Source organism: Anastrepha obliqua, chromosome 4, assembly GCF_027943255.1.
Source record: "Anastrepha obliqua isolate idAnaObli1 chromosome 4, idAnaObli1_1.0, whole genome shotgun sequence".
Taxonomy (NCBI): domain Eukaryota; kingdom Metazoa; phylum Arthropoda; class Insecta; order Diptera; family Tephritidae; genus Anastrepha; species Anastrepha obliqua.
This window is the reverse complement of record NC_072895.1, coordinates 120,660,269-120,732,357: the sequence shown is the minus strand read 5'-3', so window position 1 is coordinate 120,732,357 and position 72,089 is coordinate 120,660,269. Positions and strand designations below refer to the sequence as shown.

At 37.4% G+C, this 72,089-nt stretch overlaps 3 protein-coding genes across 3 annotated transcripts; 2 read left to right on the top strand and 1 right to left on the bottom strand.

The window, feature by feature from the left end:
* Positions 1-42,038: 42,038 nt before the first annotated feature.
* On the bottom strand, positions 42,039-51,519 carry LOC129245507 (uncharacterized). The gene is made up of 8 exons (XM_054883703.1): positions 51,364-51,519; positions 51,214-51,289; positions 49,436-49,555; positions 49,286-49,365; positions 49,159-49,205; positions 43,863-43,970; positions 42,430-43,092; positions 42,039-42,365 (listed from the first exon to the last, which is right to left on the bottom strand). Exons 1-8 carry the CDS (start codon positions 51,384-51,386, stop codon positions 42,163-42,165), a joined length of 1,320 nt encoding a protein of 439 aa, XP_054739678.1. The 5' UTR covers positions 51,387-51,519; the 3' UTR covers positions 42,039-42,162.
* Positions 51,520-51,854: 335 nt separating this feature from the next.
* LOC129245815 (electron transfer flavoprotein subunit alpha, mitochondrial) lies at positions 51,855-53,361 on the top strand. The gene is made up of 3 exons (XM_054884215.1): positions 51,855-52,043; positions 52,112-52,252; positions 52,334-53,361. The coding sequence occupies exons 1-3, from the start codon at positions 52,002-52,004 to the stop codon at positions 53,141-53,143; spliced, it is 993 nt and encodes a 330-aa protein (XP_054740190.1). The 5' UTR covers positions 51,855-52,001; the 3' UTR covers positions 53,144-53,361.
* A 9,946-nt stretch (positions 53,362-63,307) lies between these two features.
* On the top strand, positions 63,308-64,299 carry LOC129245068 (senecionine N-oxygenase-like). Its single transcript, XM_054883034.1, has 2 exons — positions 63,308-63,854; positions 63,922-64,299. Exons 1-2 carry the CDS (start codon positions 63,330-63,332, stop codon positions 64,099-64,101), a joined length of 705 nt encoding a protein of 234 aa, XP_054739009.1. The 5' UTR covers positions 63,308-63,329; the 3' UTR covers positions 64,102-64,299.
* Positions 64,300-72,089: the final 7,790 nt, after the last annotated feature.

Genomic DNA, 72,089 nt, shown 5'->3' with positions numbered 1-72,089 from the left:
ACGCCAGCGGTGTGCGGCAGTTGGTTGGTTGGATACGAGTATGTCAAATATTCTACTCGTACACAGTTGCCCACTGTGCTGGGTTGCGGAGCGTGACTAGCACATTTGTTGTTGTCAATATGTGTTGACAACGGTTAATAATTTTTTGTGCAAAAATAAAGCCTAATTGTACCAGTTTAAATCATTTCATTTATTTTTATTTTATTTTTTTTGTATATGTATTTCATTTCCGTAGAATATTTTGATTAAATGATACATAAATTATATCATAATATTTATGGCAAACAGAGGCAGAAAGGAGAGAAAAGCCACTTAACAATGCATACAAGCATGAGTATTTATATGTATATGTGCTGTATGGCTATTGAAAATATTAAGTGGTTTTCTCAGAACCTCAGAAATTATGGCAATTAATTTGACAAGATATATCAACTTTTCATGCCATATGGTTTACCATTTCATACAGCAAATCATATACAATTGAATGTTCAGTAGAATACACTCACACTGCCAAAACGCGTTTATTTTTGAGGTCCATCTTAACTCAGTGGCTTTGTGAAACATTTTTTTTTATATTTGTACATAAACCACAGCTATGGGTGCACGCTATTCAGTGCGGTATGTGGGTCGGAAACTTAATTGAGTCGTATTTCTTCATAACTGGAGTCATGGCCGTTGATTTCGGTCCTTCAGAGTGCGCGAAAGTCATCTCAGGTATGCCACGAAACCATTTATTTTTCCCAAAACATATCCTCTAAGCAGTGTAACTTGATACATGTGGACTAAGTCGAAGAGTGCCTATTTCAAGTCACTGATCCTCGCGGAAAAGTTAAAAACTACTTCAGGATTTTAAACCCGAACTCCAGTACACCATTCGTGGCGTACGGCGTTAAAAGCTTGAAAAGCTTATCAAAAGTTAATGTTCCAGACTGATAAACTCATCGCTCTGATGCTTTCATGCCTAAAATCAGATTATATCAGCAATGTAATGAAATTGTCTAAGGAAAGAAAAAAATACAATACTTTTTAGCTTCTTGCGCCCCCTTTTTACTTTGGCCTTGGGGGTATTGAAGTATGTATTGCATTTTTTTTTTTACCGGTACGACCCGAATTTACTGTGGCCATGGTCTTTTGTGACCTCTACTCATCACAGTGCCTCATCCAAACCCAGTTTCCTTAAGAAATACAAAATAGATTTCGGTTGGGCTGAGTACATGTGCCTCTCTTCCGGCCGCATCCGATCTAGAAGTCTCAAGCTTCCTCGCCCTATAACGTCACATTCGAGAAGAAGATAGAGTCTATAGGTACTGGTAGCAAAAAACAACATGAGGACTATGTCCCAGTCCTGTGTAGATAACTACGTAAGTAGTCACCTTACGTCTCTCAGCCTTAGCTCTTCACTTCTAAGCTGCTCCTTGATGGTATGTTGTTCCAGAATGACTCGGGTCCTATTGATGACGACGCCGAAGTCTCTCTAGCCACGCGCTACTTCGTTCACAGTTATACCTCGGTATCACGGGCCCATATGAGCCGGATGCGATTGTACATTCCTAGCAAAGTTTATTTTTTCGATACATTCATGAATAAATGGGAATTTAACCTAAAGGGATGACAACACCTGGACTGCCGTCTGACTGTGGCTCAGAAAGGCAATTCGCTGTTACTGAAGATTTCTGTCTAAGTTGATCTCTGCATATATGTAGACTGCTAGCACGGACTTTCGCTAGGAAGATGTTGGAAAAACTGCCCTTCGGCCTAGACCGCCTATGTCTTCTGGTGTTTTCGAACTATCTGTATACCAGTCTAAAATTATTATATAATTCAATAAAACCACAAATATTTTAAAGCAATATTTGTAGCACAAAATTAACTACAAATATGGGTTGACCAAACAAATATCTTTCACGCGTTTCTCATGCCAAGAAGAAGGTTAAAGTCTCATGAATTTATATTATTTATAATATGTATAAGTATATACATATATAATGATTTTCATTACCTTGCCATATTTTTTTTATCCCTGACATCCGGTGTAAATTTACGTCACTATACCTCAATTTTTCATCAGCATTTTCGACTTCCACAAAATTATGCCAACTCTCTTTCTACATAAATAAACTTGTTACATGTATGTGTGTATCATGGGCAATACATATGCATACAAAATACTACTTGTATAATACACTTATTCTTATATTCTTGTATTCATATATTTTGACTTTTTTTAGTTCATTTAATTTTTTAATAACCGCTTATTGTCTTGCTAATATGACACCCAAACAGCAGTAATTGCGAATGATATCTCAGCTACATAAGCAATTACAATATTTTTCACCTTTCCACTTAACTTTCCAGCAAAACAAATGTCCGGAATTTGGTTGCGCAAATAAATAATTGCGAATGTGGCTAAATTTAGCTGGCCCTGTTCAATTTCGTTCTATGCGCTTATGCGTTTCTTGTGCTTGTCATACATGTGTGTATGTATGTACATTAGGGCGAGTAAATTTGATTCGACATGGTTCCAATCACGTTTTGGCTCTATTTGAAATTCTAAGAAAAAAAAGTACACTAGTGCATAGCCCTAAAGTCAATTTCAATACAAATTGACTCACAAAGCCTTGCATGTGGATGCATAACAGGAGCCATTCGTACATCTCCCATCAATTGAGGCATCAATGGAGGTTTTTCTCGAACTCACCACTTCACATTCGTATCCGGTCTCAAGCAAATGGGGCTATCTTAAGTACAACCAAATCTGCCGTTGACACAGACATACAGGAAATTCGCAGAAGTTTGATATTCTTGCTGAATTAACCTCTAAGATCTCAATGCCATGGGGTGATGCTACCGAAGTCAAGTTTTTGTTAAACGCTTCAAGACTGAACTCTGCATAAAAAGACTTGGAATGGATTACATAAAACCTACAAGATAAACGCAAATGGACCCCTTGCCGAGGAAGGTGAATGGCGGGTGTCTGCATACCGAGGTAAAGATACTCGGAAGCAGTAGGCAGGCATACAAGTATATTTTAAACGAAAGTCTAAGCAATAGAAAGATGCGCTCACTTTAACGTTCAAAGCAACTATAATATAACAACAGAAGCATAGCTTACCTTACTAATAGCCAGTCAGCCCTCATCGCTTTCCAGGTTACATCAAAACTTGATAAGCTGAATATCTTAAGACAGAATAATTAAGCACCCATCTAATGGGTTCCAGGACACATATGAATTACTGGAAACCAGATGGCTGATGAATTAGCCAAATAAGGCCGCCCCCTCCATCTAAAGGCCCAGACCCATTTTGTGGATTAGAAAGGGAACTTCTTCTCTTTTAATCAGGAAGCGGGATATCGATCCCTACAGCCATCTACCGAGAAAATAATGGACTTCTTTTTCTCAAACTAACACAATAATAATAACAATCGGCTCACCCTAAAGTACATATGTTAGCTATAAGCATGTAAATAGGTTTTTCTTATCGTTTTACGTTATATTATATTTTTTGTGTCCACTTGGCATTAGCACTTTATTTACTCCATGAACGGGATGAGACGAAATTTAATCAATAAAAAACAAACAAAAAATTATAAAAAAATTGCTTTTGCTGGCGTAGTTAAATAATTTTATGCATAAGTAAGTACAAAAATGCGAGGTATTGTAAATATTGACATATCTCAGTAGTGGGTTGGTTTAAATTTCAGGGAATAAAATATTACAACGAAGTCACTGTCCCAGAACAGTAAAACGCAAAACGTGCAGGATTTGCTGAAATGATTTCATATTGTAATTTTGACTCGCGCAACGTCATTCTTAAAAATTTCGCACATTTGCTGTTTATCTTTCCATTATTTGTTGACAGCCCTAAAAGTGAGATGAAGCTGAGAATGATATCAAAGCCCAGAAAAATATTCCGAAATGATTAAATCTATTTGCCGAGTTGCAACCAGTCTGCCAACAACAAAAGTAAGCTCCTTTTCTATGACTTCACATTTATAGTTTTCGTATTTTAACGTATTTTGTGCACTCAGCGTCAGCCAAAATCTCCAGAGAGTGACTCCTAATTGAAGTCGATATATAGTATTTACAAATAAATAAAAGGGATTATTGAATTTGTTGTTTTATAGTATTGTTAAACCGGCCTTGAGCTTACAAAAGAAACAAAATGAAAGCCAAAAATTTCTTCTTTAAAAATTGTTTATTAAAAATTTATATATTTATATAAATAGAACCTAGTAAGACCAAAGTTTTTTAAATAATTTTTTATAAAGATTTGTTAAAAAAAATAGTATTTAATTTAAGACTTTATCATTTCATTTTACTTTTTTTACTATTTTGTTTGATTTAAATTAAGACTTTATCATTTCATTTTACTTCTTTTTTTACTATTTTGTTTGATTTAAATGGAGGATGGTTCCATGTATAGAAGTCCACGCAAGTGGGGAAAGTTACTGATCGCCATTCACTTGGGAGTGACCAGGACGATTCTTCTGCATATGGTTCAAGCAGCTCACAACGTCCGGGATTAGCCCACGTATCCTCTGGGTAGCTTCCGAACACCCGTTCGGGAGTGAGCTAACGTGAGAAGGCGAAGCATCCCAGCATAGCTGGTTGTGCGCTGGGTTTGGGACCCGCCACTTAAAAATCCCCCCCAATGAAAACAGCAACAAAGCCTCGGATGAGAACTTCCAACACTGATGACGACCCCTGCAAACGAAATAAGGAATACGATTTGAGGGCATGCACCTGGAATATCCGGTCCCTTAATGGGGAAGGTGCCTCTGCCCGGCTGGTTGATGTCCTCGTGAGACTAAAGGCTGACATCACTGCCATCCAAGAGATGCGATAGACGGGGCAAGGTAAGAAAACCATAGGACCTAGCGACGTCTACTACAGCTGCCATGTAAAGGAGCGCAAATTCGGTGTCGGATTTGTTGTGGGAGAGAGACTTCGTCGCCAAGTACTGTCGTTCACTCCGGTGGACGAGCGTCTCGCAATAATCCACATCAAAGCGCGATTTTTTAAGATCTCGCTAATTTGCGCCCAAGCCCCGACGGAAGAGAAGGACGATGCGACCAAAGATTCCTTCTATGAGCGCTTGGAACGTTCCTATGAGCGCTGCCCCCGCCACGACCTAAAAATCGTGCTTGGCGACTTCAACGCCAGGGTGGGCAAGGAGGGAATTTTTGGTCCCACAGTCGGAAAATTCAGCCTACACAACGAAACATCCGGTAACAACAGAGGCTGATCGACTTCGCCGGGGCCCGAAACATGGTAGTCTGCAGCACCAGATTCTAGCATAAAAAGATACACCAAGCTACCTGGCTGTCTCCTGATCGAAAAACGCAAAACCAGATCGATCATGTTGTGATAGATGGAAGACACGCTTCTAGTGTATTAGATGTACGTACGATCCGAGCAGCCAACATCGACTCGGATCATTACCTTGTTGCAGCCAAACTGCGCACACGCTTCTGTGCAGCAAAAAACGTACATCTACCTACGCAAAGAATGTTCGACATCGAAAAGCTGCAATCACAACAGACAGCCAGAAGATTCGCCACTCGATTCGCCCCAACACACCGACATGCGCGAGCAATGGAGCAACATTTCTCGTTCCCTACGTACTGCCGCCGAAGAAGAAATCGGATTCCGGCGAGCCCGAAAAAACAATTGGTACGACGAGGAATGTCATGCTGCCGCCGAAAAAAAAGATGCCGCCTATAGAGCCACGCTGCGATCGGGCGCAACGCGAGCCATGTGGGATCGCTACAGAGAGCTGAAAAAGGAAGAGAGACGTATTATCCGACAGAAGAAACGAGAGGCCGAAATACGTGAGTGCGAGGAGCTTGAGATGCTGGCCAATAGGAACCACGCCCGAAAATTCTACCAGAAAGTTCGGCGGCTTACAGAAGGTTTTAAGACCGGGGCGTTTTCCTGTAAGAACAAAGACGGCGATCTGGTGACTGACGTACAGAGCAATCTTAAATTACGGAGGGAACACTTCCCGAACCTGTTAAACAGTGACAGCTGCGCATGTCATAGAGAATGTGAAGATCCCGATTAGTCTTCTAAATATCGCCTATAAGGTTCTAGCGAGCGTATTGTGTGAAAGGCTGAAGCCCACCGTCAACCAACTGATTGGACCTTATCAGTGTGGCTTCAGACCTGGAAAGTCTACCATCGACCAAATATTCACAATACGCCAAATCTTGGAAAAGACCCATGAAAGGAGAATCGACACACACCATCTTTTCGTCGACTTCAAAGCTGCATTCGACAGTGCGGAAAGGAGTTACCTTATGCCGCTATGTCTGAATTTGGTATCCCCGCAAAACTAATACGGCCATGTAAGATGACGTTGCTCAACACCAGTAGCGCCGTCAGAATTGGGAAGGACCTCTCCGAGCCGTTTGATACCAAACGAGGTTTCAGACAGGGTGACTCGCTGTCGTGTGACTTCTTTAACCTGATGTTGGAGAGCATCGTACGAGCCGCAGAACTTAATCGCTCAGGCACAATATTTTATAAGAGCGTACAATTGCTGACGTATGCCGATGATATTGATATCATCGGCCTTAACAACCGCGCTGTTAGTTCTGCCTTCTCCAAACTGGATAAAGAGGCAAAGCGAATGGGTTTGGTGGTGAACGAGGACAAAACGAAGTACCTCCTGTCTTCAAACAAACAGTCGGCGCACTCGCGTATCGGCACCCACGTCACTGTAGACAGTTATAATTTCGAGTTTGTAAAAGACGTCGTTTATTTAGAAACCAGCATTAGCACCGATAACAATGTCAGCCTTGAAATCCAACGTAGAATCTCTCTTGCCAACAAGTGCTACTTTGGACTAAGTAGGCAACTGAGCAGTAAAGTCCTCTCTCGACGAACAAAACTAACACTCTACAAGACTCTCATCATGACCGTCCTAACGTATGGCGCAGAAGCTTGGACGATGACAACATCCGATGAAGCGACGCTTGGAGTGTTCGAGAGAAAGATGCTGCGCACGATTTTTGGACCTTTGCACGTTGGCAACGGCGAATATCGCAGGCGATGGGCTGTATGAGCTTTACGACGACATAGACATAGCGCAGCGAATAAAGATCCAGCGGCTTCGTTGGCTGGGTCATGTCGTCCGAATGGATACAATCGCTCCGGCTTTAAAAGTATTCGATGCGGTACCAGCTGGTGGTAGCAGAGGAAGAGGAAGGCCTCCTCTGCGTTGGAAAGATCAGGTGGAGAAGGACTTGGCTTCACTTGGTGTGTCCAACTGGCGTCGGTTAACACGAGAAAGAAACGACTGGCGCGCTTTGTTAAGCTCGGCCAAAATCGCGTAAGCGGTTATCGCGCCAATTAAGAAGAAGAAGAAGTTTGATTTAAACTTTTATTCCGAATTTGCATAAAAAGTTTTTTTTTTAATTTAAAATTTATCATTTCATTTATTTTGTTTTTTTACTATTCTATTTTTTAAACATTTCTTTTTCAAAATTTATTTTTTTATTTGATTTGAATATTTATTAAAGATTTATTATATAAAATTTATTTTATTTTATTATATGAACTTTTAATTCATTTTTTTTTTGTAATGTTTTATTTGTGAAACATAACTCCTTTAAACAATAATTATCAAAAATTTCTGAGTTATTTTTACAATAATTTAAAATTTATTATTAGATTTAATTTTTTTTGCTAATTTATTTGACTAATATTTATATAAAAAATTTGTTAAAACTTATATTTTAATTAAAAATTATGAAAAAAATTAAAAAAGAATGTATTATTTAATTTTAATTTGTTACTAATTTATTTTATTTAAAATTTGTTTTTAATTTCTTCAAAACATTGTTTAATATCTAATTTTTTTGCTTAAATTTTAATTTATATTATTGTTATATATTATTTGTTATAAATTTCTTCTATCAAATATTTTCATTAGTGATTTGTTACATCATTTTTTTAAGTTTTTTTAATCTCTAATACCATTTTATTTTATTTTTTTACTAATTTATTTCAATAACATTTTTATTAAAAAGTTTTTTTTAAGATTTTTGATTTAAATTTATTTTTCATTGATTTTTATTTGATTTTAATTTTTTCATTAAAATCTTAATTTTATTCTTTATTTATTTTATAATTTGATATTTTTTTTTACTATTTCAATTTTTTTTAATTTGTATTAAAAATTTGTTCAAACAAAGTATTTTTATTCTTAATTTAAAAATTTACTATTAAATTTCAATTTTGGCTTACCAACTTGTTTGTTTAAAATTAGTATTAAAAATTTTGTTAATTTAAAAATTTATTATTTTTTTATTTATTATTTTACATCAATTGTTTTTAATTGTTAATTAAAAAATTTATTTAATTTTAACTTTTTTTACCATTTTATTTGATGAAAATTTTTATAAAATTTTTTTTTTTAATTTTTAATTTTAAAATTTGTTATTTCATTTTATTTTTTTAATAATTTATTTGAATAATATTTATATCAATTTTTTTTTAATTTTCATTTAATTTTTATTTATTTGATTGAAGTTTTTATTAAAAATTTGTTAACGCAATTTTTGTAATTTATTATTATATTTTATTTTTTGTTTTGTTTTGTTATTAATTAAATGTTTTTTTATATAACACAATTTTTTCATAAGCATTTTAATTATAATTCTTTTTTAGTTGAATTTGAATAAATTGTGCATACTTCATAAATTTCTGTTGGTGATATAAGTAAATGGATGTTACCTCTTAATTCATAAAACAGTTTAAGTTCTCATTTTACAAGTTCAAAGTTTTCGCTTTTATTCAATAGCCTTCATTATTGTTTTCTTTTTTTTCCAAATGCAACCATCTTCAGTTTATACAATTGGCTCATCCATTGCAATAAATCCATGCACGTGAGCTCCTTGCATCGAACTGATATTTGTGTGTCAAAAAACAGGAATGCATATAAAAGAAATTAGAGCACATAAAATTAAAATAAAAAATGCAATCGAAATAAAATTCATAACTTACAAGGCAATTACGCGCCCAAGTCAAGCGGCAATCCACTGCTTACGCATCAAGTACGAGTAATAACAATCAGCGTCACTCACGTCGAAAACGAAGGTGAAGGTGCTGCTGATGATGTGCATGGTACTAATGATAAAGGAACTGAAGAATCCTCATGCATGTACAATAGGGTGGTCCAAAAAAAATTTGTATGCTGCCGCCCCCCAAAATAGTAAAGAATGAAAAATAAAAAGACCCGTATTTTTTTTTTTTTTAATCAGACCATATTTAATGGTGCCGCCGGGGCTTTGAAATATCCCATGTATTTTGCATGGGAAAAAAATACTTTTTCGTAGATTTCATGTAAAAACCTGGAAAATGAATATATTTTAACCGGATAACTCAGTTTCTCTTCATAATTGGTCAGGGAATAACAACCAATTATGAAATAATTAATTTTTTTTGTATTAACTATTTTCATAAAAGTAATATAAAATATTGTTTTTCGATTCTTTCTTAGATTTTCGTTTTATGGGGGCTTTTTGGGGTTCTATAAAAAATAGTTAATACAAAAAAAATTAATTATTTCATAATTGGTTGGTATTCCCTGACCAATTATGAAGAGAAACTGAGGTGTCCGGTTAAAATATATTCATTTTCCAGGTTTTTACATGAAATCTACGAAAAAGTATTTTTTTCCCATGCAAAATACATGGGATATTTCAAAGCCCCGGCGGCACCATTAAATATGGTCTGATTAAAAAAAAAAAAAATACGGGTCTTTTTATTTTTCATTCTTTACCATTATGGGGGGCGGCAGCATAAAAATTTTAATATACATATTTTCCCATGCATTTTTGGACCACCCTAATGTACAAACATACATACACTTATAAATGGGTGCATGGCAATATGTAAATTGATGATGCTCGCGTTTGCGCACAATTAAAGCGTTTGGCAGGAATTGGGTGGATGCGATTGGTAGTCCAGTTGGCTAAGAAGCATCCACATGCCCCATAGCATAACATACAAAAAAAGGCACATACACACAAGCAAAAAATTGAAATATTTCAAGGGTGGAGGTATGTGAAGTATTCGAACGCCTTCGCTTTAAAACACCGCTGCGCATGCGCAGGTGGAGTTTTTCTGAATAGGCCTGGAAAAGTTATTAACACACACATACACGTATTGCTATGCGGTCGCTGGTTACTATTTATACTATAAACTACTTTTTATCAACTATAAACTACTGCTCTATCGATCTATTGCAACTTTGTAACTTGCCTCCCTTCATGCCGCTACGCTGCTGCAGTGGTGCCACTAAAAACGCCTCAGGCACTGAAGAAACGCAATACCAACAAACCCACTGGGAAATGAATGTGTAAACGGCGTGAAGGTGCTCTTCGCAGTACGTGCAATTGTGGCAAATCACGTTGCAACACGCTACATGCAATGATTGTGTAGAACCAACAACACCAGAGGCAACAACAAAGAGAACAACAGTGGCATTCTTACGGAGCGCACGTTGCAGCATTGCAGTTTATTCTTTATATCACCATCCTCTTCGGCTGCAGAAATCTCAAGGCGAATGTTGCTGTTGCCGTTTTGTTGCTGGCTGATTGCTCGCTTATTAATTTGCGCCGGCAAAGCATCGCTCGGCGACTGATCATGTCTATGCGCGCGCTCAGACGCGCCACTGACACGGTGGCAGGCAGGTTGTTACTTACGCCACTTGTCTCCTCCTCTGGGTCGACGCTATTTGCTGTTTGCTATTTGTAGTTGTTGTCGGCAATTCATGGAGGTTAAATCATATTAGAGCGTTCAGTGGCGGACAGTGATTGCACAGATTTGCTCACTCTGCATCTGCTACTGCTCCGATGTGTGCACATGCGCAGCTAAAATGTGTGGCAAGTTTATATTAGAGTGTTGTTGCATTGCAGCTGCGTGCAATATTATTATTTGTACTCTGCCCTGTTGCTCAAACAATTTTCATTACTGTTGCTCTTATTTTTTGAATTCTTCTACTTCTTCTTCTTCTTCTTTTTTGTGCATTGTACGTAGCGCGGCATGGTGTCAAACGTTTTGTAATCTGTCACGTCGCATCGTTTTCTCGGCTGTTTGCCACGCTGCTTCGAGGGCACAAGTGGCTGGCGGGCTAACTGGCTGACTGGTTGGCTCTTTTCTGCTAAATAAGAAGATGTTTCTGTTTTTTTCTACTATAATTGTTGTTTTTGCCTTTAACTGCACATCGTCTTTGTATTTGCGCTGCTCTTCACCTGTTACTGCAGCTACCCGTCGCTTTCAATTTTTTATTGTTTTTTCATTTAATATTTTTTGCTGTTAATAACCATCTTGGGCGCTCACGTGCGGTGCGTTTTCTTGGGAATTCTGCCAATCCACCTCACCTTTTATTCATGTTGTTTGCTGTATTTTTCTTCATCATGTGCTGTTGGTGTGTGTATGTCTGTTTCTCACTGGGATTAGTCATAATTTAGAGCATCCTTCTTCTGAGTTTTTAATTTTTTCCGCACAAATCCGATTAGTTTTATTTCCTTGACCTTCAACATTTATTCAGCGATCTTTGCCATTTAAGATTCTTTGTTGTTCTTCCTATTCGCTTGAAGAAAATAATTCTTACTTACTCGTAAGTATGTAAAGAAATGTGATCTTCACATTATAAATATTTGCGGGTGTGACTTTCACTTGTGCAGTTCCTCCAATATTTTTAGGTCATTTTTCGATGATCTTCCATCTTGTATTATTATTATTATTTTTTTTTGTTTTTATTTTTTGCAAATAACAAATAGTTTTAACCTACCTAATATTTAAACGTATTCATTAAAATTAAATAACATAAATAATTATTCATTTTCTTTCTTATAAAGAATGCTCCAAATTTTTTTTCTTGAAGAAAAGTCACAAGAGCGCCAACAAAAAAAAAATTATAAAAATTAACATGATTTTTGAGCCACTTTAACCTGGCATTTTATTTATTCATTATTTATATTTATTTCAAAATTCAATGGGCTATAAAACTGCTTGGTCGGAATTCTTCTAAAAATTCGAATTAAAAAGTTTGAAATTTTGATGTAAGTTTGCTAAACCTTTTAAAATTTTGTGTAATGCTTGAAATTTTAAGTTACATAATTTTTGTGAACGTGATTCATTCACCCACTCAAAATAATATCGCAGATTTTATGAATAAGAAAACTCACCTTCACTCGAGTCCTGAAAACTGGTGAAATAATAGAAAAATAAAATGGTGAAAACATTTTTTTTTAATATATTACGAAAAGGGTCCTAATACTATAAAGTGGGGTGTAATAACAGACCGATAAAATATTTCTTAATTTAAAGTGTCCGTTTTGGTTTATTCAACGGTTTATTCAACAGCGTTAAAGATAAATTTATTAGCTCTGAAACTATGGGAATAGATAAAAAATCGGTAATGGCATTAATTTTCCTTTTTGAATTTTTTTTTTTAGTTTAATATTTACCTGCCTCGCCAACGCATTCAAAATTATCATTGAATTATCATGGCAAAAATTCACTTTCCCGTAAATTTGGTATAAAATTGGTCCTAGGTAGGTTCGTCCATGTGTGGAGGAATTCTTCTTAATTGGCGCGATAACCGCTTACGCGCGTTTGGCGGTCGTTTCTTTTTCGTGCTAACCGGCGCCAGTTGGACACACCAAGCGAAGCCAAGTCCTTCTCCACCCGATCTTTCCAACGCAGAGGAGGCCTTCCTCTTCCTCTACTACCACCAGCTGGTACCGCATCGAATACTTTCAGAGCCGGAGCATTTCTATCCTTTTGGACGACAGACTCAGCCCACGTAGCCGCTGGATCTTTATTCGCTGCGCTAGGTCTATGTCGTCGTAAAGCTCATATAGCCCATCGCCTGCGATATTCGCCGTTGCCAACGTGCAAAGGTCCAAAAATCGTGCGCAGCATCTTTCTCTCAAACACTCCAAGCATCGCTTCATCGGATGTTGTCATCGTTAGCGCTTCTGCACCATACACGCCAAACACCAAATAAAAAATGTAAGCACCAATTATATATACTTATATGTATATACATATGTAAGTATTTGATTGGTGATTTTTTAAGAGCTATAGGAAAGTTTTTCAAAAAAACACACGTAAAATTCAGAAAAATGCATGAAATTTTTATTTAAATCGATAGTACAGTCCATTATTTAATGTTTGAAGATTATTTCATGCAAATGTTGACCGCGACTGCGTTTCAAATGGTCCATCCGCTTAGTCCAATTTTGGCATACTCTTTCCAATGTTTCGGTCGGTATCTCACATATAAAGGCTTTAATGTTGTCTTCTGATGCTTTAATTGAAGCAGGCTTGTCTGAATAGACATGAGCTTTAACATAGCCCTACAAAAAATAATCTAAAGGTGTTATGTCGCACGATCTGGGTGGTCAATTGACAGGTGCCGAACGTGAAATAAAATATTCACCGAACTCGCCTCTCAACAAGTCCATTGTTACACGTACTGTGTGGCATGTGGCAGCATCTTGCTGAAACCACATGTCATGCAAGTCAAGCTCTTGCAGTTTGGGCAAAAAAAAAGTTGGATATCATTTCGCGGTAGCGCTCACCATTCACAGTTACTTTACGAATCGCAGCATCTTTGAAAAAGTACGGTCCAATGATACCTCCAGCCCATAAACCGCACCAAACTGTGACCTTCTCTGGATACATTGGTAGCTCTTGCAATTCTTCTGACTGATCTTCACTCCAAAATCGACAATTCTGCTTATTTACATACCCATTGATCCAAAAATGAGCTTCGTCACTGAACACAATTTTTCGATAAAAAAGTGGATCTTTGGCCAACTTTCCAAGAGCCCATTCACCAAAAATTCTGCGACCAAACTGAAGATGTTTGACAGTGAAACAAAACACGAAACGTGCGTCAGCTGTTTAAACCAACTGTTTAAAAAGATAATAGCTAAAAAATCACCCGTTATAAGTATATAGAAGGTTTATTTTATAGAAATATTTAAAACAATTATTTATAGGGCCCTGAAAATTTCTGAAAACTGAAAAACAAAAATGTTTATCTCCAAATAAGTTTTTAATAAACAAAGAGTACATTATGTACGAGGGGCAAATTGGTAGTTCGAGCGATACGAGGGAACCAAGTCTAGAGAACCGAGTTAGAACCCTATTTCCATTAATTTTGCGACCACAACTGCAGAGGCGTGAGATGATGCGTTGTCGTGCTGGAAAAGGACTTCCATTTTTGAAAATCACTTGTCTTCCTCTATTTAAACGGATGCCAAACACAACGAAATAGCCAGATCTGAACTTAGTATGTGTTCTGCCAAGAGATGATATCAACTAAACATATCCAAATTTTGCACAGGCTTTTCAAACGACCCTCGTATTATGTCGTTCTTAATTTTTTTTTTTAATTGTTTAAAAAACGCATTATTGATATTTAATAATAATATTCCAAAATCAAGAAAATAATCTGTTAATCTATCTGTTTAATAACTTTTTTATCTTGCCTAGAAAGTTGTAGTTCTTTCTTTATTTTGTGATTTGGTACTTTTATGGAATGCAATACAACAAAAAACCGTATTTTCATGCGAACTTTCATTCCAAAAAACTGTGGGCCAACTTAAGTTGCGTAACAGTATCTCTGTGTTGGTATCATCCTAATAAAACGCGTTTCCTCAAAGGTCTCTTCGATTATAATATTAAAGGTTCCCACGTCACATTCTTGAAGACGTTGTGCGCACATACCTACATACACACTTACCATATCACCATATGTACCAATCACTTGTACAACTTGCCAAATCAAAATTAATTCACCGTGACAGCTTGAGCTCCTTGAGACTGTGTCACGCTGTCAGGATCAGCGCAGCCAATACAACGTTAATCAACCACGACGAATTAACAGTAATCAACACCTTTGTAACGGGAATTGCACTCTGACTGACATCTCGCAAGAAAAAAAACAAGCGCTCGTATAAAACGCAGTTATTTAGTTATTTTTTGCTTGCGTTATTTTAAGATGCGCCAAGCAGTAAAGCTGATAAACAGTTGCAGAGAATTTCAGAAATTTTTCGTGTGCGAAATTATTGTGACTAGTACTTTGATTAAAACACCTTTTCAATGCCTCCTTAACATTGCTGCCAGTTGAACTATAATTTTTCACTAACCTAATACTCAGCCTTCACCGAGCTAACTTGCCAGCAAATGATTGCCTGTAGATATGTGCATATGCACGTGAACCCTTTTGACACGCCCTCAACAGCAAGCTTGAACCAGTTCCGTGGCTCAATGACAGCGACACTATAATTTACCGGCAGCCATTTAATTTGTTGGCTATTGTAATACTGCCCAGCATTGTTGTTACTGCTAAAAATTGTAACTCAAAGGGCGGCTCATTTGCAAATTGCAGTTGACAGCAAAGCATGACAATGATCGGCGTTTGTATGTATGTATGCACGTAATGGCCTGTTTTTTTGCTGTTTGTTTATATTATTTTTTTACATTTACTTCTCAACGGCTAACAGTTTGATGTGTCGCTTTACCATTTTCAACGAATACTCCCTGAGCTATCAATTATAAATGAAGGCGATCGGCCAACCATAAACGACAACAACTCAACATACCAACAACGAGTATTTAAAGAAAAAACAACTTTTCTGTGATTGGCCAGTAATGTCTTTTGTGCAGTCAGCCAACTGTACGATCAGTTGGGAGTGATAAACTTGCGAATAAAATAAAAATTCAAAGTAAAGTTGAAAACAGAAAAAAATCAATTTTTTGGCCAAAACAGTGAAAGGTTTTTTTTTACAGTATTTTTGCAGCAAAATGTGTGTATGATATATAGAAGTATATGAATTTTAATGAGTTTATTTGGTATACGAGTATATTCGCACTTAACCTCAGTTAGTTCACTTGCTTAGAGGGTTAAAAGATCACTTTTTAAGAGAAGTGGCAAACAAGAAAAATAGTAAACGTAGGCCAATTGAAGAGTAAGCGAGAATCTTGAATAATTTTTAAAATTTCAAGGCCGTACAAGGCTTTATTGTTTGTCAAAGTATTCTCCATGAGAGTCATGCGGAGTGCTTGACATTCGCTTGAGCCTATTTTCATAGCTCTTTGGCAACGCAGAAGTGAATACCTCCAAGGCTTCAACAGCTTCTTCAGGCGTTAAAAAACGTTGACCTCCCATTTTATTTGTGATGTTCGTGAACAGAAGGAAATCATTAGCTGCCAGCTAAGGTGGATGGCCCATTAATTCGATCTTTTAAGTACTCAAAACTTTCTTTTGAAAGCTGATACATTAAAGCTCGCATTGTACCACTCAGTATTGACTGGAACCGGATGGGAACTTTTTGTACCAGCGTTTCACAGTGACTAAATGCGGTGCTTCAATGCCCAAAACTTGAGGCAAGTTGATCAATGCACTCCTGCCTCGATAATCTACGTCGAAAATCACAAGAAATGATAGCACGAAAATGTTCACGAGTTAATTCCATCTTTTTGGCCCGATGAATTTTTCAACTTACTGAAAAGAGAAGAAGCTTATGCTAAAAAATACCAAACTTTTCGATAAAAATATAGAATTTCAGCTCATCGCACGTAGTGTTGCAAAGGCGCAAAATATTAAAGACAACCCTCGTATTATATACTTTATGATACTAATAAAATAAAAAGCTCCACATAATCTGCAGGACCTTCCATTTGTGTACAACATCAACGCTCACCACAAATAGGAGGACGAGCTGGACCAAATACGCAAAAAGGGTGTAAAGGGTGACACTTTAAGCCGGTATCGCTTAATCACCCTGCAAATACCATCAACTTTCGTACTCGCCAGCTATGCTCTATGGCTCACAAGCACTTCCAGCGGTTCATTGTACAACTGAAACTAATTTGAGACATCAGTTTGTGGAGGCTTTATTAAAAACATTATTTTAAAAGGATTGTGAAAGTTCTGAGTAAAAAAGTAGTAAGAAGAATAGTTGTATGCCATTTTTTCTTACCTTTCCTATCCTTCTTTTCTAAAAAACTAAAACCACAAAACAAATGCAAAATTTTGCAAATAATACTCCTAAAAGCCACCACAAATCCTCTCTTCTTTCGCTATGCCATTCCACCACTTCAGCGTCAACTTTTACTTTGAGTGCACTTCCTTTTATTGACCCTAATTACCCTATAAGGCTATTCCCATTCGGAATAATGCATCATCAAGTGTCATCGAGCGTCGTTTAACAATAAAAAAGTCAGCAAATTTAATTGCATTTGTGCTTAATAAAACACACATATACACATACACACAAGAAAAACATTTGAAAAGCACGCAAACGATCCCAAAATAAGAATGAGCACAGGGAGCGGTCAACAACAAAGTGGATAAGCCAAAGCAGCATTTACAATAATCACCACCCACTCGATAGGGAGTAAAAGTGTAGCTCAATGTGGGTGGCATGTTGCACATTGGCAGCAGCAGCATTTGTGGCGTCATTGTTGACATCAAATAAACTTTATTGTCGCGACTTGCAACTTGGCGTTGCATACTTTTCGACGCCAGTGCCACGGTATTTTTACAATCCTTTTATTTATTTTTTTCAATTTTTCTATTTTTGCTTTTCGCTTGAGTGGCTACATACAAAGTGCAACAACATAAATGCACACATGCACAAGAACGCTCTACCAGCCACAGTTGCCAGTTGGTTGCAATTTCGCCATGTGTGGGTGTGTGCATCAAAAAAGTGTCAATGAACTTTAAAATGTGTTTGGCAAGAAAAAGGTCTGCCAACCAAGGCGTGCGAGGAAGCGACGAGGCAAAGCAAATGCGACTGGGTGTGTGTATGTGGATGTGCGCAAAAAAGTAGGATAAAGTAGAGTTTAACTTACACACTTCTTCTCCTTCATCATTCCCAAGCATGTGGGTGTGTGTTGCATAAATATTTGTGCACTATTTTGGCTTATCACCACGCGTACAAACAAATGCTTGCTGCTAAATCTTCTGTTCCTCAACCACCACCCGCTCTAAGTACATTTTTTGGTAGTTCACAATCGTAAAGTCGTCATTGTTATGCCACACCATTAACTTGCTTGCTACACACACACATACTTGCTGACATGGCTTGTGCATTGCATACTTGCAGGCGCATAAGCTGCTCTAGTCGTTAGCTGTTGTGTTTTGTAACCGTTCATTGTCTGCCATTACTCTTCGCTTTAGTTCCACGTCATATCTTCTTCTTGTTTGTTTATTTGTAGCGAAGTTTTTCTTACTGTCAACATATCATTTTTTTCTTCTTTTCATGCTGTCACCTTCCTTTGGCTCCTTTGGTTCCTGTCATTCCTGTTTATCGTTACTTTCATTATGCTGTTTTTGTATTTGCTCAAGACAAATTGCATGTTTCACGCATGATAAGAATATTCAATATTTGTATGCATTTGACTTCCGTTAACTTTATGTTGTACAGATTAGAAGCATTAACTTTGAAAATTTGCCCGCGGGGAAACTTTATGTGACACGTGACTGTTCGAAAACAATCGACATGTGAAGGGCGAGGAGGTAACAATAGGTTGAGGCGATTGTCCACTGTGCAACATACTTAGGCTTATAGCCCATTGCGATGCCGCAAGGGGAATTTGTCTTTATTTATCCATCACAAGATTTAGAAGATCCCTGATTTCCACAGACTCAAATCTTCCAACTCATGAAAAAGTTGTGTACCTAGAATAGTAAACCTGCGTCTGGATAGAGCAGGACAATGGCATAGTAGGTGCAAGATCCTCTCTTTCTCTTCCTCATCTAGACAGCTTCCGCAGAAGTCATGTGGCCCATCCTCTGGGCTAGTCGGCTTATTTGGAAGTGCCCCGTTATAACGGAGATCAGTATGCCAAGACTATACTTATTTTAGATTAGCAGAGATTCTGTGCGTTAAGTGAGAGTCGGCCCTTTTTGTTCGGAGATTATGCAGGTGGTTTCATTACGCCATCTTTCATTCACTTCTCTTACCATGTCCTCAAAAATAAGGAACTTATAACTCTGCAAGGTTATGCCTATGTCATTTTCTGTGTACTTATCAGTCAACTTGGTGCTAAGTCTCCATTTACCATCAATGTCACAATGGCCAAGAAACCATGTGGGAAATCTGAGGGGGGAGTAAGTGAGGCTCTCTTAGCTACTCTCTCTTCTCTCAGAGGTAAGTTATAATCTATCGAGTAGACACTGTTGCCATATACCACTTTCCGTATCAATATTTGCTCAGCATCTTAATACAGCGGATGGTAAAATTTATAAGAGATCGTGCAATCAACTGCATCCTAAAAGATAAAGCATCCCTTTTAATACCCTCACATCAACAAATGAAGTCAATGCTGTACTAAAAGACAACGCCACCCACGGAAGCAAGCAGAATACCAGAGACTGCGAGGCGGCGTTCGTTATTAACCAGTTTAACGGTCGCTGGGAATAGTTTATGTTGAAATTGTTTGATGTGTGCAAAGTTTTCCAGGCTGAAGTAACAGCCATCGATGGCGCACTAACATGGGCTCAGTCTAATCTACCGAGTTGCTAACTCCAAATCTTCAGTGGCAGCCAATCACGCCTCGAGGCTGATAAAGATAGAAACAATAACATGCCCACAACAGCGTCTACTCATGAACAAATATTTCAACTACGCCAAAGACACAAAATTGAGTTCTTCTAGGTAAAAGCTCATATCGCGATTGAAGACAACAAAGTAGCTGACCAACCCGCCAAAAAATCTTTCTTCTGCCAATGCTGCGTATTTTGATTTCCGCCTAAGCTATGCGAACCGCCAAATTCGCCTGAAAGCAGTTAAGGCTTGGAGTTTGACGATGCAACGATTGGGTCAACAACAAAAAAATGTTTGCAATCTCCAACAGAAGCTCGCATATATTCACAAAATTCTGGTATCTCGTTTGAGATGACTTACATTTTTTCTGGCCACGCTTCCATAAAGTTGACTAAAACGATTCAAAATAATTGATAGTGATGCATGTCCGTGCGATGACTTGACGTCACAAGCTTTAGCGCAACTTTTAAAGGATTCTCCGCGCTATTCCAAATCGAGGCCGCGCCATGTCTTTCAGTGCAAATATCTACATTACAGTAACTTCATATGGAGGTGTCATCATGCCCAAACCAAAGCTGAAAATCTATGTCAGTTGAAAGTACTAGCTGTTGCTTATTAAAGTGCCCTGAACTATAACCGGCTTCCTAGCCAGTGAGTAATCCAATGTCAGTCTTACCAAACGACTTAATATCTTGTCTATCGAATCACTATCCACAGAGATTCGCCGGTCTGAGAAGTCTGATTGGAGTGTGCATCCTTTGTTGGTTGTTTAGCCGAGTTCCTCCTCCACTTTGTAGAGTACCTGTCTTAATGTTGTTCCACTAATTAGCCGCCGCACTCTAATACCACCTTCGAATGTCAGATGCATTTCATGAGGATCTTTTTCTTGGAAGTTCGCCATTGTCTGGCGAGAAGCGGCTGCTATTAGAGAAAATATTTTCTAGCATCTTCAAATTTCGTGCCCACAGTAGAGGCTTCGCACCGGGGTACTATGGGATGGTAGTCATGAACGTATTTGGCTACGTCGGTCGGAGTTCTTTACGAGTATTGAAAATTGACGCTTTCTATAACTTCGTTAAAAGTCTAGGAACTGATAGGCATACTTTTGAATTTTTTATCACAAATTTCCACGACTTAGTGTTGCTAAAATAAAAGAAAACATTCACACAAAAAAGTCATTCCAACGTTTCCGAAGCCATCCTGTCATGTGCGACTTTTCTTTCATTCCCTAAGACGAAGTTGCACCTCGAAGGAACTCATCATGGCGGTGCATAAGAAATTAATTATGCTGTAACCGTGGTATGGGAAGGGTTCATTTCTGAGGACTACCAAGCATTTTTAGAATTAGAATCGTTGTGCTTTTGCTTGTCTTTTATTGACTATCATCGCCAAAACTCATTTATATTTTTTGTTATGTTTTTGGAGTTCAAGTTCTACAATTCACTTCAAACTAATTACAAAAATCGATTAAAGCCAAAATAGGTTACACCGATAAAATTTTATAGAAAAAGCTAAGCTAGTTTCGTTGAAGTGGTTTAAGTAAACTTCTTGGCTATTGAAGGCAATTCAAACTAATTTCTTAGCCCATCACCAGTCCACATAAATCGAAATTCTGCGCCTTAGTAAAAAATTACGGCTATTTAAATCCCTACCAATAAAAAGTAATCCAAAGTAATCTACTATTTAACTACAGTTAGAGCTTATTTTAATTTTCTATGCGAATTTCCAAACTATCCTCGCCTTTAAAGTATCCTACAGATGCATCCCTATCAACTGCAGCACACGAACCATATGCGAGCGCTCAACACGCCAATTGACCCTTTGTGCTTTCAACCGACTATATGCACCTTCAAAAGTGGTATTGTTGATATGTAGCTATGTATGTGCATATACATTCACATGTCTAATTTAAATGCAAATCACAGGCTAACAAAACATTTTTAGCCCTTCCCTTACACCCACTGCATCCTTCGTCAACTTTTGGTCCTCCATGCAGTCAATCGTAGCAGTTAATTTACAAACAATTAAATCTGTCAGTAACCTCCGGAGTCCGGACAGCAATGGCAGCACAACACAACTGGCAGTTAGTCACAATCACCGCACCCCACCGGACCGCACTAAAACCCAGTCAACCTTCAAGCCAACCAATGGTTCGTATTGCAAAGAAACAACTTTTTGTAATTTATCTGTAAACAGCACACAACTGTAGCTATTTTATGCCGCGCAATCCCACATACTTACACACACATACAAATTGGCAGATGTATCCTGCATTTCTGCTCTGTATGTATCCTATCCTATAGCAGCATTGAATGTTCTGGTCATTGAGCACAGTAAATTACACACATACATAGATTTCCCTCCTACAACAGCGGCCCAACAAATCACTTGTCATTGTAATACTCAACCACATACACACACACTCAACACACATGCGAATGCACAATCCTTTTCACGTATGTAGGCACAATGGTCTCCCAAATCACTGTGCAGGCCTTTGGTTGACTGAGCGCCACACCAATATTGCCGCCGCCATTGTCATCTAAACTCCGGTGCACACACATGTTCACACACACATACATGTTTATGCATGTGTGTAGATGCTCACATAATACTCATAGAAGTTTATAATCTCATAGCGCCACAGACGATTTACACGAGTTCACGTGATTTAACAAGCGACACTTTACAACTGCATCCAGCCAGCCCAGACTCGACTCCGAAGTACATTCGATTGGGGAGCTTAACGCACAACCCGCATTACAAGAGAGCTCTATACCTTTTTTTGGTGGGAGCAGCTGCGCGTAAATTGTATAGTCCTATCTCTACATCCCTTTACCTTGCTAAGCTTTACAAATTAGACGCTGGTTGGCAATTATGCTCAAGTTGGCTTATAAATTTCAAGTACTTTGCCCTTGGCGAGTGAACCCATTGCTTAGTTGACTACAATAATTAGCAGATAGACTTCTGTAAAAGGGAAAATAAATAAAGATGTTTGGGTAACTTTCCTAACTGATTGATTTATTTTTATTTTTTACTAGCTGTACCCACGCACCGACGCCAACAACTAAAATAAATTTAAGAAAAATAGCTTTAGAGAAAAATCAGTGCACAAGTATTGAATTCATTCTAAAGCATTTTATTGATTTTGTTTATTTCGAAAAAATCGGTTGAACGGGGCAGAAGTTGCTATTCTGCAGCGCCACCTGGTGGGGAGTGGCAGCAATCAGCATATTTTACAAACCTTCTCCGTGGAAAAATACATATATATACCAATTTTTATAATAATCGGTCCAGTAGTTTTTGAGTTCATCGAGGACATACAAACATTCATTTTTATAAAGGGTGGTTAAGTTTCAAGGGCCGGTGTTGATTTTGAATAAAATACAACTTTTTTAGGAAATTATTGTAATTTCTCTTTATTATGATAATATTTGTATAGCTCAATTACTAATGGAATAAAATATCGGCCAAATGACCGCCGCGGCCTCGGCGACACACCTTCATCCGATGGTCAAAATTTTCGATGACGCTGAGGCATAATTGAGGTTCTATGCCGTTGATGTGCCGAATTATCTCATCCTTTAACTCTTGAATTGTTGCTGGGTTATCGACGTACACCTTTTCTTTCAAACAACCCCAAAGAAAGAAGTCCAACCGTGTCAAATCACATGATCTTGGCGGCCAATTGACATCGCCACGACGTGAGATTATTCGGCCATCAAATTTTTCGCGCAAAAGAACCATTGTTTCGTTAGCTGTGTGACAAGTGGCACCGTCCTGTTGAAACCACATATCGTCCACATCCATATCTTTCAATTCGGGCCATAAAAAGTTCGTTATCATCTCACGATAGCGAACACTATTCACAGTAACTGCATGACCGGACTCATTTTGGAAAAAATACGGCCCAATAATGCCGCCGGCCCATAAACCGCACCAAACAGGCACTCTTTGTGGGTGCATTGGTTTTTCGGCAATCACTCTTGGATTATTATTCGCCCAAATGCGGCAATTCTGCTTATTGACGAATCCACTGAGGTGGAAATGTGTCTCATCACTGAAGATAAAGTGCGCGATATGCATTTTGATTTGAACGCCCGTTTTCGTAATAAGCCTAACTTAACCTTAATAACTTTAACGCGTTGCCCGATTGTGATCTTTCCATTGTTCAAATTGAATTAGTCTGAAATTGAAAAATGTCAAATGAAATGCAGAAAAAAACTTGACGTTTAGGTGTGGTTTACATTCGGCCCTTGAAATTTAACCACCCTTTATATAAAGATATAGGGTTGATGGAGGAAGTCGCCCTAAAAACATTTTTTTTTTTTGCATACATGGTTTATTTACTGAATTCATTATAACTACATTTAAGCCTAACAGCAAATTTTTAAATATTAATCTAATTTCCCTACATACTTGTTAGCCCGTTGGGTGAGCCCATTTTTGCCTAAAGCGGAGCGATCTTTTCACTGTAGACGTGAAACTCGTATACCGATTGTTGTGGATCTGCAATTTTTGTAGATATTTTCCTCTGCTATTTCCTCTAATTTCGTCAGCTATAGTATTTGAGGATCTCTATATGCTCGTGCTTTTGGGATATAGAGGTTCTCCCAACCGGAAAAAAATGTAAATGCGTCTCGTCAGGCATTGGTAAACTTCCGAAGCATTTTTGGTACACAAAATGTTATCATGGAACTTTAGGCTGTCATACATGCGTATTGCTGCCATAACTTTTTGAAGCCTCAGTACACGTCGTTTACGGATTTCCTCCAACTGTCTATTAAAGGGTGATCAGATTGGAGGTACTTTTCCAAGAGGGTTTTTTGGCAGATCAGACGTGACTACTGTCAAACTAAATACATAATTTTTTTCAGACTTACAAATCATACAACTGTATTAAGAAAATCAACGCTCTGTGAAAAGTGTTCATCGCGCGCTCAGGCCAACTTATGTGTTGAACGATGAGGCCCATTTTTGGCTTAATGGCTACGTCAATAAGCAAGATTGCTGCATTTGAGCAGAAGAGCAGGCTGGCGCCAATGTAACAGTGAATGGCGAACGCTCTCGAGCCATGGTAAACGATTTTTTGACGCCGGAAATTGAAGCACATGATCTCCACAACATTTGGTTCCAACAAGGCGGCGCTATTTATCATACATCCCATGAAACAGTGGACTTACTGCACAGTCGTTTCGGTGCGCAATTTATCTTTCGTCTCGGACCAGTGGATTGGCCACCGAGATCGTTTGATATCACACCTTTGTACCTTTATTTGTGGTGGTATGTAAAGCCTTAATGCTTTGTGGATAAACCAGCTTCCATTGAGGCATTGAAGCCAACATTACTAAAGTTATTCACGAGATACCGACGAAGCCCTCCAGCGAGTCTTTCAAAATTGGTGTTTACAGATGGCCGAATTTCAGCGCAGTTGCGTCAAACATTTGAAAAGGATTATTTTTAAAGAATAAATGGTGCTATACAGAAATAATAAAGGTTGTAAAATCAATCCGGGTTTTCTTTGTTTTATTTCAATTTAAAATCCGATACCTCTAAATTGATCACCCTTAAGATTGAAGAAATAAATTCAATTGAAGCATTGAAATTATCGCACTACAGAATTCTTAAAACTATGTTTCCTGGTATCACGTCATAACTTCTTTAAGATTGGATGTTCGCAGTAGCTTAAGTTACCAGTTATTGCAACAATTTATAAAAAATGTATTGTAGAACAGTCGTTTGTGAAATAATTTATTATTACACAAATATAATATTTATAAAATAAAAATCAAAATAAAAAATCAAAAAACTGAAAATAAAAATAAAATGGTCATAGAGAAAATCTACTTTCATTTTTCAGACAATAAATCCATATAAACCAGGTCAAAAGGTCAATAGCATGCCCCACATAAGCGATTGCACGCCAAACGTATGCAGACTGTCTGGCTGTAAGTCACACTCCACTTCTGATATATTTGGAAGTTTTGTGAATTGCCAGCCTCATATCAGCACAAATTCGTACCAAGCGTATCCTTCCATGCGTAAAATTCCCTCAACTTGGCATTGCGGCAAAACAAACACGCCATAAATTTGCTACGCAATCAGAAAAGACAAAAACTCACCAAAGGGGTTGGATTTAGCAACCATTGATTCCACGTTGAAATAGCAACTTTCCAACTCAACGAAGCAAGTAACCGAATTCCAAATGCAGGCAACTACTTGAAAGCCTGCAAGGCCGAAATCCCAACGACAAAAATTAAGCTTATCTGTTGATGTGACTCGTGCGTGTGCACAATCTGATTAAACCCTCAACAAAATATGCGTGAATGAGCATTCCAAATGGCAAAAGTTGGCGATTTTGGAAAAGAAGTCAAAACACAATCAAATACGAATATTGGCTAAAGGATGGATAAAGGGAAAAAAACGTAGATAAAAAGAGAAGGAGTCGGTGTGATGTGAACGCTGTGGTGTTATATGTATGAATTGGTGGCACCAACCGAAACTGCAGAAGCTGCTACGATTTTGAAACTCTGCTGCTGATATTACCCGAATTGAAACCTATACCCCAATAGCTGCCTCCTGTTATTGCCTTTACTTGCACATCACCATTTGCTAATGTTGCGATTTTCATACACACACCGCCCACAATTAATTTTATTATACTTGGCACAGCTGAAAATCGCTAAATGCCCTACAAAATATATATACGACTGACCCTTAAGGCAAGCGAGCAGCCGTGTAAGTAAATTTCGTACGCTATTTATGTCTTCAAGCGCCTGTATTTGTTTTTATGCGTCTGATTACGATTTACGTGCGATATTTCTCAGATTTCTTCACACCCTTCTTTTGTGCATTTCGCCCTTCGTTCACTTGGAACTACAGTTTTCATGTTGGCAACACATTAACAACACACCAACCAATAATTTTACCCATCGCAATCACTACCGTTCGAACAGCATTGCTTATGTCAACGCAAGGTGTGTGGGCGTTGATGATAATTTTCGATTTCACTCAAAGCAATCGAATGGATTCACACAAAGCAGGTACTCACTGAGTGCGAATACGTACGCTTTGACGCCAGAGGGTCAGGCAGACGTATCTTATTTGTAGGTGGCAATGTTTCTGCCCCATTCGCTTACCTGTGTTGCTGCAATTATTTCAGATAAATGTAAAGTTGCAGACGCAATTTTACGTTATGGCCCTGGCGTACTTTGCTCTTCTCTTCTCCGCCCACACATTTTATTTCGTTTTGTGATTACGTAGCCCATTGGCAACGGCCATACTTATAATATCCTTCTCTTATTTAACTCCATTTCTTTGATCAAGATTTCCAGAAATGACGTGCGTTACTTCTTACCTTTAATTAAGATTATCTCAACTGATAAGATTTTTGTCTTTTATCTTTCCACACAAAGGATTTGTTGCTGTAGTTGCTGTTGTGGAAAAAAATATTTTTGAGAGCTTACAAATGCTTACCACTGTATTTGAGGTATTCAGGGGTGTAAGGGGATTTGGGATGTAAGGAGTTTTTAAAATCTGAGGAAGCAGCTATCAACATTCTCTAACCTCAATTCCTGACCTCACCTTCACGTGGTACACCCTGGTAGCCTAAACAACCATACCTGGAGGCGAGTTATCCAACCCACGTAGGTCTCCCGGTCCGGGCTAACAACAGAGGAAGCTTCGCGGGGGCTGCTTTAACATATGCAATTTAAAGACCTCTCGAAGTTCGTAGCGTCTGTTTCGGAGCGAGCGCCTGCAAAAGGCTTCTGTTCTTCAGATTAGAAACGCCCACATGTTTTTGAGTATCAGGTCATGTTACCCGTGGAGCTCACCAGACCATCCTTAGGCTTGTAACTTATTAATGTACTGTAGGTTTTTCGAGCTACAGATATAATATAAAAACATGAATTTAAGCCCGCCAGGAATATAGACTCCAAGTGATACCTAGGGAAATATATGTAGAAAATACATCTGCTACTACGTGCATGCTCGCCGGATTTGGAAGTGCAGAATTTGCGTTTATATAGAAATAGTTCAATAACTGAAAGCTGAGGCCCTTTGTTCCATTCGGGACAAAAGGAATTGATGATGATGATTCTGCGTTAAATGGCAAATATTTAAAGATTTTCGGCTTAAAACTAAATATACCAACCAGTAAGTCCCCAAAGACGTTCAGATATGCATCCATGTACCGTCAAAAGCAACCATCAACGTGATAGGGAAAAGTTCAGAATCAAGGTCGAATGCGTAACATGAGTCTCTGATTAAAGAACACAGGCAAGCACATATTTTGAGCCTAGAAGCAAAATACACCTAGCGAAAGATTTTTAATCTACTGAATTCGACTCTGAACTGAATGAGAATTGATATACCACTTGAGGCTTTTGAAATACCCTGGTTTAGAAGTGCAAAAAATAGCAATATTTGAGGTTATATAACATCATGCGATATTTTTTATAGTCGTCACGTTGTCAGATATCAGGTACTTGGTGTCTCCAACTGGTGCTGGTTAGCTCGAAGAAGAAACGAGTGGCGCGCTTTGTTAAGTTGGCAAAAATTACGGGCATGATTAGAGACTTAAGCTGGCAGTTATTTCCTGTTCATTAAAAAAAGCAGAAAAATCAGGTTTGGATGAAAGAATGGTTGGAGCAAATCGTGATCATATTAAGTTGTTAGGAAATATGGAAATGAGTGCTCCAGAGGAGTATATAATTTTTCTATTAACACTTATCATTTTCCGCTTATGTTACTCTTATCTCGACGATGATCAGTAAAAAAATGAGAAATTCGACAAACTGTGCCAGAAACTAGCAACAAATCCCCGCTAAATGAAAATTCCCAATTATCATACTTGGGATTTGTGCCCGCACTTCGCCGTACACGATGGATTTTCTTCCAACTGCAACAAATCGCTGTAATGCTTGTGGCCAGCTTTATAAGGTGTAAGTTCTGTTCATCGATTTTTGTACTCAATTGCCTACTTAGGCCAAAGTAGCACTTGTTGGCAAGAGAGACTCTACGTTGGATACAAGGCTGACGTTATTTCGGTGTTAATGCTGGTTTCTAAATGAACGAAGTCTCTTACAACTTCGAAATCAAGACGTTCACTACCAGACCAATGCGCTTGGCTTCTTCATAGGGGCTCATCCCATCAAATGAAAATAATTATCTTCATGTTTCCATCAGCTAATGCTTTTGCTTTTTAACACACTTTTATTAGGACGGGTTGTATGTATGTATGTATGTATGTATGTATGTATGTATGTATGTATGTATGTATGTAACGGAATCTTTGAGCTTAATTTTCACTGGCTTCTAAACATCTGATCGACTTGAAATTTTGCACACCTATCAAGGACCGATGACAATGCAATAATTTGATAAAAATTTTCCATTATCCTTATTGGGATTGCCAGGATTAATAATAAATAATGCATTTTGCTTCACTTTCATAACCCTCTGTACATAGGTAGTTGCCAATAGAATGATTGTAATATTTACTATATCAAGCACCCCACGCTTTTAACTCTAATTTGAATTACTCTATTTGCATTTTAATTTTTGTTATAATTCTGTTCTGAGGTAGTTGACTATTACTGATCCTTCGATTTGCTATTACTTCATTATAGGTCCCTTTGTCATTAAAATTTATTTTCTACTTTTTAGTTCGATTATCAATAAAAGCGTGTTTTTTAGTTTTTTTAAGCTATATTTTATTTTTGATAGCCTGCTTAGTCTGGCTTTATTGTTAGGCTTAACCTTTTTCAATGAAACAAAAAAAAACAACTCGAATGCGATCGAAGGCTATTTCTATGCTGATTTTTGTACAAAAGTGCGGGGAGCTAGATTTAAAAAAGAGGGCAAAGGTAGTCACGTAATGGAAAGTTTTATTAACGGGAGGGCATCGGGTATTATATTCTACAATTAATTGTATCGACTGATTTTTGAGAATGTGTTGTATATTTACGAGTAGATATGAAAATAGTAAAAAGAGGAGTTCCACATAGCGCATTGGGTTAAATCGGATTATGTTAATCAACTCTAAAAATCGAACAAATCAACAAAAATGTTCCATGTTCAGATTAGATTTTCGGTCTACCGGTACATATGTGCATAGCTTGTACATATGTATGTTCATATATATGTATGATATATTGAAGTAAATACAATCATTTGCACAAACTCATTCGTCCAACTCGAAAATCCTTGCTTAACTGCAAATATCCGGACTACAAATCTATAAATTGTCAATTTGTTAGGCATATTAATACCAACATAACCAATCAGGAATGGAGGGAGAAGATGTATCCACAACAACGAAAAATATACAAAAGTAATGAAAAAAAAACCAAAATGCTGACAACTTGTTATTAACCATATCGGCAGAACAGCCGCTGCTCCCAGACCTGCCGAATGGATGAGATGTGCAGCGAGTCCACAAAAAGTAAATACGCAAGAACTCGCGTATGCGAATGTAGGTCTTCTGGCCAAAACACACACACACACCACATACGTGGAGTATGTTAGCCGCCGAACTGTATTGAACTGTGATTAGCATTGGCACAGCAGGCAGGCCGACAAGTCGCAGTTGTTAGTTAGAAGCGGCAGAAGTTGCTGACACTGGCTGACTACGTACACGTCGGCGTAGTGAGCATAAAACGGCTGCATTTGGTCGGCAGGAGTTGCCTGGCACAAATTGGCTAAAGGAGCAGCAAAAGTGAAGGAAAACAAATGAAACACTTTCGCAATTGCGTATCCGAATGTAACCGATCGGGCGCTGCTTGTTTTAGTGGAAGCGAAAAAAAGTGATTATTACCAACTCAACGCTCAATTCTTTGTGCCGCAAAAAAAAGCTAACTTGCTGCGAATTTTTCAACCACACTTGGCGGTTAGTTGGCGGCGGCTCTTGGTGTCGTTGGCGATTTACAGCCGAAGCGGCAAAGCTGCGCATGCGCAAAAGTGTTCATAATTGGATGTTGATGCGCGCGAAGATCATCACACTTGCACTTATACGCTTGAAATGGGCAAAAATATGCAATTATACTTTTCTTTTTACTCTATATACATATGCATGTATGTATATGTGTAGGTATGTGTGCATTCAAAATGCATATCCACAAATGCCGCCGCCACATGCCACATGAAGCAAATATGCGCTCGCTTTCGTGTGCAGTAATTATGCACGCTTCATAAATTTTGTGCTGATTCTTCGCTAAAATGATGGGTAAAAGATTTACTATACGCATGCACACAACAACAACTTACAATGCGCATGCGCGCCCAACAATGCCGCGCACGTAAAATACCAAATAAATTCACTAAAAATGGACATTGATTTAAATAACAGCGATTTAAGTTAATCGCCTTTGACGACGAGTGCGCTTGCGCCTGCGCCTGAGCAATATATGCATACATATGTATAAGTACATAGGTACATATTATATTTGTGTATGAGAAGGGAACTACTTGTGGTAAGTGGAGTGCGAAAATTGTCGGCTTTTAACAAGTTTCTTTCGAATGACTTCAATAAAGTGATTTATTGGGGGTGGAAATCGCTAAAAATTACAATATTTCTTTACAGGAAAAAAATGAAAAGAATTATAAAACACGGTATATATGTACAAGCTAGCGCAAAATTAGTCATCCGATCTTGTTTTTGTACCACTTTTTTACTAAATAAAAACCAAGTATTTTGAGCGATAGAAATCTTTATTTTGACCTTTAAGTGCTCATTGCTTGCCTGCTTGTTAACTGCATCTGTCTAGTTCACAAGGTCTAATACTAGGTTGTTCAATAAATGTTGTGGTTCGATAAGAAAAACACAATTTAATTGTTTAAAATACACTTACTTTATTATTCAGCATAGTCACCCTTCAGCACAGTCTGCCATCAATACACTTGTCCTAACGTGATTCCAATTTATGAATTCCATTCCTGACGTAAGAATCTGGAAGGGCTGCAAACTACGTTCCCATAGCTGTTATGACCTCATCGTTTGATGAAAAACGCTTTCCACGCATGCATTTTTTAGGTCTGGAAGCAAATGGAACTCGCTGATCCAACAATTCGAACCTTAATTCATTTATTTGAGCCATTGGCAAAATGCTCTTGTGACGTTGTGCATTATCCTGATGAAATATATATTTTTTTTCTTTTCTAAACTGGGTCTTTTTCACGAATGATTCCCTTCAGTTCGCAAGTAATCCACAAACAAAATTCCTTTCGCATATTCAAACACTGATGCTAACACTTTCTTGACCAATTTCTGGACACGACCTCTTTTCGGAGCCGAAGTACCAGGTTCAAACCACTCTTAAGCCTCTTTATTGTGATTTAGAAACATGGTGATAGACCCAAGTCTCATCCATAGTGATGAATCGGCGCACAACATCCACTTTATCCCTGCGGAAACGATCTAAAAGCTGATGAGGAAGTCACATTCGAATGTGTTTTTGTTCCATTGTAAAAGGATTTGGCACTAATCGTGCACACAGCTTTCTGAAACCCTATACTTCAGTCAAAATATTGCTTACACTGCCCAATGAGATGCCTAGGGCTTCTACTAAATCTCTTTCAGTCACCCGACGATTTTCCAATACGATATCCTGAGTTTTTTTTACGATGTCCGGTATTGTTACTGTTTTTGGACGTCCTTGACGTGGATCGTCTTCAAGGCCTGTACGTCCAAATAGCCTTGTACGGGCAAAGAAACCATCTGTTTTCGCCAGACGAAAGAATTGTTCAGCTTTGCGATCTTTTTACTAAAATACAAGCCATATTTATTAGAGAGAAAATATCAAGGCACATTCATTAAAGGTGGTGGCACTAGACCAACAACAAGGTTTTGTACGTTTGATTATCAAAGCAAAGTATTGGCAAAATAGAATACAAAGAATGAATTCGCCTTGTTTCATTCTGGGCTAACAGTCACATGGACACGGCGAAAGGAAAAAAATAAGTCAGCTGATTTACCGAACCCGCCTTTAAAAGATTCACCGTAATATTATTATACAAATAAATATTACAATTTGAATCAGTCAACCATTTTTCAAAAAATATGTTGAAATATATTTTTCTTTTACAAATTTTAAATTTCATACTGCAAAGCCATTTCTAGCTCGGGTGCATCTTTAAAAAAGCGAATTTTAAAGCTTCCGCCTATGTATGGCTATATTTATGTATATAAAACAGTGACCCATATTTTTCGCATTTCGGATTTCACTCTTCAGCGCCTTATTTCTCCTAACATTCATAACCCACGCATTCGTTTTACAAATCATTATGCATACATACATATGTACATATTTATGCTTCGCCGCCTGGAATTGTTTATAGCCATTGGGCGAAAAAAGCGCTTAAGTTGACAACCAATTAAAATTCATTTGCGACAACCAGGTAGAAAATCAGATTCTTTCGCCAATTCTTGACATGTTGTGATGCACCTTATCAGCAGAATACATCTCATTTTGTACGAAGCAGCGCACGGTGCCTTCGCAGCTCGCTTGAGATCGTGTGAAGATATGTGTCCACTTACATGCGTCCCAAGGCAAGTTAATTCCCGGAATTACAACTTAGCATACCAGCTCGTTTATCAAACATATGTCACTTAGATGCTGGGGGTAGCAAAGGCGCGACCATCTTCCGTCCTACCGACTACCTCGCCGATGATTTGTATGCTCGCATTTAGCGCACTTGATCAGTTCATTATTACTTCGTCATGGTGGTCAAGTGTCATATTAGCATATACATATTTACATACATACGTACATGATTTCCCTTTGCCTCACTTCTACATTGGCGTCCTTTAAATTTTGCATTAACAATTCGACGCTCATCAGCTTATCGCAGCGATGATCTCGTTTCGCGTTCAAGTGCAGCAACGCTGATTCTGCTAAGTCGAAAGTGTTCCATATGTACGTATGTTTGTATGATTGCGAGTTTAAATTTATAACAAGCCGTGTATGAGCTATGTATGTGGCTGTGTCAAATTGCCGCCACATTACTGTGACAACGACAAATTGGTGGTAATTACAACGAAACAAGTTACATACATAATTTTTATCGCGATGGCGATAAGCATCTGGTCCCGCTTGGGTATGAAGTTGGTCAGTGGAGCGATTGCCTTTTGAAGGAGGCAGATAAATATGATATTTTTATGCATTTTTCATGCGTTAAATGCGTGGCAAGGGTACGCACTATGTGCTGGGTGTGTAGGTATGCGGTCCAAATTAGCTTGCAAAACTTTAAGTTGGTATCCATTTCTAGTTTGGTTAAAAAGGAGTGAGCAGTAAATTCACTGATATGCATACGTAGGTACATTTATAGATATGTATATTTAGAATAAAAAATGTGTAGGTGTTAAACTAAATATTGAAAATTATTGGCTTGAGCCAAGGCGAATCTATTAAAAGTGGTGTTGGTAAATCAGCTGAGTTGTTTTTTTTTTCTTTCGCCGTGTCCAGGTAGCTGTCAGCTCAGAATGAAGCAAGGCAAATTGATTATTTGTTTTCTAATATTAGTTTCCAAGGTGGATTCGCCTTGCTAGTTTCTCAATACTTTGCTTTAACAATCAAACGTACAGAACAGTGTTGTTCGTCCAGTGCCACCTTTAATGAATGCGCCTTGACTTGAGTAAAAAAAATTGGAAGAAATTAGTTCTAGTGAGTTTCAAATTCGAATATTACATTTAATCAAATTCAAAAATAGAAAACTCGTTTAAAATTGCACATATGGAGTAGTTCAGTTCCCAACCACTTTTTCGCGACCTATCCTCTGTTGAATTCACAGGTTTAATTTATACGAATCTTGCACTGTAAATTCAACAGTCGTTATGTTAGTGAAATTAATATTTGTTTGCATATCAAAACGGAATTAGAAGATAAAGAATTGTACTCTGAAACATTATCTATCTATATATGTATATAAAAATGAAATGATGTTCGTTTGTGCGCATTTTTTTGGGCCGATACGAGGCCAATTTTATTCGTTCTTTTTTCATATTATAGGGATCCACTAGAGGAAGGTTTTTAGCAAAAAAAATTCTTTTAAATATTTTCTTCATATAAAAAAAAGAAAAAATCAAAATATTGTACAAAACAAAACTTGCTCGATTCTTAGATTAAAGTAAGTTTCGAATCGACATTTATTTTATGTGTACAACTTTTTTTGAATTTTTCGTTATTGTATACAGAAATTTCAAATGATTCGAATGAAATTTTTTTTTTTTTATTTCTTCCATAAAATATTGCACCTGTCGTTAGACAATAAGTAATTTGATTTACAAAAAGATGGAATGAGAGTTATATTGAAGGGCCAATGCCCCCAAGCTCATTTAGAAGAAATATATACATATTATTTAAAAACAAGTGGTTAACAAACCATGACATATACGATTAGTTGACAATTGATTACAAGGATTTTGCAAGATCTGTTGGTGTTTGACGGTTAAGCCGACTTTGGGTAGATTTTTCTTTATTTGGTAGTCTTCTCATCATAGGATTTGTATGCGTTAATAGTCTATTTATGTGTCTTCTGCTAGCGCTTTGTATTGTTTCATCAATAGTATCGATGTCAAGGTCGCGATGAATATCTGCGTTAGGTATGTACCAAGGAGCATTAGTTAAGGTCCTAAGTATTTATGAAAATAATGTTTCAATTCAATTGAGCAATGCTTTCTTTGACCAATTCTATATGGAAATGAATGCGTTTGCAAACGATGTTTTCGGCTATGAACAAATGTTGGAATCGAATGGAAAAGGAAAGAAACGCGAAATGATAAAAAAAATTCTTGGAAAATTGAAAATGAATGGTGCTTCATTGGAAAAATTCAAAGGTAATAAGAACATACACAAGATAAAGTTAGAATTCGAATTTTTAGATTTATTTTGTTTATTTCTCATTTTTTCAGAAGTACACCACACAACAACTCATTCCAACTCTGATTTTGAAATCCTGTTGGAATTGGTGACCGATAATTTTGTCACTATAATGGTCAATGGAAATTTGCGTGTATCAGACCCTGCATATTATTTACCATATCAACTTTTTATGGAACATATGGACCAAATGAACACAAAAAAATAATTTAGTTTTGTTTTGATTTTTTGCAACATTTTGGTTTTCAGTTAATACAATAAAAACAATACTGTTTTTTCGTGAACACAAAATTCTAAATTTATTACGTTGTTTGTTTAGAATTTTTTTAGAAAAAAAGTAAATTTTTTGGTTTTGACGAAATTTGTTTATTGTTGCTATTTGTGAAAGCGTAGATATTTGTAAGTATTTGACTATAATCCTAAAAGTTAATGGAATACCACTATGACACATAGAAAACATTTTTTCAAAGGGGTGTTTTTCGAAAATTATAAAAAAAATTGTTTTCAAAAGCATGAAATTTTTTCAAAACCAAATTTTCCTCAAAAAGATAAAAGAAATTTCTTCGAAGAGGTGTTTTTCTAAAATTACAAAAAAAAAAATTTCAAAAATTTTGAACAAATAAAATAAAATAAAACTTTTTCAAGGGTATGAAATTTTTTCAAAACAAAATTTTCTGAAAACCAAACAAAATTTAAAAAAAAAATGGTGTTTTCAAAGCATTTCATATTCCACTATTAATAGAGAATACATTTTTTCGAGGGGGTGTTTTTCAAAGCGGAAAAAAATCTTTTTTAACAAATCAATTTAAACTTTTACAAAAGTATGAAATTTTTTCGAGAACAAAATTTTCTCAAAAACGTTAAATTACAAAAAAAATAGTTTTTTCAAAATATTTAATTTTCAGCAATTAACTGAGAAGAAATTTGTTAGAGCGAAGTGTTTTTCAAAACTTCAAAAAACACTTTTTAACCAAAAAAAATAAACCTTTTTCAAAAACAACAGGAATGATAACATTGCCTAACAATTTCTGCACTTTTGCACAGTCCAAAGAGGCATTGATACAGAGTGTATTTCCAAACATAGTTCAACATTACAAAAACCATGATTGACTCAGCGAAAGAGCAATTTTAGCTGGGAAAAATAAGGACGTCAATGATATAAATTAAGCCATTTTAGATCAAATACCTGGTGACATAGTTGCGTATAAGTCAATGGACACTATTACTGATCAAGATGAGGTCGTAAATTACACAGTCCTGCGAGGGTGAGTTTCTAGAATGGCTGTACTTGTTTCTTGTAGTTTTTTATGCGCTGAAAACGAATCTGACCTTCAAAATGCTCCATCACGTCAGGATTTTTGGTAAATGAAGCCTAAAAGGTCAAAAAATGGCCATTTTAGCCATTTTTGATAATTTTTTTTGGGATAGAAAATTTTTTTTTTCAATTTTCGACGAAAAGGTCGCATAGTACAACTCTTTAGCTTTAAAACCCATTTTTTAAAATTATTGTGCGATTTTTTAAAAAAAAGTTATGGCATTTTGAAATTAACAGTTTCAGTTACGCCAATAGACGTTATACCCAACGTATACGTAACTGAAACTGTTAATTTCAAAATGTCATAACTTTTTCGTCGAAAATTGAAAAAAAAAAATTTCTATCCCAAAAAAAAATTATCAAAAATGCCTAAAATGGCCATTTTTTGACCTTTTAGCCTTCATTTACCAAAAATCCTGACGTGATGGAGCATTTTGAAGGTCAGATTCGTTTTCAGCGCATAAAAAACTACAAGAAACAAGTACAGCCATTCTAGAAACTGAAAAAAGTTAAATTTCGCAGGCTTGTGTTATCCAACTGAATTCTTAAACTCACTCGATTTGCCAGGCTTACCACCTCATAATTTACGATTAAAAATTGGAGCACCGATTATTATGCTGCGCAATAGTAATGTGCCCCGACTTTGCAACGGTACCAGACTCGCTGTGAAGAAGCTAATGGGGAACGTTATCGAAGCAACAATTTTGAAAGGAAAGTACAAAGGAGAAGACATTTTGATACCCTGAATTCCACTGATTCCGGCGGATTTACCATTCGATTTTAAACGTTTGCAGTTCCCTATTCGCCTTGCCTTCGCTATGAGAATTAATAAGGCGCAAGGACAGTCTCTACAAATGTGCGGTATTAATTTAGAATACCCAATTTTTTCTCATGGACAATTGTATGTAGCTTGCTCACGAGTTGGCAAACCATCGTCATTATTCACGCGAAAGATGAAAAAACCAAAAACGTTGTCTACCAAAAAGTGTTACAATAAAGTTCGAATGAAATTGTATCAAAGAATTTGCTTTGTTTTGTATTAATTTTATTCTCTTTCAGCAAATCATTGAATTTATCGTCTAGCGAAGCGGTCGAGGGTACGCTAGTTGCATATAGAAAAAAAATTTCGATATTAAATAACTTCAAATATAGCCAAAATTATATTTTTGGCTCTTTTAAACCGGAATAGTTCAGAAACCTGGAGCTATTTTCAATTCAGGAATAAATTTGGAGCCTTCATCTTCTTCGTATTGATTGGCGCGATAACCGCTTACGCGATTTTGGCCGAGTTCAACAAAGCGCACCAGTCGTTTCTTGCTCGTGCTTGTTTGTTTGTTAACAGTAATAGAAGCCCCGCCAGTGTAGGGCATATCACCGGTCATCTTCGTCTAGCTCATCTAAAGGTAAGCCCAGGAAACATGCTGTTTTGACGGGTTGGGTCCAGCCGGAGAGGGGTGTTAGATGAGTCGGTTTTAAAGGGCATGTGAAAAGGTGGTTAGTGTCGTGCGGAGTGCCTTCACATGTCGGACATATGTTTGTATGTCCGGGTCGATTCTGGATAAGTACGAGTTTAACCTGCTACAATATCCAGAACGTAATTGTGCCAGTGTTATACGTGTCTCACGAGGAAGCTGGAGCTCTTCATCTGCTATTGGTGGTGGTTGGAATCCGATTACGGCATTCACAGGACGGGAGCTTAAGAAGGTGGTGACAGTCTCCCGGTTAATGTCATTTATTGACTGTCTAAACACTGTCAGGTCCAGTAGATTACGGTCAGTTGTGTCCTGGATTTCATCGGCATAGTTTAAGAGGTGTCTCCTGGCGTGCCTGGGAGGCGGCTCAGGCTCAAGCAGGTATATGCGGTAACATCCAGCAGGAACGGCTTGCTGAGCAGTTTGTTATGCTCTATTACTGGGAGCATTTGTGCCAGACAGGCGCAGGATAATTCAGAACCGGCCGACCAATCACCTTAAATGTTGGTAGCAACAGTTCTTTGTCTTTGCCCCAAGTGTTGCCGGCAAGCGATTTGAGGACTTTGTTGTGATTTTGGACTTAAGTGGCAATTGCGGTTGTGTGCGCTGAGAAGGAGAGCAAACTGTCGAAGGTTACACCCAAAATGTTGGGGTTGTTTACCGTCGGAATTGGTGTGTCGTCGACTTTTACCTTAAAGGACAGCTTGACCTCCTTTGTCCAGGTGGTAAAGAGGGTCACCGTGGACTTAGTGGGGGCAGGTTCTCGTGCTAACCGGCGCAAGTTGGACAGCCAAGTCCTTCTTCACCTGATCTTTCCAGCATAGATGAGGTTATCTTCTTCCTATGCTACCAACCAGCTGGTAACGCATCGAATACTTTCAGAGCCGGACGAATGACCCAGCCAACGAAGCCGCTGGATGTTGTTGTTGTTGTTGTAGCAGTATCTTCGCCCTGTCAGTGTAGTGTAGTTACCGGTCGTCTTCGTCTAGCTCATCTAACGGTAGGCCCAGGAAACTAGCTGTTTCGACGGGTTGGGTCCAGAGAGAGAGAGGTGTTAGATGAGTGCGTTTTATAGGGCATGTGAAAAGGTGGTTAGTGTCGTGCGGGGTGCCTTCACATGCCGGACATATGTTTGGTATGTCGGGGTCGATTCTGGATAGGTAGGAGTTTAACCTGCTACAGTATCCAGAACGTAATTGTGCCAAAGTTACGCGGGACTCTCGGGGAAGCTGGAGCTCTTCGTCTGCGATAGGTGGTGGTTGGACTCCGATAACGGCATTCGGGGGTCGGGGGCTTAAGAAGGTGGTAAGGGTCTCCCCATGAATGTCGTTTATGGCCTGTCTGTACACTGTCTGATCCTGGAGTGGTCTGTCAGTTTTTTCCTGGATGTCAGCCGCTAGATCTTTATTCCATGCGATCGCTATGTCTGCTACTTAATTTAAAATTTAATATTTAAATTATACCAAAATAACGGTTTCTAGATGACCAAATAAAATTTTTAAGCGAAAGCATGAATGTTCAAAGGGGGCGACGCAGAATAAAAATTTGGTTATTGTTGTTGTTGTTGTAGCAGCATAAACATTCCCCATACATATATGAGGAATGCTGCTGAAGTTACAGTCCTTGGACGGATATAAATGCCGGCCGTTCCGGTAACGTAAAACCGACTGTCGTGGGAACGTGAAAATTTAAAGGTAAGATACCTCCCCGAACGACTATGTGCATAGTTAGTGTTTGAACTGATCGACGGGGAAGTCGGTTAACGGCCTTAACATTGCAAGGGCAAGAAACGATTGGCCAGCAAAACGTTCGCATTAGCCGGAACAGTAGGCGCTATAAACACTAGGGTGGCTCGACGTTAAAGGACTTTCGTATATGGTCTAAGCAATGGTATTATTAGATAAAAGAAATTTAGTTTTGACTTAGAAGTTTTGGTTTTATTTACATATGTCCATATTACTGGTTTTAATATCAATCATTAAAATTCGTTCCAATGCAACAGCAAATCGGTGCATTCAACATCTACGTTCTGATAGGCCCAACGTCAAAGCTTTTTGATAAAATCATGGAAATCGTCGAGCCATGTCTGAAGCCATTTAAATAAAAATAATTATAACTACGCACATATATTAATTTTTACTTCACCTAATTTATATTATTGTGTACATAATTGTGTATATATACAATAAAAAATATAGCTTAAAAAAACTAAAAAACACGCTTTTATTGCTAATCGAACTAAAAAGTAGAAAACAAATTTTAATGACAAAGGGACCTATAATGAAGTAATAGCAAATCGAAGGATCAGTCATAGTCAACTACCTCAGAACAGAATTATAACAAAAATTAAGATACAAATAGAGTAATTCAAATTAGAGTTAAAAGCGTGGGATGCATTTTGCTTCACTTTCATAACCTTCTGCACATAGGTTGTTGCCAATAGAATGATTGTAATATTTACTATATCAAGCATCCCACGCTTTTAACTCTAATTTAAATTATTCTATTTGTATCTTAATTTTTGTTATAATTCTGTTCTGAGGTAGTTGACTATGACTGATCGTTGGATTTGCTATTACTTCATTATAGGTCCCTTTGTCATTAAAATTTATTTTCTACTTTTTAGTTCGATTATCAATAAAAGCGTGTTTTTTAGTTTTTTTAAGCTATATTTTATTTTCTACTTTTTAGTTCGATTAGCAATAAAAGCGTGTTTTTTAGTTTTTTTTAACTATTTTTTATTTTTAGTATATGTAGGTGTTTACGAGTAATATACTATTACACAACCGCACACTAAATACTAACCTCAATGGTGGTGTGGAAACTAAAAATTCCCAATTTTTGTTTAAAAAAATACCCAATTCATGTTTCTACCGGTATGGCAATATTGGCAAATGTTATAAAAAATGCACATTTTTCAGCGCTCTCACGAGAAAAAGAGTTTCCCATCTAGTCATCTATGTTGTGTGTTCCGAGTCGATCAGATTTTTAGAAGCCAGTGAAAATTAAGCTCAAAGATTCCGTTACAGTCATTCATACATACAACCCGAGCTAATAAAAGTGAGTTAAAAAAATAAAATATTAATCCTGGCAATCCTAATAAGGATAATGGAAAATTTATCTCACATGTCTCACACTACACTCGTTCTTCGTGACTATTTCGCCAAAAATTCCACGCATATCGTTCCGCAACCACCGTATTCGCCTGATTTGGCTCCGTGTGACTTCTGGCTATTCCCAAAACTCAAGAGACCACTACCGGAAATGGACTATTTGGCATATTTTGGGGATTGGAAAACTCGTTGGCATAAGTGTATTTCATCGAGAGGGCATTATTTTGAAGGGGATGAAATTGATTTACAAGAATAAATGACGATTTTTCATTCACAACCAAATTCACCTTACTTTTTGCCCACAGGTAAAAAAAGAAAATTTTAATCCTGGCAATCCCAATAAGGATAATGGAAAATTTTTATCAAATTATTACATTGTCATCGGTCCTTGATAGGTGTGCAAAATTTCAAGTCGATCAGATGTTTAGAAGCCAGTGAAAATTAAGCTCAAAGATTCCGTTACATACATACATACATACATACATACATACATACATACATACAACCCGTCCTAATAAAAGTGTGTTAAAAACGTACTTATCAAATTAGTTTGGTTGTCGCAAATATAATACATATACATACATATATAATATATGTAAATGCAAACACATTTTCATTTTTACCTGATAATTGATTGTGAGCCATAGTGCAATGATACAAAGTGTGCAGCAATAGCAATCGTTTTCAGATAAACTGCAATTTCTTCCTCATTTTGCCACGATTCTGTCCATTTTTCAAAAAAATATTTTCAAAAATTAAAATAAGGAAACTTAAAACTATGCTAAGCGCCCAACAATATGTTATACGTGACGATGTGGATGATATCGGTACTTGTCGTCCCTTCGTTCTCCTCTGCAACGATCATGATCGCCGTATTTATATTGCCGCTCATTTGGTTTATTGTTATACTGGCGATTAGCAGGCGCATTCGCAAAAAAAGGATTATTCATTTTCGAGTGTGTTGCATCTCTATAAGTTTTATTGCATGAATAGTTTGTGTCGCCTGTAATTGAACAACAAAAGCATGTGTGTAACTGTATTTGATTGGCGGCACACAATTTAATTACCTTGTGAACGATAACTCTTATCTGCTCTGTTATAATTGGTATCATTGCTCGGTGCTGTTCTGTATTGGCGTGTTGGTGGTGAAGTTGCAGCTGTCTCTGCACTTGAATAACGTTGACTGTGCGTATTTGCTTCCTGTCGAAAACGGTCAAAGCGATTACGTCTATCGAAGACTTTTGGTGATGGCAGCACTACTGGGTTCGGTGGTGCACGCAACGGCACTGGTCCTTGGCTGGGCTCAAAGCGATTACGTCTATCGAAGACTTTTGGTGATGGCAGCACTACTGGGTTCGGTGGTGCACGCAACGGCACTGGTCCTTGGCTGGGCTCAAAGCGATTACGTCTATCGTAGACTTTTGGTGATGGCAGCACAACTGGGTTCGGTGGTGCACGCAACGGCACTGGTCCTTGGCTGGGCTCAAAGCGATTACGTCTATCGTACACTTTTGGTGATGGCAGCACTACTGGGTCCAGCGGTGCACGCAACGGTATTGGTGCTTGGCGGGGCATTTTATTAAAGCGTTTGTGTTGTACGTTTTTCTCGATCGAATTATCTTTGTGATCACGTTTCTGGCTATTGTTGCCTTGTTTTCTTTTCGCTAAATCATAAAGAGAGTCTAAATAGTTTGTACGCTCGATTTTGTGGCCACGCGCAACGTTGAATTCTAATATGAAAAAATTAAGAGAAAGTGAAGATAAATTTAAAGCTTATCATGCGATTAAAATGAGAAAAAAATATTTTTAAAAGTGAATATAAATTGTTATGATTTTTGTACGAGAGAGCCAATAGTCGTGCGAGTGATAAATTGTTTAATTGTAATTGGCCCCGAGTAGGAAATATTCTCCTTAAACTGGCTTCTTAAATGAAAAGCTCAGTGCAGAACCAGTTTCTTATTTATAGATGAAAGTACCAGATAAACTGAAACAAAAGGCCGGTCTCAAATTTTCAGAGGCGTGTCACACTTTTTTTAAAGGTATTACGGGCTTAGCCGAATGAGTTGGTGCATGACTACCAGCCGGTAGTGCGCGGATTCGAAACCCCGGACATGAAACACACCTCGGTAGGCAATATCAAACACCTCAGTGTGATCAAAAGTTATTAAATAAAAATACGTTCCCACGACAGTCGGTTCTACGTAACCGGAACGACCTGGATTTATGTCCGGCCAAGGACTGTCACTTCAGCAGCATTACCAGTATATGTATGGGGATTGTTTATGCCGCTACTACAACAACAACCTCAGTGTATTGCTGACATGCTCCAAGCTCCTCATACAAAATATCTGCTGTGAGGAGGCGACGTACAACTGTAGGTCCCTCCATTTGCGGACCAACATCGCGCCAGGAATTGGTCAAACAACCAACAAGCAATGTAAGCGCTAATTATATATACAACATATCTATATTAGAGACAAAACAAAATGAGGTTACTTACTATCTATCGCCTCTTCCGGCTTCGCATTTAATTCGGAAATCATGTAGTTGCATATAAGATACCCCGTGCGGTTGACTCCATGCGTACAGTGAACACCAATTAGTTTGTCTGAAAGAGAAGAAAAGAAAATTTAGTAAATAGCCTTCGAAAAGCCAAAGCCCCGAAACTGCATTTGCATGTGCCGAAGCCGCTGTTAGCATAGTTTCTGATCGCCTTCACCGAGAAAGGCCAAATAACATAGTTTACATCGAAAGAGCATTCAATAATCTCTACAAAAACCAACCACAACATTCCTTAAACTTATGCAAATAAAGAATGCAGTTGATTGGAAAAAATGTGCTACCAAAAAGTTTAGAACCCAACTAAGATTGCGAGTCTTTTGTTGTCAAACGCGAAACCGAAAAACTAAACAAACAAAAAAATTTATTGCACCACTCCAGCAAATTTAAATAGCTTGGAGTAAAATTTTTACTTGCAGTAAAAAAATCAATGGCGGCTAACAAAAGCCGTAGAATGCACCGAAATGTAGAAGTGAGTGAAAGAAATCGACCGCAAAAATTTAATTTACAAAAACCAACCGCAAAAATATGTCAACACCCACACGCTGAGCACAAACTGAAACCACAGTCGCTACGGCAGAATAAGTGAGGCCATAGCCAATGCCGACTGTGCAATGCGGCTATGAATGGAAAACCGCTTGGGTAGCCGTCGGACTTACGGCTAACTTTCAGATACAGCAACAATGTGAACGTGTTGAAAGCCAAAGCAATGGAAGAAGCAACGGCAGCAAAGTAACAATTTCTATAGCAGCAGCAGCAGCAGCAGCAGCAGCAACAATAACTGCCAACACACACACGCTGTTTAACATGGGCAATAAATTTTAAGAAACATGTCAGTGCAACAGCAGCATTTGCGCGAGCAAAAGGAGCTATGCGCATGCGCAGTTTACATGAGATTCGTCATGCTGGCGTAGTTTGAACTAGAATGTAGCGGCGAAAGGAAGTAAGCTCCGACGTAGGCCAAAGTTACCACCACCGCTGCTGTTGCTTCATTTGCCGCTTCTTCAGACGCCGTTGTTTTTGTCAGCTATTGTATTTTCATTATTCTGCGTTGATGACAAGACCACCGCAAATATTGATTTGTTGTTATTTGTACTTTACTTGTTAAATTGTTATGTTTGCAATATTAATTTTTGTATGCGTTGTTTGGCTGGATTTTTATTATGCGCGAAAGGTATTGACTGACGCACAATTTGTTCTTCTGCCAATAGCAAAAACTGCTAAAGAGCAGATGGAGCTTTTTTCGAGCGAATCAGTTAGCCAGCAAGTTATTAAATATTTTCTTGAGTTTCAAATTGTTGCAAACAAAAACAAAAACAATAAATATTCGTTGAACTTAATAATAAAGCACGCACTTAATTTTATTATCACTGCAAACGTGATAACTGCAAGACAAGTTGCAAAAAGCAACCTAATCGTTTGGCTTATGGTCGTTCGCGAAACTAATTGCCCGAGCCTTGTTGCACGTAGTAGAAGTCTGGTTTAATTGGTCTTAGGTAGCCCTAATCGCGTGGGATGATAACATGAAATGCCACTAAGATGTCAAACGGCTGCTTATGCGGCTATTCATAAGAATACCTACAACTTGTATCAAACCAAAGTGGGTGCACTTGCAACGGCCTCGTAATTGACATGAGTCATGCGCAAAGTAGGCCGAAAATACATGACTCTTAGTTTTACTGTCGGTACGTATTAGATGCACGCGTTGATAAACACTAAGAGATAAAACCATGGGATATGGCAGTTGGTAGGAAACTTTAAATTAGGGTCAGAGAAATTACCATGCGCATGCAACTAAAACGAGCAAATGTCTTTTGTTTTATTAACTGCTGGTAGCTGCACGCAAAATCAAACATATAACTTGATTTATGTTGAATCGCTTTTGCTAATTTCATATCGAAGCTCTTTAAATTAATTGTGAATTTATTAACTTGGAGTTTAGATAGGTAGGTAAAATGGTTGAAGTACCAGTCTGGCGCTCCCCAAATAGCACTAAAGCGCCGTTCTGATACCACAATGAGATATCGAAAACATATCTACAGCCAGCCAGAGCTATTGAAATAGAGAAAATTTATGAGATTTAGGTTGGAGCACTGCCCCAGGCTGTCGAAGAAAGAAGCTTCCAGTGATCTTAATCGTCTAGCTGCCAAACTCGGACATTTGCAGAGAAAGTGCTCAACAGTCTGCTCTGAAAGGTCACCAACACATCTGCCAAGGGTATTAAATGATAAACCTAGCTTTTCTGCGTGTGTACCGATCATCCAATGGATGGTAAACACAGCTAAGAGTTTAGAAATTAAATGACGTAGAGTTCCCAGGGCTTTTAGAGTCCTGCGTCTACTGTACTGGTGCCAAGGATATGAAACTCCATCTCTTCTTTCGTGGAAAATAAGTTGCGCAATTCCCCTTTAAAAATAGTAAGCGGGGTGCCGATGACCGGCTAGGTGATCTCTAAGACCAATTCAGTCGGTTTATTCGTTTCGACGACAGTCGGTTCTACGTTACCGAAACGACCCGGATTTATATCCGGCCAAGGACTGTCACTCCAGCAGCATTCCCCGTATGTAAATATGGGGAATGTTTATGCTGCTACAACAACAACAACCATCAATTCAGTCGGTTCTACGTAACTGAAATGACTCGGATTTATAATCGGCCAAGGACTGTCACTTCAACAGCATTCCCTGAATTTAATATGTACGGGGAATGTTTGCGCTGCTACAACAACAACAACACCTTCCTGGCAAGCTCATAAGCAATTTCCCTCTATGTTTCTATGTTCTGGAACTCAGATAAGAGAAATGTTACCTGCACATCCAAGAGAGTTGATCTCCTCCTTACAGGGGTTGACGAGCTTAGATCTGCACCATGGCGTCGTCAGAACCTTCATCCTTCCTCCCATGTTCTCTAAGAAATGTTATATGCCTGTAGGACAGTGCTGTCCAGAATGTCCAAAAATGTGAGTGTATAAGTGAGAGCGAGAGAATGGGAGCAGCCCAGTAGGAAATTTAAACCAAAATAAATAAATATTGGATTGGAGTAGAAAATTTGGAACGTTATGTAACTCCTGATATATATTTGGGTTTGTAAATCTATATTATATCTCTAATAAAATCTTTAATATGAATACTTTCGTGGCAGCTTCTTAATAAAAGTACATTCGATAAATGACTTGATGTTAAACTGTGGCGCTGCTGCCAATGAACTTTAAGTCCGAAAAAACTTTCTCACAAAAATATGTTGTGGGGAAAAGTTAAAGGCACTGATAAGATATTCTTTTCAATATTGGATATAATGATTCTTCTAAATTTTTCCAGAATTCAATATTATCTCCGTGTGGTGGAACGTTTTCGCTTTGCAAATTCATACTTACTTATATCGCATTTGAAGGGGTTTTCAAAGATGTCAAGAAATGGTTGAAAAGAAACAAAATCCTGAAATCTGTCTTCAAAATTGTTAAACAATTGTTCGAGAATTGCAATATGATCACTCGGTTTAACACCCTCATGTTTCGTAATAATAAGCGAAGTTTTCGGAAAATGGGCATAATCGCCAGATTGAAGTTCCCTTAAAAGCAAAAATAGTTCTGTTTGGAATTGATGCACATTTTTCACAGCATCGTTTATTCCTGTTTCTTTTCCTTGAAGCTTTAAACTGAGTTTGTTCAAAAAAAGGAGACTCAGCCAAAAATGCTAAATCCAAAATAAAATTGTCATCTTTTAAAGATCGAACTAGGGTGTCTTCATTACAATTAATTTCAAGAAATTGCAAAACTTCTTCCCTCAAGTCAAATAACCTGTTGAGACAATCACCACGACTTAGCCAACGAATGCCTGTATACATTTTTAGGTCATAATGCGAGCAGAAATTGTTTTTAAAAAATTTACAAATTTTCTGTGGGTGAGGGAATGGTGCCCTCCCAGTATTTCATTGATAATCTGTTCTGCACGTTTCATGACAGAATGACCGCTCAAAAATTTTGAAGCGAGTGCAACTTGATGAATAATGCAATGAAAATGTCTCCCAGAAATTCCATTTTTATTCAATTGGCCAATGAACCCTTCATTCTTGCCGGTCATAACGTTTGCCCCATCCGTGCATACTCCTACAAATTTGTTTGCATCGAAAACTGAAAAAACTTTTTCGTTTACTACGTCGAACAAGATCTTTCCTGTAACATTCCCACAGAATGTTTCAAGAGAAAACATTGTTTCAGTTATTTCATGATTTACGTTAACTGTCCGTACACATATCGCCAGTTGACATAAATCATTAATATCGGTGGTTTCGTCCAAGCACAGAGAAAAAAATTGGCAATCATTAATTTTTTCCTTCACTGCAGATTGAATGTGTATTCCCAGTTCATCAATCCGTCGGGCTACTGTTTGGCGGGATATGGGTATATTTTTAACTAGCTCAAGATTCATTTTTTGAAAAATTTTTAGACAAATGTTTTTAACAAAAACACCATTTATAAAAGGTCGGCCTAGTTTAGCAATATATAAACTGATCATGGAAGATAGCTCAGCTTTTATTTTCATAGTTGATTGCTTAACACCTTCCTCATTTTCTACTATAGGCAACCACCCTTTGAATTTTTCCAAAAAGTCTAACTTTTTTTCTTCATATAATCCCTGACTAGCTTTTTTGTCTAAAATTTGTATATTTTTGTGGGAGGAATCGAAATGCCTTTTGATATTACATCTATAGCCTCCTTTGAACGACTTGTAACATAAAAGGCATTGCAAGTCGCCAAAGGCATTTTCTAGAATAAAAAAGTTCTCACAGGGCATTGTATTGCATACACTAAGCGTCGCGGACAAACTTGATGTTTATTCGTTGCTGGTTTGCTAACAACTGAACGATGGAGAGTAAGAATACGTTTGATCAATTGATCTATGGGATGGACAGCACTGCTGTAGGATCACAAAGACTTCTGCCTGGAAAACAGTTTTAGATAAATTGGCTGATTAAAAAAAACTCCTGCTCTGCCTCCCGATGCCATCTTGGGGCCGTCAGTGAAAACAGTGATACCTGCATCGGTACCACCAAACTAGGCTTCCATACGTTAAAATTGGCAGAACCACTACGTTGTACATCAATCGAACAGCCTGTGGCTTGAGTCACCATTTTTTGCCGAACATAGATTGGCAGGAGTAGAAAGCTATACTGGGCATCTTACACTTGGAGTTTACTAACAAATATTTTATAAATCGTTATTCAATCTGATTACTCACCATTGCGGGCGTTATTTTTTAAAAAAGTCATCACCAGTTTTTTGAACCTGAAAATATGAAGAATTAGTTTATTACTAAAGCTACACTATATACTTATGTGTGTGTGCATACATAAGCAAATACTCACTGGTTAACCAAATTGGGCGGCGGCGTATGATGGCCAGGAATCATTAGTTTACTATACTCTAAACCCCTTTTTATTAAACTCTGCAAAATATACAAAAACATGATTTAGGAAACCTCTGTTAGCTTTGTTCAAAATAAATGTGTTTCTTACATGAGGATTATAATACCTCGTGGTATTAGTCAGATCGATAATCATACCCAAATTAGGTATTGTCGTCATTAAAATATTGGCATCGAGTCGCTGCTCTTCATGCACGCCTTCATTAATACACTATTATAAGTAAAAATTATAAGCAAATTAGCGGTAAACACTGCATTAAATAAAAACCTTGTAATTTTAACATTTTTTGATCTACGATGCTTTGCTCCTTAAACGAACGGTAGGAATATATATTATATGTATATGTAAATGCAAATTCCTAAGTGGATTTTACGCAAGGGCATAACTAAAAATCCCGTGATCTTTATTTTTCACTTACATATAAATTTACGCTGTCACTACAAAGCGTAAAATGAAAAATATCAGGCCAGGACACCGTCTGTCGGCAAAGAGACCACCCCAAATGTCCAACAAAATAAATTGCTTAATTAACGAAAAATAATAAAAAGGAGTCGCCAGAGTGCAGAAAGCTCTTCGACATACGCATAAACGTGCACCTTTGTATTTGCGGTGTGACATGTAGTGCCTGCAAGCGAATTTCTGTGTGGTATAATTAATATAAATTTAACTTTAAACCGAAGCAAAGAATGCTGCTACAAGCTGAAAGTTGTGTAAACAAGGAATTGAGTAAATTACAATGGGGCAAGAGGAAAAGCCTTACAGGTAATATCAGTTTAAGATGACCATCGCCAATGCCAACGCTACCACCTTTAGTAGTTGCTGTTATTTAATTAAGCAAAACAATTTAATTTAATATTCATATTTTCCTTGATTTTAAAATGAACTGGCGCTTCGAACCTTTGTTTCGGCACCAAACGGCTAGGTGGTCAACAGTCTTTAGGCGTGTGGTCCGCTGACCCACTGCATATAATAATAACCTTGTTTTGCATGTCAGTTGCCACTTTTATGTATAATTACAAAAATTCAATATGAAAAAGGAGTTCTTCTTGGTTTATTCCAATTGAATCGTAGCGGACCGTTGTGTATGTATATACAACATCAAGCAATACCTAAGTATAAGTAGGCACGTTTTTCCTTTTTTTTTTGCACGTTACTTTGTATTTGTATGAATGCATAAATTAAATGGGCCTCTTAAGTCAGCAGTCGAAGGAGGGCGGCAATCTGCTGAGAAACCAGCGATATATTGCGAAAACCAGTTTTATGGTTTAAATAGTTTCTCTCGTATTTTACGTGTTGACATTGTGCCACAAAAAAGTTATACAAATCCCTTATTTTGCTGCTAATAAACAGGTGTTGATGATGAGAAATGTGTATCAATCAAAAACTATTCTTAACTAATAATAATAATGCAACAATAATATACGCATTTCGTTGTTGTTGTTGTAGCAGCATAAACACTCCCCATACATATGTATATATGGAGAATGCTGCTGAAGTGGCAGTCCTTGGCGGAATATAAATCCGGGTCGTTCCGATTACGAAGAACCGACTGTCGTGGGAACCATACGCACTTCGTTTTTGAAGATGCTTTTCAATACAATTTGGATTACATATTCTGCTATTGACTCACAAATGGAGGGATCCACAGTTACTGAAAACGAATGGCGTTTTCACGGCAAAATTTACAATTGATTGCTGAGGGACAAAAAAAAGTGGTTTACGTCAGCAGCGCGCATCGCACCCTGAGCACTCGCCGGTTAGCGCGCCCAAGTAAACAGCTACTGTTTCATGCCCCGTTATAAACTCAGAATGTCTTATGTATCTTTGCTTCCTAATCCAGCAAGACAATTGCCCTTCAAAATGCTTACCTCGCGCAGCGGAACCTTAAATGCAATGAAACGTGTTCCCTCTATCCGCTTTCCGATAGGTTTATAGTTTAGCCATCTATTAAATATTAGTAAATTAAATAAGCATCAAATTTTAAACTTCTCTCGCGAGGAAGGAATTTCGGTGCTCACCTCTCTGGTATATTACGTGCCATAATTTTAAGGTTATTTGTTTGTTGATGTACGAATAACAAAATATATCTCAGCAATTATAAAATATAGAATTTTTTAATCAAATTTACCCAAACCAGTAAATATTTACGTGAGTTTTGGCATTTATCGACATGCCCATAAACGTCAACCAGCAAATAGTAATGCCACTCTACTTCGAAATGTGATAAAAATTATTCAAAAACCCTTAACTGGCAATGAGTTATTTATTAGCAAAAACTAACAGTTTTCGTTTCGTTTTTCAAGCACAGAGATAACAATTAAATGGATTTGTAATTATGCATATTCTAAACATATTAAATTTCTTTATATATGGGATACTTTACCACGCAGCTTTATTTTGATTCAGACGTTCTTTTAAGTAAAACCTCATTAATATCTCAATTTTTGCGGCACAACAGCCTGTTGAACAACTCACCACGAACAGCTGTGAAATTCTAGTTTGACTTTTGGACTTTCGTGGCGATCACCGAGAGGGTGCTTTATTAAAGTGATTACGATTTAAAAAAAAGCCCTTATCAAGTATCTTTTTTGCAGAAGTTTGCAGCTAGAGTTCATATTTTATATTCTTTTATTTACCTATCTTTTGGCACACGAAAATGTTCAGTTCTAACGCAAGAAATTTGATGCGCAGCAGCTTGGTAAGCTTACATTTGAATGTGAAATTTTCACTCTTCTACAAAAATAAGAAAATTTGCACTTGTTTTAGCTCCACCGCTGCAAGAGCACCTTAGTAGTTGCTGAGCACAACAACGAGGCGTTAAATCCCATCACATTGAACACCATCTCAGCTGCAAAGAAGATCGGCGGTGACGTCACAGTTCTGGTAGCAGGCACCAAGTGTGGTCCGGTATGTTAGTTACACGTAGTTTCGACTCTCGTATGTTTGCATAATCCGCGTCTAAATGGCACTGTCATATTACTTGAATAGGCATCTGAGGCAGTTTCCAAGGTCGAAGGTGTAGCTAAAGTACTGGTTGCAGAGAATGCTGCTTTTAAAGGCTTCACTCCCGAGTCCATCACTCCATTGGTGTTAGCTGCCCAATCACAATTCAAATTCACACATATTTTGGCTGGTGCGACGGCATTTGGCAAAAATGTTCTTCCACGCGTAGCTTCAAAATTGGATGTTTCACCTATTTCGGAAATTATCGATATAAAGAGCGAGGATACTTTTGTACGTACCATCTATGCTGGTAATGCAATACTCACTCTGCGTTCAAAGGATCCCGTTAAAGTGATCACAATAAGAGGCACCAATTTCGCGCCGGCTGCAGCCACTGGTGGCAGCGGTGCTGTCGAGCAAGCACCGTCTGGTGATTACGCCTCACAATTGAGTGAGTTTGTTTCGCAAGAACTCACAAAATCCGACCGTCCTGAGCTGACTGGTGCCAAAGTAATTGTGTCTGGCGGTCGTGGACTCAAGTCTGGTGACAACTTCAAGCTGCTGTATGATCTGGCTGACAAGTTCGGCGCTGCTGTTGGCGCTTCTCGGGCTGCTGTTGACGCTGGATACGTGCCCAACGACTTGCAAATCGGCCAAACGGGCAAAATTGTTGCTCCTGAGTTGTATATCGCAGTCGGCATTTCTGGCGCCATACAACATTTGGCTGGTATGAAAGATTCTAAGACTATCGTAGCAATAAACAAAGATCCTGAGGCACCTATCTTCCAAGTAGCTGATATTGGACTAGTTGCAGATTTGTTCAAAGCTGTGCCAGAATTAACAGAAAAATTGTGAAACCCAAAGTCAGCATTAGTATCTGTTATTAACCGTAGTGCATTTATTTGATTTTATTTTCGAAAAAACTCTACCAACAATGTGTTGTACTCATTAGCAAATATTAATTTTTTTTATAATCGTGTGTGCAAATTGGCATTGCGTCTATTAGGTAGTTTTCTCCTCTACATTTTTTTTTTCGTTTAAGAATAAAAGTGCTAAATATTTTATAATTCAAACATTGTTTTGCTTTAGTTTTGTGATGTTATCAGTACATTACGTAAGAATTTTTGTTGTCTGGGACCATCTTATGTGGCTGCGGCACGGGCCAATTTTCAAAGTATATTTTTAGGCTGGGTTTAACAAACTCGTGGATTTTCTATATGTACAGAAATTACAGCACAATTCAATTAACCAAAGGAAACTATCATACTTACGTTCCCACGACAGTCGGTTCGACGTAACCGGAACGACCCGGATTTTTATCCGGCCATGGACTGTCACTTCAACAGCATTCCTCGTATATGCAAGGGGAATGTTTATGCTGCTACAACAACAACAACAGCAACGTATTTGCATTTTGCATTCAAAGAATTATCAATGAATTCTGATGAATTGCTAAAATTCCCGTATACCCTTGCCCTTAAAAAAATAGTCACAGGAAGTCAAATAAAATTATTAATAGTGGTAAGTCCCGCATTTACATTCCCACAACTAAATGCATTCTTAAAACACAAAATGCGGGAATTCACGTCATTTGTTCGACACTGTGCCAGACACAGTTTAAAAACGCTAAACTGGCAAAAACGGAGTGTGCGCACTTAATTTTTATTTGAAGCAATTAATTCACTGGCTAAATTTAATTGAAATCGAATGTTTGAATTCAAATTTCATACCAACGCCATTTTTTCGGCCCGCCGTATACTATTTGGTCTCCCGTAAAGTAGGACTGCCAAGTGAAAGCATATCGCAATGGCGTCAGCATGCCCTCAAAGGTTAGGAAACTTCCCCCAGAAGCGAATGCTGGCGCCAACAATAATTTCAAAATATTTTTCATTCCTTCTTAGACATTTCCTTATACTATATTGTAATGTTTTCATAAACAACATTGTGAGACTTCTGTCAGTATTATCGCATTGACCCATTTCAACGGCAAAAGCGTAATACATACATACAAACACTCTTAAAATAAAAGGGAATAAGAAGAATGCATTGTAGAAATTGCTGTACTCGTACATACACATCTGCTTGAAGTTCCCGTTGACGTTCCTAGCTCTTGGTTGAGGTCAATAAATTAAAGTGATATAAAACACACAAGCGCACAAACTCAATAAAATGCATTAAATTTAATTACCAGCATTTGAAGTCGTCGAAAGTGGAGATTTCAAAATGAAAATGAATTCATCTAACAGGTGTTCGTTGTTTAATACAAAAATGTAAACCAAAGTAAGCAGACCAGAATGGCAGAAGATTTTGAAAAACTTCCGTTACCTATCGCAGCTTTGCTAGTGTGGACCATTTTCACTCGTTACCTTGCTCATTAGTGTTACCTTGCTCATATGTCGTTACCTTGCACATTAGTGTTACCTTGCTCATATGTCGTTACCTTTCTCATTGCCGTTACCTTGCTCATTGCATTGAATGAAGTGCAAGCGAAAGCGCGGAACGAACGACAAAGCGAACAAAGCAAACGAACGGCAACGTTCGACATCTTGCTCTCTCCTACTTAAGTGAGCGTATATGTGTATGTATATGCGCATATGTACATATATAAATTCACGTATTTGTATTTGCATATGCCTTCTTATTGATTATTATTAATTTGATTTACTTGAAGAATTTAAAATAAAACAGTTTGTTAATAATACCTGTTGTTTTAATGTTATTATTATTAATTTTTTTATTATATATTTATATATTTACCATATACCTTATAAGATATGTTGTATACTAAATATGTATATAAACATGCATATACATATACAATTTCGCGCAATTTTCAAAAAGAACAAATCTATATGTAAAGATGCATACAAGTCATATGGACATATCAAATATACGAGTCTATTCCGTATGCAAGCAAATGTAAGCTAATGTGCTTGAACTGCAAGCGAGAGCGCGGAACGAACGACAAAGAGCACAATCGGCCCCCGCGTTCGGCAACGTTCGACATCTGGCTCTGTCCTACTTGAGTGAGCATATATATAATATGTATTTTTTTTTTTTTTTTTTTTTTTTTTTATGGAGGTGGCACAAAGCATTGAAAGCCGAAAAGTGTGAGACTTGCCTTTCGGCTCACCCACTAAAAACCCACCCCAGCTCCGTTTCCCTCCCGCGGGACAACCGTTAAGTAGTACTTCACGGAAGGGGGAGCGGCCTATTGCCTCTTCATGAAGATCTGCGCTGTTGTTCAGCGCGACGCAGTTTGGAGATTATTATTTTTGCCATATTACATACAGCGGACCAATATTCTTCGGACTCTATCATAATATCGACTAGGTTATCAGCCGTAATTGGCTTCCCCACCCTAGTGCTTAGTTCCTCCCTTTCTAACGCAAATCGCGGACAGACAAACAAAACATGTTCTGCGTCTTCTGCAGTTGGTGCACAATAAGAACAGTACGGGTCGTCTTCGTGCTTAAACCTGTATAAGTAGGATTTGAAGCACCCATGTCCTGTCAGTATTTGGGTCAGGTAGTAGTCTAACTGTCCATGTTCACGGTTAATCCATTTCGAAATAATGGGAATCAAACGGTACGTCCAGCGTCCGTTGGGAGATGAGCTCCATTTTTCCTGCCATAAACGCTGCCTGCGCTCCCTTGCTATCCTGCGTATTGTCTGTCGTTCTGAAGTAGCTTTGTTTTGGTAAACTTCAGCGTACTCTTTTGCCATTAAATTTATTGGGAGTAGACCTGCTATAACCATAATGGCGTCTTCCGATACCGTGCGAAACGCGCAGCACACTCTGAGAGCACTCAATCGGTACACCGATTTCATACACTTCACATACGAGCTGTAGTTTGTGGCTTCCGCCCATGCCGGAGCTGCGTACAGCAAAATCGACGAGACCACAGTATTAAGAAGTCTCCTGCTGTTTTGCCTAGGGCCTCTAATATTCATCATTAGTCGTGTTAGTGCAGTTACTGCTTCTGCTGCCCTTCTGTATATATAATATGTATGTATATGCGCATATGTAGGTATATAAATTCACATATTTGTATTTGCATATGCCTTCTTCCTTTGTGCATGGTAATGAACCATTTCTCTGTTGTGTTTCGAGTGTAAAGTGTCTTGAAAAAGGCAAATCGATGATGGTGCCTCTTAATGTTGTTGACTGATCCACAATCGAAATTGAACATATCTTTCATGAATTTGATAAATGTTTCGTAATTTTTCACGTTTGTGTAAATGTAACTTGACCTATTCCATTGCGATTCCATTTACCTCCTTCTCGATATCCATACAAAAATCTTTCAAACAAATAAAATAAAATTAAAATTTTGTTTTGAGAATTGCAACCATTACATCAGTATTTTCTTATGACGTTGTCACGGTAAACTATCGTCAGTAAACCGACTTTACAGACAACCTCTTTTTTTTATCACAAATGTAATTAAATTAAAAAAAAAGCTTTTTTGTATTTGCAATTTAAGTAAATAGAACTATGAAATTCACCTACATACATTTTTTGTTGTTTATACTAAGTTCACAATTTTTTTTTGCAGTTCAAGGTGGACTATTTTCACTGTGAGCCACTCTAAATACAGAAAGATGTGCATACACATACATACATATATTTCCTGCACTTCCATGTAAATATTTACTGAGCTCGACGTGTCATAACTAAATACATACATTGTGATTACCTACTAATTAAAGCTGTAATATTTATTTTTAAACGATTTGCACAGATCCCTTTAAATTCACTGCGCAATTTATTTGCCGATTATTTCTTGATTTATAAAGTCATGCACGCAATAATTGTCAAATAAGGTGCATCATTTCACATGGCACCACTACGTTCGCATTATTTTAGGTATTTACATTAAAAATCAGTTGATCAAAAATGTGCCGAGACCCCGCCACTTCTAGCGCTTCTACTTATTTCCTATTCCATCAACACCCAAACATTCGAACAAACATTGTACGTATGTATGTAAGTACATTGACGTTCAAAGATTGTTTTGATCATAAAGCTTTATTGCGCCAGCATATGGAGAAATCTTAAACGGCACTGTTGTCATAGGCGCTTATCAACCCTAATAATACACAATCTACCAGTTCACATATGTCAGATTACCTGCAAAATTTACAATCATTGACAGCTTTGAGAGGTTTTTCTTCCTAGAAATTATTTTGGTGGCATATTTCAGTGTTTTTGGTTTCTTTAATTATTACTAGGTTAGGTTAGGTTAGGTTTGGCAGCCGCAACGCACATAGAGACAACGATGCCATTTAGACCACGAAATGGGTCCGTTGTGAGCCGCGGGGGCTGGGCTACATTTCCCTCTCCATATTAAACCATCCTGAGCTTTTGACAAATCGTAAAAGGTTTTTGATACCAAAAGTGCATAGATTATCTATATTCGCTAAGAAGTAGGATTTTAAAAATCGGTTCCTGCTTCTGACTAGAGCTGGACATGTGCAAAAAAGGTGTTGAATTGTTTCCAAATCCTCCTCATTTCTGCAGCTACGACAGAAATTATGCGTGTGAACGCCTAATCTCCTTGCATGATTTCCTATGAGACAATGTCCTGTGAGGGCCCCTACTAAGGTCCTGATTTGACGTCTACTCAGTTTTATAATACTCTTGTACAGACGTAAGTTTAGACTTGGCCATGTTTGCCTAGCAATTTCACAGGTGTTAATGGTAATCCATCTTTGATTTGCAGAACTGAATAGTGCGTCCTTAATGAAAAGCTTACAAGTTGCGAGAGGTATCTCCATAAAATTACTTATGTCTGGCATACAGGTTCCTTCTCTTGCAAGTTGATCTGCACTAGAGTTCTCTGGTATATCTCTGTGGCCTGAAACCCAGCATAAGATTATACGATATTGCTTGGCCATCTCATTTAGAGAGAGAGGGCTAGTAGGTCAGCTTGGCTGTCTGATAGAATGCAGATATCCGTTGATGATATTCTGTTTATCTTTAACCATTTTAAGGCTTCATGAATAGCGTTTATTTCCGCTTGAAAAACCCTACAGTTATCCGGTAGTTTAAAGGATTCACTAATAAAAAGCTCTTCGGCCCTCCGGTGTCCATTTTAGATCCATCCGTATAGATCTTAACGGGTGTGCGGGGTGTTGGATCTTCTTCAAGCCATTCCAGTCTAGAAGGGATTTTCATTAGGAAGTTCCTTTCGAAGCATAGAATGGGAGGGTGATAATCACAGTCACTGGGTATATCCGTGTAGGAGTCTAAGATGGTTGAATGTCCATGCGTGATAGTCCTCCATTGTGAGATCGCTTTGAGCCTTAAAGCGGAGCAGGCCGCTGAGTATTTGCAGAAGAGATCCAGGGGTGGCTGATGTAGCATGATGTCCAAAGCCGTGGATGGCGTGGTTTTCCCAACGCCACATATTGCTAATTGCTCTGATCTCTGCACCTTATTCAATAAATTAGAATAGGTTTTTTTCTGCATAGCACACCAGCAGACAACATTTCCATATAGAAGAAGGGGTCTGACGACAGCAGTGTAAAGCCAATGAGCAACCTTAGGTTTAATTCCCCAGGTCTTACCTAAAGCTCTCTTACAGGCATAAAAAGCTTGGTTCGCTTTCCTGACTCTTTCTAAAGTGTTTGACTTCGAAGTCAGTTTCCTATCTATGTTTAGTCCCAAGTACTTGGTTTCTTCCGAAATCAAAAGAGCTTCCCCCTTGAGCATAATTGGACTTAGCTGAGGGATTCTGTGTTTTCTAGTGAAGAATATGATTTGTGTTTTGTCTGGGTTGACTCCTAGACCACACTTTTCTGCCCACCTAGAAAGTATATCTAGACCATTTTGTATTAGGTCTCTTAATGTAGATACAAATTTACCAGAGAGAGCAATAACAACATCATCGGCGTTGGCTATCACCTTACAGCCTACCGATTCCAGTATTAACAGAAGTTTATTTACAACTGCGTTCCATAAAAACGGAGAGAGGACTCCACCTTGCGGTGTACTTCTACTTACAAGGAGAGCACCGATTCTCCTCGTTTCGCTTCAATGATTCCGCTTTTTAGCATTTTGCCAATGAAGCCTACCAAGCCCGGTTCTACCCCAATATCAGTAAGTGCTGCAGTAATTGTTCCCCAGTTTTCAATAGGAAAGAAGAAAGAGATTTTGGCCTTAAGTTTTTCCGAAACTTTCCAGTTCCTAATTCTGTTAATAACGGAATCAAAAGCAAAAGTAGCGTCTAACCCTTCCTGTCTATTACTAATGATAATAGTAGGTTTATTACTTTTATTGCAAATCTGTAGTTTAGTTCCTATCAGATATTCAAAGAGACACTCACCTCTAGCGTTTGTATCAGTACTTCCCCTGTATCTCGTGATGCGCATTTACATCCGCACCAATAATTAGCTTTGCGCCAAGCTTCTGCGCCTGCGCTACCAGATCTTTGAATATTAATCTCGGTAGCTCCTCATGGTCATGTGCGTGGTAACAGCAAGATAGCATTATTACTAACGATATGAAGAAAATACAAGAAGGAATAGCTAATTTAATTGCGGAGGAAATCCGTATGCGACGTTTACTGAGGTTGCAAAAAATTATGGCAGCAATGCGCATGGGATATTTAATATTACATTTTATAATAAGTAATAAGAGGACAAATCGTTTATGGACACACGTTTTTTCTGTAAAATGAATCCCTACCCTATAATATAAAAATGAATCGCAAAATGTGTTGGTAAACGCATAACTCAACAACGCATGGACCAATCTTAACAATTATTATTTTTAAATGTTTCTTTAAGTCCAAGGATGGTTTTTACGGCGAGAAAAATTCGAATCATTTCCGGGAAACCAGTAAAACAGCCCTTTTCTTTTTCCCATATAAATATTGCGCGTTCGTGTGTGTGCGTGTTCGCGTTAGAGGATCTAATGCGTTCACACAAAAGTGATAACAAAACATAAACACATTTTAAGAAAACAAAAAACAAATATATTTTACAAGATCTACGGAGCAATCATAACCCATTTGGTGGTGCAATGATTTTATTAGCAGGAGATTTTCATCAAACGTGGCCAGTGATTTCACGATCAACGCCAGCTAATGAACTCAATGCATGTTTAAAGTCTTCCAATTTGTGGAAACATGTCAAGGTATTACGCTTAAGCAAGAATATGCGTTTCGAGTTGCAAAATGACCAATATGGACATATTCTCTAAACAACTCAGTGACATTGGTAATGGCGAATTTCCTATAGACACCTTGACTGGTTGCATTAATTTTCCTCAAAGTTTTTGTCAGTTAACTCGATCAAAAGATGAACTTATTCAAAAGGTGTTTCCAGATGTTGCTCAAAATTACAGAAACCATGATTGGTTGAGTGAACGGACTATATATATATATATAATTGGCGCGTACACCCTTTTTGGGTATTTGGCCGAGCTCCTCACAAATGGAGGGACCTACAGTTTCAACACGACTCTGAACGGCAGATATTTTTATGAGGAGCTTTTTCATGGCAGAAATACACTCGGAGGTTTGCCATTGCCTGCCGAGGGGCGATCGCTATTAGAAAAATGTTTTTCTTAATTGTGGTGTTTCACCGAAATTCGAACCTACGATCTCTCTGTGAATTCCGAATCGCAGTCACGCACGAACCCATTTGGCTACGGCGGCCGCCATTTGACGAAGTTATACCCAATACAATAACTGCAGATAGTGAGTTACAACGGCCAATGAAAACTTTAAACCCGTTTTTCTCAAAACGACTTTTCTGAACATGGTGGCCTCGATTTCTCGAAGACTTATGAACCGAATTTAATTTCTTTTTTAATTTTTGTACTTGTATTGGCTACGTTTTTAAAAATTCCAAAAATAAAAAAAAGACGCCTCGTACGACGATAGCCATTGATGTATAGATTAAGAATTTTTTTGGTTTTTTGCTTTCAGATGATTTTTCACCGCTGTATCGTGGCCACCAGGGTGCATCAGTTTTTATGACGTCATTGCATTAATATTAATAACAATTGTAATTTTGAATATTTTTTAATAAAAATTTGTGTCAGTATAGTTGAATATATGTTAAATAAATTATAATATGCCCGATCCTCAAATAATCATCCCTACTTATAAAAAAAAATCTTGAAAATCACTTAATTTTCACGTGTTCACAGTGGTGGTCCCCCTTAAAAAAATTAAATAAAAAAATGAAAAAATTTAACAAATTTAAAAACAAATTTTATTTAAAAAATTAAACAAAAAATAAATAAATAGTGAAAGCTTTGCAATATGCCTCACTGCTATTATTGCGAACTCTTATAAATATAAATATGTGTCAGTTGTTCATATCTGGTCGATGAGGCATATCCATAAGATCTCGAAGATGGATTCAGACGAACTCCAAAAAAAATGTAACAATATAAAATTCTGTGTTTTATTTAACTTTTCACAATGAACTCAACTTAATGTTAACATTTTTTATAAATTTATAAATATAAGTTACATCAAAAATCAGTAAACATCACACTCGAGATCCTCATTCGATACGGCTTGTTCAAGTGCACATGGCTGCTGCTCGCTTATCCCCAATCTTATCTCAAATACTTAGTTGAAACAAATAACATTTGCAGTCATGACTGTCACAGATGTCACCCTGATTCAAAGAAAACAAATGCACACATGTTTCTTAAGAGCCTATCTCTGAGTTATCTGACTAAAACTGACTAAAACTGACTAAACATCAAACGATATGAAATTTCTGAGAAATTGGAGTGCGTGGGTTCTTATTTAAGTTCGGGATATAACAACGCCAGTATGAATTTATCAAATTTGATATTGCCATAGTAAATTTTGACATTTTTTATGATAATCGTACGCAGAAATTTTAACCATACAAAAAATTCTATTTGCGTTGTTTGTAGCTGCTGGAAATATTCGTTTTTTATTTTTAAAAACAATGAAGCAATCATCGATGATTTGTATGTAAATAAAGGGTATTTCAAAAAAAGCGCGTAGATAATATGCATATATATATATATGTAGAAATTATTTATTATTTAGCAATTATTTACAAAGTTATTAGTAAGCCGAGCCGAGTTTGGCCGAGCTCCTCCTCCTATTAGTGGTGTGCGTCTTGATGTTGTTCCACAAATGGAGGGACCTGCAGTTTCAAGCCGATTCCGAACGGCAGATATTTTTATGAGGAGCTTTTTTCATGGCAGAAATACACTCGGAGGTTTGCCATTGCTTGCCGAGGGGCGATCGCTATTAGAAAAACTTTTTTCTATCATTTAGTGTTCCATACACAGAGATTCGAGCCTGCGCACTTCCGAATAGTAGTCACGCACCAATCCATTTGGCTACGGTGACCGCCCTCATATGTAGAATTAATTGCTCGGCAGTCCCTTTCACACAATTTTAGCATAAATAGTTGTCCAGCTATAAAGCTTGCAAATACTTTGACGAATAAACAGGTACTTAGCTGGATGTTTCACAGTCATTTAAGCCAATTATTTGGGACTCATATTTGCATCAGTGTTATATTTACATAACTGTGACTTAATCTCAGCTATGGCCCAGGCCAATAGTTTCATAACTGAGCTTTCTATGCGTAGGGTTCGTAACTCGTGATCCAGTCCTTTCATGTTTTTTATTCGACAAATCCCATTCGGATGGTGTTTACAGGCACCTTAACTACTTTCTGCGCCATTTTTACCCTACCTGACCTTGGAAGCATTCTAGGATTTCTGTCATAACGCCGCAGTATATAATAATAGATGTCTTCGGATATTTACAGTGTCGTAGTCTGTGGATACCGCTGTCGACCACATTTCAGGGCGTCTTGCAGCCAGTTCGAGTTTCACTTTAGCACTTTTAGGGTGCCTAACCGAAAGCAAACTTTCGAACGTTTTTTAAACGCGACTTCAGGCAATAAACATTGATATTCAGCCATTCCATAAGCCTTAGACAATCATAAAAGGAATTCAGAATTAATTATTTCTTATTGATTTGCTTTTCTTATATATATTTTACCCACAGATGCCACGGTCCTCATGGTGGGTGCTGGCCGCAGCGGCATGGATATCACTCATCATATTTACCCGTATGCCAAACGCATCTACCTCAGTCACCACCTCCAACAGAAGCCACCAATCACAGACTTTATGCCGAATGTTGTACAAAAGCCGCTTGTGCAGCGCTACACGGAAAGTGGCGCCGTTTTCAAGGATGGCACTCAAGCCAACTTCACTCACATTATATTCTGTACTGGTTACAATTTAACAATTCCCTTCCTCAGCGCCGATTGCAATCTACAAGTGCATGACAATTTCGTATTTCCACTCTACAAGCATTGCATTAACATCTATCATCCGACGATGTGCTTCATAGGATTACCAATTTATGCCTACCCGATACAACTCTTCGACATACAGATGCGCTTTGTGATGCAATACTACAGCGGAAAATTGCAATTGCCCAGTACAGAAGATATGCTAGCGGACACGGAACGCGATTTGGCAGAGCGTAGAGAGCGTGGATTACCGCGCAGAAAGTCGCATGTGGTAGGCGAGCGACAAGTGAGTGGAGAGGAAATGCAATTTAATAAAAATATGTATTTTCCAACAATTTTTTAATTGTTTTCAGTTCGATTACTATGATGAACTGGTGGCATTGACGGGCATCGACAATATCAGGCCAGTCATCAAGACACTTTCAAAAAGTTGTGGCGGCAAATTTCTCTATGATTTACAAAATTATCGCAAAACAGCTTTTAAAGTAATTGACGATGAACATTTTGTGCAATATAAACTGGGCGAAATGTAAGGCAAGCAAACAAAAACAAAAACAGTTGACGGTTGACATTTGTGTATTAAATTTATTTAGCCACTGGGTAATTTAAACAAAATAAGTTTAAATTTATTAATTAATTGCTTTTCTGCAAGTTTTAAGCTTAGTGTTATAATGAAACGTATAATAATTCCAATAAACTATAATAGAAAAAAAATTTCTGCACGCGCATGCGTTGGCGGAATGATCACAAGTCAAATCTACTCATTTTACAATGTTTCTTCAAAACCCGCTTAATGTGTGCCAAAAGATATCAAAAATATTTCGAGTAGAGTATTATACTCAACTCTGTCGTTAAGAAAAAAGTAGTGAGCAACGTAATAACAAATACACCGACATAAAAATCATACCAACTTGATCAAAAAGTTCCCGTATCTACAGCCAGGTGACGTTATAAGTCAATTGATTAGAGTCAAGGCGCATTCATTAAAAGTGGTGGCACTAGACCAATCACACTGTTCTGTACGCTTGATTGTCAAACCAAAGTATTAAAAAAGTAGGAAACAAATAATGAATTTGCCTTGTTTCATTCTGAGCTGACAGCCGCATGGACACGGCGAAAGAAAAAAACCTACTCAGCTGATTTACCTTTAATAGATTCGCCTTGATTGGATTTTTTTTTTTTTGTTAGACTGCCACATCTATGATTAACATTCCTTCCAAAATTTTAACGCCATTGCTTGGCATTTGTAAAAGTTACGCCGCCTTGACTAACTGTGTGACGGACAATTAATACGGACTAATACGAGACGGCTTAACTCAGGTTAAACTGGAAGCAGGTGAAGGCATTAGCCAGTAATCGGACGAGATGGCGCGTAGGTGTTGTTGGTGCCCTATGTCCCGCTAGAGATTTAAGGAAACAATGATGGTGATGATTATATGGGCGTCATGCGACGTTTACGTGAAGCAATTCGTCAAAAAGGAAAGGATTTGTGGGGAAACAACTCGTCGATTTTGCGCCATGATAACGCACTGTCGCACACTGCCATCATTATTCGTGAAATGTTCATCTGTTATAATAATAGATGACCTGTTAAATATGGTATATTGTAGACTAGCAAACCCGGCCCCCTTCGCTTGGCACACTAAAATAGAATAGATATGGTTTAGAACAGAAAATTTATGGTTTTCATATTATTTATTTCTTTATTCTTTATTCAAGCGCTTTGGCACAAACAATATTTTTTGTTTTTCTATTTGTTTTTGAGTAAATATAAAATATAAATTGAAAATCAGGAAAAAAGAAGATTGTTTTTAAATTTCAAATCAACGCATATGAATAAACAATCGTCTTTTTTCCTGATCATCCATGAATTCTTCGTTTCAATTTATATGTTTTATTAAGCATTGGAGCTCTTTTAACCATTATCCATTTATATTTTTCAAAAAAAAAACGAAAAAAATGTTTTTTCCACGAACACATAATTTCATTCGGATTTCACATTAAATTCTCAAATTTCGTAAGAAATTATTCACTGTTCCAAAATCCACCCCAAAAAAATTCACAAACAATTTTTACATGTTGCACTTACGTTTTTTCCTTATGGCATCCAAATCAGAAAGAAATATTGACACATTGTAACTCACACTGTCAATTTGACAGTTCAGTTCCGCCCCAAGCGTTAAAAAAGTAAGCGACATTATGGCTGGTTCAAAAGAACGCTGTACCCGTTGCCAGTGCTCCGAATTACAACCAAACTTTACGAAACCCATTTTCAATACTTACTTAACAATGTGCGTAAGTTTGGTTTAATTCGGTGCAAAGACACGGTGGGTCCACGTTTTGGCATATATTTCCAGACCCTAGTCATCAATAGGTATGAAAATTACCCCGTATTAAAGCACTTATCAACAGCTTTCATTTGATATCCATATTGTACAAACACATTCTAGGGTCCACGTTTTGGTCTCTATCTCGAGACCCTAGTCACGAAGCGGATGGAAATACTCTGAACTAAAGCATTCACCAACAGCTTCCATTTGATACCCATATTGTACATACACATCCGAAGGTTGTCTCGAGACTCTATCTACCAATAGGTATCCAAACTATACGGAAACCATCTTCAATACCTCCTTAACAATGTGTGTAAGTTTGGTTTAATTCGGTTCAAAGACACGGCGGGTCCACGTTTTGGCATATATTTTCAGACCCTAGTCATCAATAGGTATGAAAATTACCCCATATTAAAGCACTTGTCAACAGCTTTCATTTGATACCCATATTGTACATACACAACCAAAGGTTATCCGGGTCCACGTTTTGACCTATATCTCGACCCCTATTTCCAAAATAAAATATAATGCATGTTACTCGTGGATGATGTAGCTTTCGAATGGTGAAAGAATTTTTAAAATCGGTCCAGTAGTTTTTGAGCCTATTCATTACAACCAAACAAACAAACAAACAAAGTTTTCCTCTTTATAATATTAGTATAGATTATTTACGGCGGCCGCCGTAGCCGAATGGGTTGGTGTGTAATTACCATTCGGATTTCAGAGAGAGAACGTTGGTTCAAATCTCGGTGAAAGACCAAAATGCAGGAAAAGTTTTTTGTAATAGCGGTCGCCCCTCGGCAGGCAATGGCAAACCTCCGATTGTATTTCTGCCATGAAAAATCTCCTCATAAAAGTATCTGCCGGTCGGAATCGGCTTGAAACTGTAGGTCCCTCCATTTGTGGAACAACATCAAGACGCACACCACAAATAGGAGGAGGAGCTTCGGCCAAACACACAAAAAGGGTGTACGCGCCAATTATATATATTATCTACGCGTTTCTTTTGAAAGACCCTTTATTTACATACAAATCATCGATGATTGCTGCATTGTTGTTTTTAAAAATAAAAAACGAATGTTTCCAGCAGCTACAAACAACGCAAATAGAATTTTTTGTGTGGTTAAAATTTCTGCGTACGATTATCATAAAAATGTCAAACTTTACTATGGCAATATCAAATTTGATAAATTCATACTGGCGTTGTTATATCCCGAACTTAAATAAGAACCCACGCGCTCCAATTTCGCAGAAATTTCATATCGTTTGATGTTTAGTCAGTTTTAGTCAGATAACTCAGAGATAGGCTCTTAAGAAACATGTGTGCATTTGTTTTCTTTGAATCAGGGTGACATCTGTGGCAGTCATGACTGCAAATGTTATTTGTTTCAACTAAGTATTTGCGGTAAGATTGGCGATAAGCGAGCAGCAGTCATGTGCACTTGAACGAGCCGTATCGAATGAGGATCTCGAGTGTGATGTTTACTGCTTTTTGATGTCACTTATATTTATAAATTTATAAAAAAATTTTAACATTAAGTTGAGCTCATTGTGGAAAGTTAAATAAAACACAGAATTTTATATTGTTACATTTTTTTTGGAGTTCGTCTGAATCCATCTTCGAGATCTTATGGATATGCTTCATCGACCAGATATGAACAACTGACACATATTTATATTTATAAGAGTTCGCAATAATTGCAGTGCGGCATTTTGCAAAGCTTTCACTATTTATTTATTTTTTGTTTAATTTTTTAAATAAAATTTGTTTTTAAATCTTGTTAAATTTTTTCATTTTTTTATTTAATTTTTTTATGGGGGACCACCACTGTGAACGCGTGAAAATTAAGTGATTTTCATGATTTTTTTTTATAAGTAGGGATGATTATTTGAGGATCGGGCATATTATAATTTATTTAACAAATATTCAACTATACTGACAGAAATTTTTATTAAAAAATATTCAAAATTACAATTGTTATTAATATTAATGCAATGACGTCATAAAAACCTGATGCACCCTGGTGGCCACGATACAGCGGTGAGCAGTTAACTCGAACAAAAGATGAACTTATTCAAAAGGTGTTTCCAGATGTTGCTCAAAATTACAGAAACCATGATTGGTTGAGTGAACGGACTATATATATATATAATTGGCGCGTACACCCTTTTTGGGTGTTTGGCCGAGCTCCTCCTCCTATTAGTGGTGTGCGTCTTGATGTTGTTCCACAAATGGAGGGACCTGCAGCTTCAAGCCGATTCCGAACGGCAGATATTTTTATGAGGAGCTTTTTCATGGCAGAAATACACTCGGAGGTTTGCCATTGCCTGCCGAGGAGCGACCGCTATTAGAAAAATGTTTTTCTTAATTTTGATGTTTCACCGAGATTCGAACCTACGTTCTCTCTGCGAATTCCGAATGGTAGTCACGCACCAACCATTCGGCTACGGCGGCCGCCGGCGAACGGACTATATTGGCTGGAATAAACATAGATGTAAATGAATTTAGTTTCAAAATTCAAGACCAAATTACAGGCGAATTGAGGATACATATATAAATCAGTTGATTCGGCTACAAACCAAGATGATGTCGTCAACTATCCGCCTGAATGTTTAAACTCGCTGGATTTACCAGGATTGCCACCTCGCAATCTTCAATTAAAGGTTGGATCGGTAGTTATAATGTTGAGAAATATCAGCCAACTGCATCTTTGCAACGGCACACGGTTAGCGATAAAAAAAATATTGAACAACGTGATAGAAGCAACTACATATATTGAAAGGAAAGTATAAAGGAGAAGACGTTTTGATAACACGCATCCCAATGATTCCGACTAATGTGCCATTTGAATTTAAACGACTACAGTTTCCAGTGCGGCTTGCTTTTGTTATGACCATATATAAGTCCCAGGGGCAATCATTAGGTGTTTGTGATATTAATCTAGAAAACCCATGTTTCTCACATGGTCAATTGTATGTTGCCTGTTCCCGTGTTGGAAAACCATCAGATTTGTTTGTATATTCACCAGATTTATTTTAATAATTATGATTCACTTGATTTACAATAAACGGATTTGTGAAAATACTTATGTATGTATATACGTTTTATTTCATTATTCTTTATTATATCGGTTATTAACCCTATGTTAATAATAATAATAATAAATAATTAATTATCTCTATGTTTTGTCATTGAAGCACCCACTTTAAAATATTTGTCACCTTTAGGTTCCCACTATCCCTTTCGATTATTTTTCAATCAGGTTTGAACCTTTAGTTCCGCTCTAAGTTTGAAGCCCTCTGGCAAACATCCCAGTCGGGGTTTTTAGTGGGTCCTAAAAGGCCAAAGTTCGTGGAAGCGAAGATACTTAAGTCAGCTGACCCTTTTCTTTAATTATCCTGAACAGAACCGTCACCATGATGATAGAGCGGTGTGTGAGGGTCAGCAGAGTAAAAGCGTCTTAAGGTCCAAATATAAAATGCCACATTCAAAATTTATTTGACAGAACGAAGTCTGTCGGGTCCGCTAGTTAATAATATTTAACAAAAATTTTATTAGAATTGAACAGGTCTGCTGTTTTCCTTGCCGGCATCCATTTCATTTAGTTTTTATTTTGAATAATAATAATTATCGATAGCACAGAGAACACAGGGTTGTATGTCGAAAACTATCGTTATTATCTAGTATTATTTTATAGTCTCAGATTTTGGGAGGGAAATATTGTATGGGCAATCGCGCTTTGTAATTGCGGATTTTGAGTTAAGCGCGAAAAAGTAGATCATCTATGTACTTATGTATATGTATGTGAACGTATTATAAGCGTTTATTTTTGGCGAACTTTTGCTCTTTGAGTGATATGAGAGCAGTAATTGATACTGGTATTGCAACAGCTCATAAAGCATAGATCATTTATAAACATGCAACTATGTATGCAATCAAATACACACACACATGTACATACATATATGGTGTATGCATGCACATATGCAGAGATGTACTCGTAGAGGTAAAAATGTAATTGCAGCTGTTGAAATCAAATCCTTATTGGCATAGTTGTGCCAAACGAGTTTCGCTTAATTTTTGTTACAGTTACTTATTTGCACGTGAGTTTGAAGTGATTGAGCTGACTGGCAAGTTTATGACCACTTCCACGGTTGAGAGAATGCAGAGGGTAGTGCATATCGCCGCATCTCAGCGAATTTAATGAAATCAGCTGTAATGTGCAATTTTGTTTAAATTTTTTTGCTTGTTTACAAACAACTCTTTTTTTTCATTTTTTCGTTTCATCATCTTCCTTGTTTACATTAATCTCATCTAAATTTTCATTTTTGTTTACAATGTCGGCACTCTCTTTTTAGTTCTCTCACATATATAAATATTTCTTCTACTATTACCTCACGGGAAAATCACGTTCGCTTTTCCACTTCAATCTGTGTAGTCCAGGGCATATTGATGTAACATTGGTAAAGAAGAAGTGCCTTCTCTGATTGGCCTATTGCCACTAAAACGATGGGCAAAGGAATTGTCAATTCGAAAACGATGTAAAAGAAGTACTCGTATACATAGTTAGAGTATGGTTAGTGATGGGATCTCATGTTCAATAGTGATCTGTGCATGATTCTTACAAATTATTTAGTATTATTGGGACGTTGAAGGGGATCTAACGAATACAGCACCAGTTCTGGAAAGCGGCTAAGTGTAAAGAGTTTTTCGAAACTGACGCCTAGATATCAATCGTGATTAATTCCCTGATGCTACCTATTTTTATGTCATCTTTGGCATTTGTCAAGCAGACAGATGCACAATTTTAGCCCTGGATACTTACGAGTACACGATAGCACAACGAAATATCAAAAAACAATTTTAAGTTAAATTAATCGCATTAACGATATTTATCACAAAATGTATTACAATACAAAATCAATGCAAAAAATACTACAAAATTGATAGGGTTACCATCTATATTGCAAAAAGCGTCTTTAAATATTCCAATACCTACAACATATAAAACCACTACCTTCAAACGGAATATGTTTGAAAAAAATATATATCATACTTATACGTAGGGTTGCCACCTATCACGAAACTAATAACAGCCAAATAAATCGCCTTCTGTCATAGAATTTTCAAATTAAAATATTGGATGATTCGCAAATTTTTCATATTTGAGCAAAGTTTTGACAAAAGAAAACGTCTACATTTTTGTACAAGGAGGCGGAAAATTAATCATCCGCCTTTTTTAATAAGTTTCTTACGAAATAAAAAAAGTGATTTCAAGTGATGGAAATCTTTATTTAGACCTTTACGCGCTTCACTGCTTTTATTTTGTTACACTGCATCGGTCTTTTTTGACAAGTGTCAAATGTGATTTGCAAAAATTATAAATCTTCCGATAGGGTGATTGATTTAGCGCCTATTTGTAACAAATACATTTTTCCTCTTTCCTTCTCAGCTCTTTCTCGTAGTGACAAAGTTACACGAAATATTCCATTTTGTATTGCGTATTTTTGCTCTGTTCATTTTTTTCCTGTAAAAATTAGACAGTAACCAAATTTCACAAAAATTATAGAATATAAGATTGCGCCCTTCGTGAGAGTATTTCTAGCTGTGGGGTAACAATAGAATAACCAAGGAAATTCGCTCGTGTATAGCAATAAGAATGAAAAACAACACAACAACAACAGCTGATTCTGTCAAATTCACTGCGAGCAGGATAGCGGTTCGCGCGAATTTTATAATTTTCTCAAGCAGGAGAATTTTTAAAAAAGAATAGAATAACTTTTGCCTTGAAGGGCTTCTCAACAACTGATTTATTACTTGTTCAATCATTACATTCAGACTTAAACTAATGTACATATGTATGTAATTGCTTATTTGGAATTTAATATTTATTTTAATTTTACAAAATTATTGGTAATGTCTTGTTGAGCATTTCCTTTCTTATATTTTATTAAGTAAGTTAAATTGTTGCAAAACAGGAAATGCTTTCAAATTACTTTTATTTATTGTTTATTATTTTAGTTACAAATTCATCAATTTCGTCTGTCTTAAAATATGAGCTTGTCTTTGGAATTGAATATGTAACTCGCGTGTCCAAATCTTCTCTCCCCTGTGCAAATGTCTGAAAAATTTTACAGCCTCTGCACTCAAAGCCAAAAATAATTCCCAAAAGGATAAACAAAAACCA

What these genes read in the sequence shown, in the direction of transcription:
- LOC129245507 (XM_054883703.1), bottom strand. Translation starts at nt 51,386, where the DNA reads ATGGCACGTAATATACCAGAGAG. An exon ending in CGAGGTATTATAATCCTCAT is followed by an intron (nt 49,366 to 49,435) that starts GTAAGAAACACA and finishes TATATTTTGCAG; the next exon opens with AGTTTAATAAAAAGGGGTTT. An exon ending in GCCGGAAGAGGCGATAGATA is followed by an intron (nt 43,093 to 43,862) that starts GTAAGTAACCTC and finishes TTTTCATATTAG; the next exon opens with AATTCAACGTTGCGCGTGGC.
- LOC129245815 (XM_054884215.1), top strand. Translation starts at nt 52,002, where the DNA reads ATGTTCAGTTCTAACGCAAGAAATTTGATGCGCAGCAGCTTG. An exon ending in ATTTGATGCGCAGCAGCTTG is followed by an intron (nt 52,044 to 52,111) that starts GTAAGCTTACAT and finishes CACTTGTTTTAG; the next exon opens with CTCCACCGCTGCAAGAGCAC. An exon ending in CAGGCACCAAGTGTGGTCCG is followed by an intron (nt 52,253 to 52,333) that starts GTATGTTAGTTA and finishes TTACTTGAATAG; the next exon opens with GCATCTGAGGCAGTTTCCAA.
- LOC129245068 (XM_054883034.1), top strand. Translation starts at nt 63,330, where the DNA reads ATGGTGGGTGCTGGCCGCAGCGGCATGGATATCACTCATCATATTTAC. An exon ending in ATGTGGTAGGCGAGCGACAA is followed by an intron (nt 63,855 to 63,921) that starts GTGAGTGGAGAG and finishes AATTGTTTTCAG; the next exon opens with TTCGATTACTATGATGAACT.